Source organism: Amblyomma americanum, chromosome 3 (assembly GCF_052857255.1).
Source record: "Amblyomma americanum isolate KBUSLIRL-KWMA chromosome 3, ASM5285725v1, whole genome shotgun sequence".
Classification (NCBI taxonomy): Eukaryota; Metazoa; Arthropoda; class Arachnida; order Ixodida; family Ixodidae; genus Amblyomma; species Amblyomma americanum.
In genome coordinates, this window is record NC_135499.1 from 63,624,567 (window position 1) to 63,696,655 (window position 72,089).

General features: G+C 45.6%; 2 protein-coding genes across 2 annotated transcripts; both read left to right on the forward strand.

Annotated features, from left to right (window-relative positions):
* The first annotated feature begins 5,464 nt into the window (after positions 1-5,464).
* Positions 5,465-11,944, forward strand: LOC144123012 (cuticle protein 10.9-like). The gene is made up of 3 exons (XM_077655940.1): positions 5,465-5,572; positions 7,398-7,535; positions 10,647-11,944. Exon 3 carries the CDS (start codon positions 10,775-10,777, stop codon positions 11,009-11,011), a length of 237 nt encoding a protein of 78 aa, XP_077512066.1. The 5' UTR covers positions 5,465-5,572; positions 7,398-7,535; positions 10,647-10,774; the 3' UTR covers positions 11,012-11,944.
* A 21,164-nt stretch (positions 11,945-33,108) lies between these two features.
* LOC144123013 (uncharacterized) lies at positions 33,109-43,497 on the forward strand. Its single transcript, XM_077655941.1, has 3 exons — positions 33,109-33,263; positions 34,610-34,726; positions 41,022-43,497. The coding sequence occupies exons 1-3, from the start codon at positions 33,177-33,179 to the stop codon at positions 41,451-41,453; spliced, it is 636 nt and encodes a 211-aa protein (XP_077512067.1). The 5' UTR covers positions 33,109-33,176; the 3' UTR covers positions 41,454-43,497.
* Positions 43,498-72,089: the final 28,592 nt, after the last annotated feature.

The following is a 72,089-nucleotide window of genomic DNA, read 5'->3' on the forward strand; positions in this document are numbered from 1 at the left end:
AAGGAAGCTTTCGCTTCTCACTAGGGTTAACCAAAGTTTATTAAAGTTGCGTGGAAAGCTTATGATATCGCAGAACTTTCTTTGCTGTCGTTTTCGTGCGGACTAGTGACAGTGCTGGCACGCAAAGGCTAGCGTCTGAGCCTGCAAATCTCGCTGCGCCAGCGTCAGCTCACAGTTGAGCTTATGGCGCAGTATAGTTGAAAGTGGACTAGTTGGTGAATATGCAATTAAGACAAAACGGTGCTCGTGAACTAAAGCGGGATATAGAAACGCGTGGACTAATTATTAATACGAATATCACAGAATATTTATACTGCACCAGACGAAAAAGAAAACAGACGAGCACGAGACAGCACCCAAAGTAACATGTCATTACCGTTCATGTACCATCCACGAATCGCATCTCGCTCTCCACTACGACGGCTAGCTGCCACATTCGCTACTAAGCCGCCGTGGTAGCACAGTGGCTATGATGCTCGGCTGCTGACCCCAAAGACGCGGGTTCGATCCCGACAGCGGCACTTGCATTTCGATGGAGGCGAAGACCCGCACAGTTAGCGATGTTAGTGCACGTTAAAGAGCCCCAGGTGGTCTTATTCATCCGGAGCCCTGCACTACGACTTCAACGCCTCCGTCGATTTACGAAGTTAAACCCCGTAAAACAAACCAAACACTGGCTACTACTTTTTCTGATGGTATATGCCTCTGTCAGCTGGCGAGTAAAACTTATCCGTATGGAGACGGATAACGAAAACATCAACTCGCGGTGACCGTCGGTCTGTTACATGCTAGGTCTCGTGACCGTGTCCTTCCGTTAAATTACTCGCGGTGACCGTCCGTCCGTTCCACCTAGGTCAAGTGACCTTGTCACGTGCCACGTGATCACAACCGAACCTGCAAACTTGGGACCTTGGCACGAGCCGGTGGTCTTAACTCAGGAACTAAAAAGGTTAGGAGAAAAATCGCTGAAGAATTGTTGCTTCAGATAGAAGAGGACCGCACCCAACCCGCAATCCGGCGAGGGAGCCAGTGTCCAGTTACCGTCACTGTATTTCGGCGGGGTGGAATGCCAACCTGGAGTGCATCGCATGTGCCACTGCACAGAATTCCAACCCACCTGCCGCCTCCCACGCGTATGCCGAGCTATCTTAATCACTACGACACAGCTCTGGTATTGGTACAGGGCTTAGTTAAGATCTATATACAGTAATGATATTGAATGATAATGAATTCTAGCTCGGCAAATTCAAATTTACATCAGTGCAATAAGTCGCAAACGGCTTTCGCCTTCCCGCAGTTAAGAGATATCTAAGTTCCTCCAACAAATATTTTTGTTGTCTTTTTATCTGTGTGTTTGTTTCCGATATGATTGTAATGAAATCTTTACGGCTAGCTCTAGAGGCAGCCTGATAGAATTATTGAACAAATAATGGTAAAGTTAGATTTAGGATTAGTGTAATTTTTTCGCCTTGTTAGATTTTGCGCCTTTATGCTGTTTTCAGTTTTGTTTTGAATCGACTTTTTATTTTTAGTGTGCTCTTTTTCACCTCTATTGTTTTTGTGCACTACTGAGACGAATCTTAAAACAACTGATCCAGGCAAAGTTTACTGCAAAAAAACGGTAGTTGGTTTGCAACCACGCAAATGTAGGGTGCCTACATTGTCTAAAAGGTTAACTTGGTAATGAAAGGGAGTGAGGCTCAATGAAAAGGAGCAGCGTTACATGGTAACGGTTTCATTTGGAGTCAACCAGCTTACCAAGAAGGCGCAGCATTGGCAAGATACCACCGGTAAGTGGAATGCTGTCGACACTGCTGCTCTCACCCCACGAAACAGCGGAAGTTATTGAAGAAGGAATCCTATACCGCGTTCCATGAGGAACCATTTCTCGTGATACAGAACTCAAAGACATCGCTTTTTTATCCGTTCTTGACTCAGTAATCTCGCGTGGCAATACTCAGAGGGGCAGAGGAAGATTCTCAGCAGCACCTTCTCTACCTTTTCTGCACCTCTGGCTGGTATAAGCAGGCCGTCAGCCGGCTCACACCGAGCAGTGCCCAATCTTCTGCCAGCGTCCACTGGGAAGCCTAGGCTCGCAAAAAAAAAAAACGAAGCAGGCAGATAGCATTTCTCTCCCGTCATCGCGGTCCGAGTTCGTTCTGTAGTTCGGCGGACCGCCGGGCTACTGATACCTTCGAAAGCATGAAATGCCGCCTAAAAGCATCATCATGCATTACGAAGGGATCCTCAAGTATGTTCGGCTGCTGAAAATGATCACTCAACAGCGCGAACATCAAGGAGGCAAACGTAGGAACCATCATGTTTACATTGAAGGGAACGCGAACGTCTCGGTTCCACGGGTGGCCGGCTCACCAGTTCGCTTTCTTTCGAGTGACGGCTAATGTGACGTGTAGAAAAACCGCGGTCCCTCCTCTGCGAAATGTCACGCCGGCTGTGACCACACACGGTCAGTCGCGTGCAGCGGCCGCCGGGGGAAGCGAACCGTCTGATGTACCGGGCCCCATGTTTTCAGCAATGCCACATCACAGCACTCCGTCATGGGCACCCAAGACTTTGAAGGCTTCGAATCTGCACTGAGCGGCATTGTGTCATAATGCAGCTAAGAGCGATATAGGGTGTACAATGCAGCTGAGCTCGACGAACAGTGGCTTGACGCAGGCGCGGCCTATATAAATGGCGGGAACCTCCAATGGTCTGCTGGTGCTTGGAGCCGGCACAATGATGCGAGTGCTTACGTATTTTCTGCTCTTCACTCAGGTTGGTGAATTGGTGCCTTTGCGATTGCTCAGGATGTTTTTTATTTTTATTTTTTGCTACCGCTTCCATTAAAAGTACTGTGATTGGGGTCAGGCAGCCACGGTAAAGTGGCGCTATTCACTTTGTCATTTTCACTTCTAGCGCCTTTTTTTGCAATATTTATCATTACTTATTGCTTACGGAGACGTGAACCCTAATCCCGGCGCTAATTAAAGAACACCAGCATTGCGGAACGTTTTAGACGGACAACAGGCTATCAAATCTAAATTTGTTAGCATTGAGAGGAATGAGGCTGCGCAAATGGCGGCTCTTGGAGATTTAACAGGCCGCAATTTCTCTCTTGGAAAGAATTGTTGCAGCTCTGGCAGGGCTGGGGGCTTTTGTAGCTCAGTGCCGAAAGCTGGCACCAACAACGCGTTTTGCTGTAGCTCGATACGAAAGCCCATGACCTTAGAAAACTAACCACCTGGCCTTACTTTTTCAGCATTAAAGATCTGAATGGTAACCAGTCATAGTCTGCTTCAGAAAAACGTGTTCAAGAAGCATGTAGAAGGTAATTCGAAGATAGTTCTTCCACAATAGAAAGAGGAAATAGAAATGGAAAATAACGGCTCGGTAGAAATAGGACTCTGCCAACTTCGCATCTTTAAAAAAAACAAGAGTTGATTTTGGGCAATGCCAAATGCTAACGGGAACGAAATTTAATACATCAGAAGAATATTCTCATGCAGTACGAAGGAAAAGCAAGCATCTTTTGGACCCTCTCGAGAGTCACTAAAGCAATCACTTGAGGATTGTTACTAGGTGGGCCGTCCTGCATTTGGACCGTAAATATGTATATCCACGGTGACGACTCCCAGCAAGTTGTGCCACTTGACTGATGCGGAAACGGTTCATACAAGCATGCGTTGTTCCTTTTAAAACGTCAACATGTACAGACCTGGTTAAAAGTGTTAAGGCCAGCTGCAGACAAATGAACATTCCCATAATGCTCCGTGTAGCAGGTCATTGAAAACACAAGTCAAGCAGGAAGCTTCTCTAGCGCAAGAAGAAACCTTCTGCTACCATTTCATGGTCATTCTGTCTTTAATAGTGCCGTAATGACTCTGTTATGCGGATGACGCGAAAGTCTTTGGCCTTAAGACTTTTGACCAAGACTGTACGCATTATATCGAGGTTTAGAATATGTCCCTGGGCTTAAAGAATAGGAAGGTGGTGGATATCAATGGCTTGTGATTAAAATCAGTAAAGTACCTCATAACCTTGGTCGCCTCTGTGCTCATGTACGCACTTTCATAATTTGGCCCTTGAGTCCGGAATTTTGCAGCGAAAACTGGCCCATGATAGCAGGAGAAAGGAGGTGAGCTACATTTTTCTCAAAAGGCGGTTGAAGTATCCACCTACAGCACTAGGTATCGCTGGTTTCTATATTTGGGCGCTGTTCACAGACACATATCATATGGCATAGGTCTGCTCTCTCCTTGCATTCAGCTGCGAAAGCCTCGGTAAATCTGGTTAAGCATGTATGGGTACAGAATGCGTTAGTACGCCTGTCCAACATTCATTCTTGGATAAAAATTTTGAATATTGGAAAACTGTGTGGTACTGGGATACTGAAGGTGACGGTCCGTTATTCCGATATGTGGCAAAATATGTCTTTTATATTGTTTCCATCGCTCGCATCATGCAGTTCAGACCCCTACAAAAAATCAGCGGGGAACGCTTTGTGACGATAAAAAAAGTTCATAGTAAAACAAAATTAAAGCCTGCCGACGGGAGATCTTGACTGTTATAGTAAAATCTTACAATATATGAAAAAAGGGGCTCATAAACTCTTTCCTGTTTAAAAACGCTTTTGCCTGGAATTGTTTGGTGTACCATCTTAGTATGGTTCCTTCATGTCAAGCAGCGTTTTGTGCGCCTGTGGCTAAACCCGTAGGCCTAATCTGTAGTATTCAAACACATAATTCAAACACAAGCACCAAAGATCAGAGATATTCAAGTCGAGAGATCAAAAACATGATGTTTCGTTGTCAGTGCCTGCAACGGCAGCGCTATTTGATTTGTTCTATTGCGAATATGTGGTTTTACTTAAAATTCTGATAACGTTTATAAACTGCTGCAGAAGTAGATCTGGCAATACTAATTGGACTTTGGAAAATTTAATCCACCGTACACTTCGTGCTGAAGTATGGAATTATTTTGTGGCGCGCTTGCGTTTACTCGCTAGGCATTTCACTTTTAAGCCTTACACGTGTTTTCGTTAGTGCATGAACCATTTTTTTTTCTGCCTCTTCGTCATCCGCAATGGCAGAAAAAGCTGCGATTGCCATCTCCCATTTTGTATATTGAATATGCCCTGCATCACTCGTCCCAATTGTTTGCTCGCGAAGGCGGAAATCAGCTCCGGTTTCGAGCGCATGTTCTCGCTTCCTGCTTGCAGGCGCCCGAACTCCGCGGGGTCGCAGCTCCATCAGACACGGTCTGCTTTCAAGCGCCACGGTGCGTAACCCCCAAGGCTGCAGTGTGACCGGTCTGTGGCCGACCCTTCGACGGCCTTCTTTACGCGGCGCGTTAGGAGTGAAATACTTTCCGAGGGAAAGGGAACGCGAAAGGCCACAGCGAGCATTGTGGAAGCGATGCGCGAGGACCTGTATAAATGTTGCCACCCGGTTGTCCCTGAGGGCACCCGCACACGCAAGACGCTTCCTCGGGCTCCTGCTGCGCACAGGATCACCGAGGCTTAAAACGTCGCCAAAGGGAGGTACTGCTGAGGAGAAAGATGCTTTTTGAGGTGAGGTGCATGTATTTGTTTAGCAGGTAAAATATATCTATAAACTATAGGCTTTCCGGTTGCTACGTGCAGGTACTTAGTGAGCCGCATTGGTTTGCAACATCACGCCTACAATATTTTTTGATAAGCTGACTATACTGGGAGGAGTCTCGTTAAAGAGCTCATTTGTAATGAGAAGAAAGTTGGAAAAATTTGGTCGTGACAGGGATCATTAACCTCCTGCGAGTTCCATGAACTGAGATTTTCAAGGGGTATCTGCTCAAAGGAAGTTATCCAGTTTTAGTCATCCTGATTTGTTCAGTTGTTACAACAATGTGTTGTGAGGAAGTTGTGCCAGGCTCGAGTCAATAAACGCGAGAAGCTTTGATTAGTACGCTGTTTAATATATATATATATATATATATATATATATATATATATTCTTTGTCTTCATATGGCTGCGACGTCGTTAAAGGTGAAAAACCAATGTCTAAAAGCAAGAAAGCAATCGATTTTTTTCCACAGAGCTTGAGATACCACAGCACTCTTTTTCTCATCACTTCTCCTTCCACCTTCATCACAGTATGTCTTAAGTGGTTGCCGTTTATTACTGCGGCTTCTGCGGGCAGGCGCATGCAGCACATACCCAGACGCAGGCAAAACCTCACGTGCCAGGTATTAGATCCACTTTTTGCAGAAGTTTGTCATCCGTTTGTTTATAGCTCGGCCGTGCAACGGAGGTGTTGCAGCATTCCCACCAATTCAGGGCTCCGGAATGATGAGCGGGAAAGATATCGTGAGCCACTAGAGATTTACAGCGCTGAGAGTGGGAGAATGTTGCTTTTTTTATTTGAAGCGCCAGGTCCAGCACTCCAGCATTACGTTGCCCTCTCTTACAAAGTCTTCAGTCATGTAGAAAGTGGTGCGGATGGTACATGAGCCACACTGCGCTGCCTAGCGAGGCTGCTGGTCTGAGAACTCTGAGTTAGGCGGTACGAGGTTGCTGTAGTGAATATTTTAAAAAAGAAAGGTAAATGCAGTCTTTGGCGAAAAAACTGTGCTGTTTTTCAGCGTCGTCTGCATTGGCGTTCATGACTAGACACTTGATTTACTGAGGTTGCGATTTTATTTTATTCTCTCAAACAAGGTCTTTTAACGAAGTGGCAGCAGGATTTTATTCATTATTCAGTTTGAGATCCCTGCAATATTGGCAGCTTAGCACACTTTCCTTCGGTGGGCATCCGTAATTTTACAAGGATTTTTTTTTTACCTCCATGTCTGCCTTACGAAGGGAAGTGACATCTGTGGTTTGAATCCGTCTATAAGCGGATTTATGAATTTCACCTAACTCACAATTGATCTTCATGATCATCAACTTAAGATTGGAAATCTTCACCAGATATTGAATTCTCGTCTGTGCATTGTCGTTGCAGGCGCCTGACATGCTGACTACAAACGTATGTCAAACTCAGACAAAGCAGCGCTACTCACTGATGCCTGGCTGAAGATAGAGCAAAAATTGATACTCGCCGGCTTACGTCACCCGCGCATTTTGAAGGCCTTACTAATGAAATTCATCAACTTATCAAAAGTGCGTCAAAAAGTTGATGGGTGACGCGAACGAGGAAAGCAAAGGCATAGTAGCTGCGTTACTCAGGTTAGACCTCTCCACAATGCCATCAGGTAAAGCAGACGCCGAGCCCCTATCTGCACTCGAAATCAAGCTCTCTTTTTTACAATTGTCGCGACGTCACTCTCTCAAACGCGCTCTCCCTGCATGCAGACACTCGGTACAGCCATCCGTTTTTCTCAGTGGCCGTTTATCTTGAACCTGCTCTCATTCTAGGCTACTGTTGCAACCCTTGTTGCCTGCGTCTGCGCCGGAGGGACGTTCAGCCAACATGGCTTCAGCACCAGCCATTACAGTGACCCCTTACTGGCAGCTGAAACAGGAGGAAGCTTCGCGGCCGCTGAGCCTTACTACGTGAGTGCCAAAGTATAAGTTCTTTCCGCATGGCTCAGTGAGCCGCGCCGAACTGTTCTCACCGGCTCCTTTATTTACAACGTGCCTTAAAAGCAAAGAGTGTTCCAGGGAAAAGCCGGTTTCTTCTTGATTGTTTTGGAAGCTGCAGTTGTCTTCCACGCAGACAAAACCAAAAGGAAACGCAGAACAGTTACGTTGATAACGCTGTGCACTGCTCCTTATTTGTAGCACTGCGAGTGTCATGTCGTTATCACGGTGGAAACATACGGTTAACTTCCAACCAATGAACCTATCGCTCTTTGATATATATTTAATAGTAAAGAAAGAGGCGCTCTCATTCTTTATGAGCGGTTCGGCAATATTGTCACTAAAGGTCGCCCACATGAGGCAAGGGGGTCGAACTTAAAGGGGCTCTGAAACACCTTCCGAGGAGTACACAACTCGGCCCAATCACTGCATTCTGTTGCCATGAACCCCCCCCCCCCCCCCCCCCCCGAGAAAAATAATACTCTCCTATACACAGCAGAGGACCCGCAATCACGCGCGAATGGTTGCGAGCCGTTCCCGGCGACATTTTCCATGCTCGCACCCCTCCTCCGCCGCTCGCACCCGCGTATACAATTTGAGAGGTTGCTACTGGTTGGATTCTTTCAGACGTCAGGCAGCTACCGTGGCCGCGGCCGATAAGCCGCGTAGCTTTATTTATTTATTTACACACATACAGCGCCCGAAAGAAAAAATAATATGAGTGCACAGATGATCTATAATACAAATTCAGCTGAAATTTGAAGGGCATGAAACAGGCAGTGAAAAATAAAACTATACGTATACACATAGTTGTCTTGATATTTGCGTAACTTAATCACACTGTATCGTGGTAAGTGCAATCGCAGGCAAGAGAAGTTAAAAGCAATGCTAAAACCCACTAAAAAAGAATAGTTTTCAGATCCTCCATAAAAGGCGAAGGTGTCCCTGAAACAATCAATCCAGGCAAACCATTCCACTCATGTATTGTCTTGGGGAAGAAGCTGTTCCTAAATAAGTTTATCCGGCAAGCATATTCACGCACTGTTAGGGAATGGCACGTTCGTGCAGATACATATGTTGGTTTCTTTAGATATCTATCTCCATCGATGCCCGTTCTAGAGTAAAGTATATTATAAAATAGCGACAAGCGCAGGTATTTTCTTCTGGCTTGAAGCAGCGGCCCACCCCAGGTATTGGAAAATATCGCTAGATCTTTTCAAAAAGTCATAATTACATGACGCAAAGCGAGCAGCACGAGCCTGTCGCGTTCAAGGTTTGGAATGTTGCACTTGGTTGACGGATCCCATGTACTGCAAGCGTACACAAGAATGGGAAGTACTTTTGACAGAAATAATGTTTTCTTTAGCTTAGTTGGTGCCTGATAAAGTTTCGTTTGAGGAAATTTAACATTCGACTAGCCTTCAGAGTTATTTTATGTATATGGGCATTCCATGACTAATTGCAGAGAATAATAATAATAATTGGTTTTTTGGGGAAAGGAAATGGCGCAGTATCTGTCTCATATATCATTGGACACCTGAACCGCGCCGTAAGGGAAGGGGATAAGGGAGAGTATAAATCCAAAATATTTGTATTATCTTCAAACCGACAGGCAGGTTTCCAATCCATGACATAATTGATAAGCATTGGTTGTTTTTTAGTTGTAAACCTTACGAGATTGCATTTGGATAAAATAAGGGACACCTTCCAGTACTGGCACCACCAGGCACCAGTCCAGGTCGTTCTTTAAATGTTGACAGTCCGCCGCACTGGTGATTTCGCGGTAGATATACAGCAATCATCCGCGTGCAATCGAACACGGCTGGCGGATCCGTAAGCTCCGCTCCGGAAGTGGGGCCGGCGTAGTAGCGCCGACCTTCCAGCGTGCAAAAATTGACGAGAGGAGGTAGAAAGGCGCGAAGACGCGGAAATTGAAATGTTGACTAGAGATAACTGAGATCCTACGAAGCGCATTAAAAATTTTTTTGCGGACAATATTCGTTAAGCAGAGTGCTTTTACATCACAGGGCATACCGCATTTTTTGTTAGAGTCCTTCAGATCCCTTTAAATCGTATTGCAACGCCGTCACTTAAATACTGCGAAGGTAATCTGATCGAAGCATCAAGTCAAGCGCTATTGTTTTCGTCCATAACTTACGATTCAGCGGGATTCCGGAAGCTAACACATCATAAAGAACACCTATTTCCGCCGCTCACACATTCGAGGATGACAGAATGAAAAGAAAATTGCGGAATCAATTTGAGATCATGGCAGCAAAGCAGTAACGTTTACCCGCCAAAAAAAAAAAAACTAGCATTGACTTCGAAAGCTAATCAATCAGTCCAGGGTAAGTTCATGTTTCAGTTAAAATTTCTCTTTAGTCTCCCTTTAACGAATGTTTCGGTTCAAAACTAAAGCCTCCGGTATAAAATATATTATACATATTCATGTATGTGTCGCATTTCCGCGTGGTGCACTATCAGATCTTTGAGACAAAAAAAGGTATTGCGGAACGCTGAATGCAATAAACCATGATCTTGGTACAAGTTTATCAGAATTAAAATTTTTATCTTTCGGTCTACAAATGCGCATCAGGAACGTCAGGAGAAGTTTAATCATTTTTTTGTGGCTGAGTCTAATCGATGTGTTATCCAAGTTCATTATAACAAATAGTTTCCTAATTCCGAATTAATCCTGGCCCGTAGCTGCCGCTTCAGTGTCAGCAGCTATGCTCTTCTCAGGAGAGGGAGAGAACAGAGCTTTTAAGTATCTTCTGTCGATTGGTTTGTTTATTTTAGTGAAAATGTCCATAATGATCCTCAAGGGAGGGTATTTTATGCGGGTGGGGGTGTCAAAGTTGGCAAAATTGCAACACAGCAAAACAAACACTGAAATGCCGGCAGAAATACCTAATGAAATAAAAATAAAAAGAAATAGGGCTAGGAAGCAAAAGAGGTAAATAAAATACAAGTAGTATAATAAATCAACGGGGCGCGTGCCTCAAAGATTAATTTGCTGCCTGCCGTCGTGATTGGAGATTTACAATTTTACTGACAGAAAACATTGCTCCATGTGCCACACAGCCGCCTCAGCCGTACAGCTTTGGTTACGACAGCGTGGGACGAGTTCGGCACGCAGACCTACCGCAAAGGAGCACGGCGACGCCAGCAACACTAAGAAGGGCTCCTATGGTTACCGGGACGCCTTCGGCATGTTCCGGCGCGTGGACTACGTGGCCGACGAGCACGGCTTCCGCGCCAGCGTGCAGACCAACGAGCCAGGCACCACGCCAGGCAAAACCGCCGACGCCGTGTTCGACGCCAAGCCACCGGCCGCCTCGGCTTCCCTGGTCCAGGCCGCCGCCTCGGGCCACTATGCACACACAGCGCGCCCTCTGGCGGCGCGGCCTTCGGCGGATTCAGCGGGCCCGCTCCCGTGGGCAGGATGAGGGGTAGTGCTTGCGCGCGAGAGACACTGAGCGCGCACGCGCTGTACAACAGGAGAGAAACGAGAACCCTCGTAAGCGGCATTTACCAAATGCAATAACGTGCCACCACTTATAATGCATTAGGCATAACGTGCCGAGTGGAAGAAATAATGTAGACGCTGACGCATCAGTGTTAACTTAAGGAAAAAATTGTGTTTGGTGCCTATGACTGCAATGGGTTTGAATTTAGGCGAAAGAAATGCGCCTAATCTGTGAACTTTATGACAACAAAGCCCAGCAAAATAACAAGAATGCTGTACTATCCTTCTTTTAATACAAGAGCGATGAGCGTGGTGAGCTCCCCGGTTTGTAGCTTTTTCAGGACCGAGACCTTGTTTTCTGGTTTGATGACGTCAGAGGTGCTTCAAGCAGGGACTACAATTAATGTTTGATGCACGTTTATGATTTGTATTTTTTTGTGTGTTGTTTAGCTGTTTTTATTGATTGAAAGGAATGTGTAGTCCGATAGCTAGCTCTTGGTACTGGCTTCAAGAACAAGCTGTGACTACGTTCATGCCAAAGAACGGTTTTTTGTGCAGAAAGCACGTACAAAGCATATAGAAAAAGCTCGCCTACATGTTAGTGCACATATTAACGGTATGTTTTAGAGACATAATGCTTTATTCAGAGATTCCCACAAGCACAACCAATGTCCAAAAATGAACTCTGTGTTTCTGCGAAAAAACAAGTATCAGATGAGTTCTCTGAATGGCCGCATTTATTCTTTTTCCCAGCACTCACGCCTCACAACTGTTGCTACGATTGTATTGAGAGACCTCGCTCACTGTTTGCTACCGCTTGATACCGAGTCCCACTCTCCAACACCGATTCCCATCCCCTAATGCCCATACCACTACCTGCCTGCTTCAAAATCCCCCCCTAACCCTTCCTCCCCCCACACCCACCCACACCCTCCACCTAGCTCCCGTGCCGAACATCTTGCAGTATTTGCAGCGCACATCCGTCGCTTCACCATCCGTTTTCTACGCAATTTAGGCTTGGGCCATCTGTTTCGATTAGTTTTTGAGAACACCTGCAAGCAAGGGAGATTAGTGTCACATTCTTGCTATAGTTTCTGCTGAGTATTTCATTAAACTAATAAGATAAGAGCTATAGCCTCATAAGCCTAAAGTGTTTTTCCTTTATGACCTACATGCTATTCTGACGGTACATAGACAGGTAACCAAGTCAGAAAGCGCGGAATGCCACCATCCTCACGGTAGGTTTCCTAGGCCTTCACTTTTTCAAGCACGATGGTCTATCATTGTGCCCGTACACGAGTTCAATCTCATATTTAAAGGTACAAGATAAATTCAACCTTGATCAAGGCTAAAGTACACCATTGCAGTAACCGTCCTTCCCACCGGCCGTTCCTCACACGCGGAAAACGCCCAAACTATCTCATACCTTCTCTTCTATTGTTCCTGAGAAGGGGATAGCCGGATGGGTTTTAGACGGACCCACTGCAGCATTCGAGCCTCTTTGACGTCTCGTACATGCCGTTCATTTGTTTAAGGATATGTATCTTGCAGCAGGTGTTACAGATGAAGTTATGGTTTCACTTTTGTTTAATTTTTAAAAGACATCCCTAAAAGCCATTACGAAATATACTATATTAAGCGACATACATAGAGCACAAGCTAAAGTTAGGCGCGCCGCCATTGACCGCTATGGTACTGTAAGAAAATCGTTCATTAACAACATGCGGAAGTGAAATGCTCTTCTTATGATTCAAAGATCTAGAAGCGACCACAGCGGGAAAGTCTGGTTTTTAATTGAACATGAGTACTAGAGCTCCTGTTTAGTTCATCATCATTGCCTGACTTCCAAAGAGTTGTTGATTGCCTGGAAATTAGCACCAACAAGACGAATGTGTGTAGTAGGAAGATGTTTCTTGTTGCTTTGCATGCCTTTTACCCAAGAAAAATTCGTAATATCGCCTTCCGTCTGGCACCGTTTTTTCGCGCACTAAAGACCGTGGACATGACTACAGGAGAAAAGAGTTATCGGAACATTAACATTCTCCCCCCCCCCCCCCCCCCACAACTCCTCTCCGTAATTTAAAGCACAAAATTCACTTGCCCCACCACTTTGTAAGTTTTCTGCGCCCCACTCCCGAACCCCCAAAACTTTCAGGTTTCAAAGCGCGAACCTCATTTCCCCACTTTTATCTTCAAGCACCTACTTTTCCTTTCATATCCAAGAGACCCCCCCCACTCGTCGCCACTTCCCACTCCCCATCCACCCACTAGTACACACCCTCGCTTACCATGACCACCCCCCGCTTCCAACTCCCGCACTCGTCCTCATACACTCCCCATTCCCCTCTTCACATGGAAGCAAATATGACCTCTGTTTTGACTTTCAGTGGCACAATTCCGAAGAAGACGCACTGACTTACAGGACGGTTATCCAGGGAACACTGTTACTTTCGACATACCTTAATAAAAAATGGCGTACATGCTTCAATTTCGTCCGTTTTTGTGACGTTCTAAGCATCATTGCATTAGCAAGGAAATGACTGAATTTCTAAACAAGACATTCCTAGTATTCTATCTGTTAAAAAATTCAAACTGAGAGGTGTGGTCCCCGATTGCGGGCTCGGCTAGCAGTTATAATTATCTACTCTGAAATAATTTTTTTAGTTTAATGAAAGAATACGATTAAACATTACCGAGCTATGTTTCACGTGTGCTTGATGATTAGTGCGTTTTCACAGGAATCGACAAAAGCTTTTGACTTTTCCCTCCGCTGCTGGCTTTCCCCCACGCGCGGCTGCGGTGGCGGTGGAGCGGATGAATGCGTAAGAAGCAGAGACGCCAACTGCAGATAGTCTTTGCTCTGACTGCTTAGCAACAGCACCTAAATACCACACATCAAACATGGCCTAGTTCCAAGTATTAGCGCACCTTATTATGCATGCATTTTCATAATGAGATCTTGGACACCGAAGTTACCGCAAAGAACAACTTAGCGCATGCTCAAATCAATATGAAATTAGTACCTCAGCTACCACGAACTACGAGTAATCGCCACAATCTATTCTACCTGCTCCCTCGGCTAAACATCCACGTGACGCTTCCTAATCCAACAGCAACCCGAGCCTCTGAGAAACCCGAGCCTCAGTGAAAAAGGAGGCTTCCTCCTACTCCCTAGCCTCAGGACTACTTACATCGAGAAGGCGCCCGCAGACCTAATAGCCCAAAATTCTCCGCCAACATTGCCTCAGTGTTAGACTGACTTAGGACGTTAGCTACGAGAGGTTCATGTATCTACATCGGTGTGATGAGCAAATGGGGTGAATGCCAAGATAAATAAATTTAATGACAAACGAAAACAGGCCAGCCAGAAATATTGATATCTGGACAGCTACTCTGCACAGGGGAAGGGGATGTTTCCTTTACGGAAAAATCCGTTCTAAGTACAGTGCCTCGACAGGCCCAGCGAGGCGAGCGGGCATCCAGGCACCATACTTGGGTGGATGGATGGGACGGACGGACGGACGGACGGACGGACGGATGGATGGATGGATGGATGGATGGGATGGATGGTGGATGGATGGATGGATGGATGGATGGATGGATGGATGGATGGATGGATGGATGGATGGATGGATGGATGGATGATGGATGGATGATGGATGGATGGATGGATGGATGGATGGATGGAAAGGCTGAACCCTTTAAATCGGGTGGTCGTTCTAGCCATCCAACCAAACTTGTGAAATTTTACTCGTCTTGATTTCAGCCACCAATCGATAACCTTCGCTTTGTTACTTCTACCCACTTAAAATCTACTTTTCCTTCACTGTCCTTAAACCCCAATGCTTTGGATAAATCAGACCCGCTGCTTTCTACTGGATGGATGAATGGATAAGGTTGAACCCTTTAAACAGGGCGGTGGCTCAAGCCACCAAGCCATGACTTATGAAATTTTACTCCTGTCTAGATTTTAGCCACCAATAAGATAACCTTCGCTCGGTTAGTTTCACCCGCTTAAATTCTACTTTCCCTTCCACCGCCTTAAACCCCAATACTTTGGATAAATCAGCCCCGCTGCTTTCCACTGTAGGGTGAAGCTCTTTACAGAAAAGTTTCAAGTGTTCAGCCGTGTCCTCCTCCTCTCCGCACGCAACGCACGGCGTGCCTATCTCGTGGTAACTGACTCTATATTTCTTAGTCCGCAAAACTCCCGTCCTGGCCTCAAACAACAAAGAGCTTCCCCCTACAACTTATCATAGATATTTTCTTTTCTAGGAAACAAGCAGCGCCATCTACCTCATGGGTTTGGCACTACTATTGCGATTTACAGCCACCTTCGCTATATCCGGTATATTTCCTCGTTCATATCAGTTAATAAATTTCATAAACGTGCGCATCACAAGAAGACGCATCGTTTGACACCACCTGGAACCCCATGCGACTAACGGTTCGGCCGTAATCGCCGTCAGAAGGTCCTCGCAATGCACGATTTGGGGGAGGAAAGGCCGTCATTACGAGTCCCACAAACATTGGGCTTCATCTCAATTAGCAATTTTGTTGTCAGGAACATGCCATCATTTCACACCACTTTGAACATTCTGCGTGAAACGGGTGGCAACCAAAATTTTTGCAAAATGGTGCTCCTGGGGGGTCCCCTTTTTCAATGGCTGCTACACTGCACATATATGTATAACGAATCGCATGTATAGGTATATCAACTGAGGTCCTACGCGCCTACCTGTTGGTATGTGATATAGTGTGGTGAAGTAGTTACTCCTATGGTCAATTTGGCCTTCATTGCAGATTTAAAAGGCAAAGGCGGGCTAGTTGGTGGTTAACAGGGCTGTGCATATGCAACCGCGCAAACGACGAGGGACGAGAGACGTGTCTTGTGCATTCTCTCTTCCTCCTCTTTTTTTGCGCGGTTGCAATATGCACTCCCCCTTCATTGCAGATAGGCACGGCCTTGACAAACGTAAGTAGTAAGAGCTAACGCTCCTAAAAACCCTGTCTGAAAAATCATCACCCTAACCGCTGCATCATTTTGCCTCCGAGTGCAGACGCGAAACGTCCACATCGAAGATACTTATTCGCATATGCAAAAACTGTGATTCTGTCTTAGTACCACACCGCACTAGGAGTAAAAAACCGACGTGGCGCCCACTGATGTCCCATCTGGGGCTTACTGGACTTCTGGCTCCCAGTAATGTTTACAATTCCGATTGCTACACTTTATTCCTCGCCAAGGTCTGTTTACACTAGACACCCGAACTGCTCCACCACGAGACTCTTACTTCTATTTGTGGCCTCACCCAGCCGGACGAGTCTTATTCTACGCCCTGCCGCTGTCACTGCGCCCTTTGAAACTACTGTGTAATTCTTCAAGAGATGTACACATAAACCTAGTGCTGGTCATCTAATAAAACGTTTCACTTCCTTACTTACTCACAGCCTGAACACATGTGTCCGTATGCCTCGCTGTAGGGTGACCAAGGAGGGATCATGTTAACGCTACTACTGGGGTTAACTAGTTGAACATCAGTTCACGTGCTGATTCGTAGTCTAAAAAAAATAGGACCAGAAACCACGACAGATACAAACGATGTGAGATACTGCTGCAAATCTTTGCAGTGTTTGTTCATTCTTAAAAGCTGCCGGTACGCCGCTTTATCGGTTTGACTGCGATGCAAGACGCGACCACATTTTTTACCTCGAATGATAGCATCTAAGTGGAGCAGATTCTACGTTGTTCCAAAATGTTGTAACTTGTACGCATTATCTAGAGAGTTCACTATCAGCTTTAAATTGAGCACGGCCGATAGCGGCGGACATTCTGTTCGGCGACCGCCGAGCAGGCTCGTTGCTACGCCGCCTCCGAGTGATTGAGTCCATTGTGGACGCAATTCAGCCCATATAACGAGTTTTAATTAGACGCCATTTTCGGTATCCCTCTGCCTTTCGGATTGCAGTCACCACTAGGTGACGTCTAGATGTCACGTAGTGGTGACATCGGAAGTATTCTTCCTTTAAAGATCAATCCGCCTTTTTCACAAGAAGTGTGCGCCCTCTGGGGGAGTAGCGAGAGCTCGTCTGCTAGGGGTTGAAAACACATACGTGGGAGACCCAGGCGCGATTCGGTTCCGCGAGGAGCCAGCTGCATCCGCGAAGTGGCAAGTCTGTGCTTGACAGCTGCCGCCATCTTTCGCAAGCGCCTGTCACTAATATGAACTGCGCATGCGCAGTAGAGCTTGATGTTTTCTTTTTAACCAGTGGAGATGGAGGGGAACAGGCACGCACGCGCTGAGCGGAAGCTTGAAAAAGGCGGATTATACTGCCTAGCGTACACGCATTGTAAATATCAGGTATCATCACGATCATCAGCCTTACTAGTCGAGGGTTTGACGGCATACCGTCCGATCAGGAATCATGGTTATGAGGAGTAATGGCCATTGGCGAAGGTGAATAAAGATGGAAATTTTGACGTTTCGGGGGCACTACGGCCCCTGTTCACTATGGTGCAACCGGCGCACGGATTCTTTCTTTTGTAGCACCCAGAAGCGTTTTTAATGATTTAGCATACGCAGCATGAAGAGTTCCGTCGTTTCTGTTCAGTACGTTAGAGGTTGTCTGCGTGATAAAGGACTAAAGATTCTGCCGTGCTGATGTATTCTTTTCTGTTGTGAATATCTTTAGTTTATTCCAGTAAATCTCCTCACCACCATTCCTGACCAGAGGGTATGTCGTCAACCTCTCGACTACATAAATCTGCGCCATCAGTTTGGACAACCGTCCATCACTGGAATTCGTCGTTTTGTAAACACCTCCACCAGCCTCGCTCATTTATGCACGCATTTGCAGTTCAACATAAACTTCAAGTCGTCTCAAGTTATCCCGAAATCGTTGCGTCTGAAGAAACCCGTTAATACCCGCTTTGGTCTCCAGGTCGTCGCAAAGGCCGAACGTCAACTGCTTCAAGCACGGATAGAATAATGCAAGCTAACTTGTTCTTCGCAAAACACCCCGTGGAGTTTATCGTTGTCGCAAAGGCCGAACGTCAACTGCTTCAAGCACGGATAGAAGAATGCAAGCTAACTTGTTCTTCGCAAAACACCACGTGGAGTTCATCGTCGTCGCAAAGGCCGAATGTCAACTGCTTCAAGCACGGATAGAAGAATGCAAGCTAACTTGTTCTTCGCAAAACACCACGTGGAGTTCATCGTCGTCGCAAAGGCCGAACGTCAACTGCTTCAAGCACGGATAGAAGAATGCAAGCTAACTTGTTCTTCGCAAAACACCACGTGGAGTTCATCGTCGTCGCAAAAGCCGAACGTCAACTGCTTCAAGCACGGATAGAAGAATGCAAGCTAACTTGTTCTTCGCAAAACACCACGTGGAGTTCATCGTCGTCGCAAAGGCCGAACGTCAACTGCTTCAAGCACGGATAGAAGAATGCAAGCTAACTTGTTCTTCGCAAAACACCACGTGGAGTTCATCGTCGTCGCAAAGGCCGAACGTCAACTGCTTCAAGCACGGATAGAAGAATGCAAGCTAACTTGTTCTTCGCAAAACACCACGTGGAGTTCATCGTCGTCGCAAAAGCCGAACGTCAACTGCTTCAAGCACGGATAGAAGAATGCAAGCTAACTTGTCCTTCGGAAAACACCACGCGGGGTTCATCGTCGTCGCAAAGGCCGAACGTCAACTGCTTCAAGCACGGATAGAAGAATGCAAGCTAACTTGTTCTTCGCAAAATACCACGTGGAGTAGATCGTTGTCGCAAAGGCCGAACGTCAACTGCTTCAAGCATGGATAGAAGAATGCAAGCTAACTTGTTCTTCGAAAAACACCACGTGGAGTTCATCGTCGTCGCAAAGGCCGAACGTCAACTGCTTCAAGCACGGATAGAAGAATGCAAACTAACTTGTTCTTCGCAAAACACCACGTGGAGTTCATCGCGCCGGACATTCTTGCCTGTGTTCAATTAGTTTCTAACCAGGAAATGCGCAGAAGAGAGGAAGAGCACTCGGAATCGCCGCCGTGGTGGCTGAGTGGTTTGGGCACTCGTCTACTGAACCGGAGCTCACGGGTTCGAGCCCGACCGCGGCGGCCGCGTTTCGATGGAGGCGAGTTGCTAAGGCGCCCGTGTGCTGTGCGAGGTCAGTGCCCGTTAAGGATCCCCTGGTGGTCGAAACTATTCCGGAGCCCTCCATTACGGCACCTGTTTGTTTCTTTTTCTTTCACTCCCTTCTTAATACCTTCCCTTACGGCGCGGTTCAGGTGTCCGCCGATATCTGAGTCAGATACTGCACCATGTCTTTTCCCCAAATACCAATTTTCACTCGAAGTCACAAGAACAGAAGATGCAGGAATTAATTCCTTAAAATAAACAGGCAACACGGTAACATCAATCTTCGAAACAAAGAACTTGTCATCGTACGGTCTGAAACCCGCTGACGCCAAGTTACTCAGCCGAGGTTTCAACTTCAACGAAGGGAAAGTTGCAAACCTACGAAAGGTTGCTTGTACGGTCGAAGGAGCGATGAGAGTTCTCGACCGAGACGTTCAATACGATGTTAGGGCGAAGGCTATAGGCCAGACAAAAGTCAATGGCGGGGGAAAAGTCATTGCGGTTTTGTGTGTCGAACGGTTTTGTGTGAATATAGAAACCCGCCGCGGTGGCTCAGTGGTTAGGGCGCTCGGCTACTGATCCGGAGTTCCCGGGTTCGAACCCGACCGCGGCGACTCCGTTTTTATGGAGGCAAAACGCTAAGACGCCAGTGTGCTGTGCGATGTCAGTGCACGTTAAAGATCCCCAGGTGGTCGAAATTATTCCGTAGCCCTCCATTACGGCACATCTCTCTTCCTTTCTTCTTTCACTCCCTCCTTTATCCCTTTCCTTACGGCGCGGCTCAGGTGTCCAACGATATATGAGACAGATACTGCGCCTTTAGCTTCCAAACCAATTATTATTATTATTATTATTATTATTATTATTATTATTATTATTATTATTATTATTATTATTATTATTATTATTATTATTATTATTATTGTGGACATAGAACCTAACGCTTGCGGTGTGTCTTTGCCTTCCGTTTTTTCTCGCGCTGTTCGTTTGTAAAAACAGAACCAAAAGCTCCTATACGTACAAGGCTAACTTATTCAATAAAGCTGTGTGTATAGCGTCATGGTCAGCTCTTCCCATGAATATTCATCTTAAGAAGCCGTTCTCCTTTAGTAACAGGATCTGCACTTATAGGGTAGGATGTCGGTATTCAGTAAAGTTATGTAGCATGGACATTTTCTAATAACTGACTCCTATTCGTGCTTTCGGCTAAAAGTGGCAGTGAAAGACGCGTTCAGCTATTTCGTTCTTTCGACCAAAATAACTACCTTTAGTTTGTCTTACTGCACTGCACCGCTACTTGCAGGGCGATAATTACACTACCAATTACAGATCAATTACACTACCGATGGCAGACTGGCCTTTGCGGAAACCCGTCATTGTGGAAGGATATAGACCGCGTATTTTAAGGTACCATTCTAGGCGGGTTAGCACCATGCGCTCCATGGCCTTGCCAATATAAGTTGCACGAGATACTGTTTTGTAGGATGTTAAGTCGAGTGCCGATTTTCCTAGTTTCAGCAAGGCCAGAATGCGGCTTCTTTTCTACTACCGTAGAACAGTGGCAGAGGGCTAAGACTGGTTGTACAAGGTGAAGAGGGCTTCTAATACATCTTGCCAGTATGACGAAGCGTGCTGAAGATGATTCCATGAGGTCCTGGGGAGGAAATATGCGTACAAGCAGAAAGCGCTGCTTTCAGATCTTGAATTGTGAAGGGAATATCCCAGCGGTCGTCCATGGTGGGAGGAGCATATCGATGCTGCCGAGATGAGGAAGCGCTTCCGGCAATTCTCTAACACAAATCTTCCGCGAGCTCTAGTTCTTGCCGTTTTTCATAAAGCTTTTCGAGAAATGAAGGGTGCATTCGAGAATGCTCAGCATGATAGAGCATTAAATGCGCTCGGTGAATGTGCTATTCGCGGACGTCTGCACCATTGGATTGCATGCTATATGACAAAAAGGACAGCCTGCATGGAGACTCTTGAAGGAGACACAGCAGATCATCATGTCGCTCGTGGTGTTCATCAGGGAGGAGTTCTCAGTTTAACGTTGTTTATTATAGTGTTTATCGGCCTTTTCAAACTACCGAACACTATTACGATATCAGCCTACTCAGACGATATTTGCATATGGACATCGTGTCACGCATCCGGAACGGCAAGCATGGTTTGCAGCGTTCGGTTTCCATTACGTCTGCGTACTTGCACCGTCAGGGACTTGATCTTTCACACGCTAAAAACGTAATTTTGGCTTTCACACTCAATTTAATGGCGTGGCATGCGGTCACAATCGATAGGCAGACTGTTCCATACGCAACACATCACAAATTCTTTGGTGTTACGATAGACCGTGACCTTTCCTGGAAGAAGCACATTTATTTGTTCAAGAAGAAGCTCGACAGCTTTGAAAGCACTGCGCGGTGTATGGTAGGAAAAGACTGGGGTCCATCTGAGCGATCCTTACTTCACGTGTACCAGGCGCTGGTGGTCGGTCTTCTCAGATACAGTTCACCTGTTCTCTCGGAAATCAGACTATCAGGCCTGCGTAATATTGAAAGCGCACAGGCTCGTGCTCTAAGAGTATGCTTGTGTTTATCATGAAAAACCTCTACATTGAACACATTTCACGAGGCCCGCGCCTGCCCAGCGCGAATTATTTTCAACAGGAACCACTTCATGTGCTTTTGCGACATGTGACCACGCATTGTAATCAGCCCTGACCCATATTAGTACTGTGCGTCCAGATTCAGCCTTTTCCGAACCCCTCTGGATGCTGTGCAATGCGGTGCCTACGAGCTACACGCCACATCAGATTGTTGAGGGGCCCCTTTGGGCAGTACCGAAACTTGGTATGCGTGCAACCATTCCAGGGATCACAAAAAAGACGCACATCCCAACAGTCGGTCTGAAACAGCTGGCGCTGTCATACATTGCATATACATCTGATGACTCCAAGCACGTTTTTGTGGACGGACCCATGACGACCACCTCTTCAGCTGCAGCGGTGATAGTGCATTGAAAATGCCTTAGGTCACCGCATTAGGCTAATGCATAAAACATCTTCCACGGCAGCAGAACTGGCAGCCATTGGAGAGGCCGTCCGTTATATTGCTCACCAGTCCGCGCACCAATGAATTATATTCTGCGACTCGAGATCGGCATTACAGGTCACACAAACTTACATTAAACTAAGGACATGCGAGCAGCTAGTTCAACAGACTGTGCTTTTGTTAGCTGAGTCTTTTCACCGCAGCCATATCATAAAGCTTCAGTGGATACCGAGCCATTGAAGCATAGCAGGAAACGAGCTTGCTGATGCCGAAGCTCGGTTAGCTCATGGTGATGGGGCTTTCATCGAAATAGCCTTTTCCAGACCTGATATTGGAGCCTTGGAGGCGCATTTAAAGCAAGCCGCAATGCAGTTGCGCTGGAACTATTCGAGCCATCACCACGGGACTGCATCTCTAAGCTTGACGCCGGCTCACGATTTCATCTGCCACCTAGGCTAACTACATTGATGAGAGGAGAACACTGAAGAAACTCTTTTAGCCGCCAGAGAGAAACGCGCTGACTGGTGGTGTACGACGAAGTAAGAATAATAATAATAATAATAATAATAATAATAATAATTGGTTTTCGGGGAAGGAAATGGCGCAGTATCTGTCTCATATATCGTTGGACACCTGAACCGTGCCGTAAGGGAAGGGATAAAGGAGAGAGTGAAAGAAGAAAGAGGTACCGTAGTGGAGGGCTTCAGAATAATTTCGACCACCTGGGGATCTTTAACGTGCACTGACATCGCACAGCAAGCGTATTTCCTCCATAAAAACGCAGCCGGCGAGGTCGGGTTCGAACCCGGCAACTCCGGATCAGCAGTCGAGCGCCCTAACCACTGAGCCACCGCGGCGGGTGTACGACGAAGGCCTTGCTCAGGTCTTTATGTGAATCAGGCCTGCATACCCGTCTGTGAGCGCCTGTGCACTGCCTACACGGTTTACACAGCGTACCCCATCAGTGCGTGCATGCACATGACAGCCCTGACATCATGCGTGATTGTGCCCATTTGTGTTTTCATGGAGCCCCTACTCCAGTATGTGTTAATGATATGCGTCAGTGTGTTTTTAAGACATGATTTTCCCGTGCGTCCAATCACCGCTATGCGTGTACCAACCTGCTCGTGTGTGAGTGTGTGAGTGGACATCATCCATGAAACTCTTTGTATTATGCCATCATCAACCTTCACTCGCTATTTCCCTGCCCTTCCTTAACCTTTTCCTCAGTGTGGAGTAGCAGGCCAGGCTCATATTGTCACCGGCCGACCTCTCCTCCTTTCCTCTCATTAAAATTTCTTTCTCTCTATCTTTCATCGCTGAGGTATGCACAAATTAGCTGGCAGTCTCGAATTCACGTTGCCTTCCTAACGGTAGGAACGATGCATGATCTATTCTTGGCGGCAGCATGAAGGATGTGAACGGCGGCAGTGAAACCAATGTAGCAGTTCACAAAGGCAACCAGCATGCAACACTTTTCGGGAATGGACACAGGTGTTCCAGAAGGACAACGCTAGCGTGGGTAACACTTTATGTATAGTGATGCTAAAAAGTATAAACATTAAAATATCAAAAGCTGCTCTGTTTGCTTAAAAAAACACAGTAAGCTTGGTTGGTGGGCTCCGCTTGCGCAGCTCTCAAGTCTATATTGTAGAAGAGCACAAGGTATAAGGTGTGGTACTGTCGCACCGTATGAGTTGAGGTGCGCATATTCACCAACTGGTCAGAAAACTCTCTTCCAGTACTTACTTTCTACATCGATCTCGAGACACTTTTCCAACCAAAATTTAACCTAAAGTGTTTCACTCTCTCTTTCGGTCCTACATTAACTATTGCGCATAAATTTAGACCACAAGTACTCAATAATCTTAACAGTATTACATAGGCTCGAAGAAAATTATGCCGCCACCCTCTGGAAGCCGAAGTAACGAGCATTAGCTGTTTGTTAGCGCAATCTATCGTCCATGCGATGTGTTGTCATATGATTAGGCTAATTTTTCAAACCTCACAGCAAGCGGACGCCTACCGCCTTTTTTGCTGCTGAGTGCTGACGTCCCAGCCGCGATGGTAAGCCTAACCATAACTAAATATTAACCTAATTAGAAGGTATTTGTGTCTAATATGTTCTACTCATCGAGCCCATTGCGAATATGCCATTAGTTAGATCTTGACGTTATCAGTTGATTAATTATAAGCATTTAGATTTAAGCCTAGCCATAACGAAATATTAACTTCGTCAGTTGATATTAGTGTCTAACGTGTTCTACTCATCTAGAGGATAATCACCTCATTAATTACTAAGTTATACGCTATTGAACATAATCACGTGACTAGTTCATTGTGACGTCACAAAATCAGTGACATCACCAATCAACCACCAATTCGATATACTAATGGCGTCACCAATCAATAACCAATCGGGATGCTAGATCGATTTACTACGGGGGCCGCCATCTTGAATGTTTCGGACTTCGAAAATTTGACGCCGAAGATAGATGTTAGGAGACCCCAAGAAATCGACAAACGTGATGGATAAGAGCTAACCCTCTTAAAAAAAGCTGTCCGCTGCGCTGCTAATGTTTCATACTGACTCCACACTCATGGACTGTTTGCTTAATTCAAGTTAGTACACAGCAAATCAACACTTACCGTGTCCATTGTGTACATTGCATGCTCACATATATCGAACCAGGTCAGGTGATGAATGATTTGTGCCGCGACCGCGCACAATGCAAACATTCAGCAAACATTTACGTACAATTTACCATTTCTTCTAAATAACCTGTATTCTAATTTTACTGTTTCCATTGACGTAACGCCCACAGCACTGCGCGGCGTATATGGTACCAGGCAGTATTCTTGGTACTTATTTTTTTTTATTTTGTCAGGGAAATTCTGTTGATCATCGATCATGCGAAGTGTATGTATTATAGCGTCTGCTTTTTTTTTACCTGGATCGTGATTTACGACGCTTTATAGGTCGTCATTTCTTTGTAGAGCAGTTGTATAGTTATATGCTTTCTTTTTTTTGCTTTTCTAGCACGAATTATCTTGATGAGCGGAACACATGTGTTATATTGGAATTTTTACTTGCATTTCAACTATTGTGCTGTGTATGTTTAAGTCGCTGCTGCCAAAATAGCTCCCTGACCTATTGAACTTTGGGTTGGTCGGTTGGTTTTTAGGAAAAAGAAAGGGCGCAGTATCTGTCTCACATATCGGCGGACACCTGAACCGCGCCGTAAGGGAAGGGATAAAGGAGGGAGTGAAAGAAAAGGGGAAGAAAGAGGTGCCGTAGGGGAGGCCTTCGGAATAATTTGTTCACAACTGTTTTGGCATGGAGGCCATCAAGATTGTTCTCATGGGGAGAATAAATTTTATTCCATTTGGTGATGATTGCCTGTCAGTTCGGGATTTTTGTTCTGGCATAATATACAGGAGAGGTATTGTTGAGCGTATTCTGATGTGGAACTAATCTGCACGTAAAAAACGTTAAACGAGGAATAAAGTTGAAGCAGGTTAATAAAATTTTTGCCAAGCAATACGTTGAGAATATCCGCTAGTTTTCAAGGCATTCCACTCTTCGATCCAAGTGCACTTTCTTTGAAACCTGTTTTCAGCGACCAGTTGCTTTTAGCAAAACAGTATGCGCAAATCTGGTCAAATTATTTTCCAACTTCAAAGCTGTGCGTCCCACGTGCAATGCGTGCCACCGAGATTCACATTTTTAAAAAGCTGTGCGTCGTGCAATGTGCTGCCGACCAGTGGTGTTCCATGCTTTTATAATCACACAGAGAATTTTGGGTAGAAATACTCGGAATTTAAATGCCGTCTATTCAGATTACTTAACTCAAACCAGCGATATTGTTCGTCGCCTCGAGACAAGGAGAAAACTAGCTGCAGAAGCGGGCGCGTAAGTTCCGCTTGGGGGAAGCCGGAAACAGCAAGTAGACAAAGTGAAAAACATAAGCAAGGCAAACGGTGCGTTAAGAGCTCCAAAGTTTTAGAATCACATATTTAAGCACTGCTCGAGCTTAACTATGTTCATTCAGTTGGGGTGATTTAATGCAGCAAATTGTCCTCGGCGCCACGGTAGCTAAGGTTATATAAAGGGTCTGTTCAAGTGGTAGCAACCCCACTCATTAAGCAGTAGCGTTCAATTTCGCCTTGGGCAAAGCCGCCTGTATTATATTACAATTGTTTTAAATCGAAAAAAATTACTCACCCGTCTCAGTTACTGACATACATATATCCGTCTACAACAAAATGCCTAGAGGCTAGGTCCTCTACAAAGTCGACTAGACCACCAGCCAGCGCCTGTCGGCATTTTTCCGTCGCATTTGCAACGTTCCCTGACATCGCACAGTACACGGGACTCGAGAATTTCCGCTCCATCGATATGCAACCGCCGCGGCACGTACTGTGAAATGTGTGAAATGGAATACGAACAAAAGAGTTGAAACGGCAGCTGCAAAGCAAGATTTTAAGGCAGGAAGACTGACTGCTGGTTCGTTTGATTTTCACTTTGATATTGCGAAGGCTGCAGCGTGGAAGTGTAAATTGGTCCGGCGTTTATTTCACAGCAGTGGCCGCATGCTCCAGTGCAGCGGGGCGGGGTGAAAAATGTCAGGAGGCTGAAGCACTGAAGCAGTCGACCTATTCGGAGAGAACACGGCGTGTATTTCGAAGACGTTGTTGGCACCGGCCATGTTGGCGCTATCTGGATAGAGCGCAGTTCCAACACCGCAGGTGTTCTCTAGCTCGTGCTTCGCTTTGCAGGCTGCCATCAGCCCGGCTAGGTGCTCTTCAGCGTGGTCGTGTCCTCGGCGAAAATGATGAGGATCCCATTTTCTGCACATTTTCCGGCGCTTCCTTGATGGGGCGGCATTCCTTTAGAAAGGCATCGAACTCGTCCCAATGCGCCCGGGTTAAGGTTCTTCTCACCAGCGCAGCTTGATTTGCAGTAGGCATCATCGCGCTGTGATGACGTTGAAGTGTCGTCTGACACCAAACTGTCCCGGTAGATCTCGGAGCTGTTTGTAGGCGGCTCTGCCGCGTACGACAACACCGAGCACTCCGGCTCGAGTTCAGACGGAGGTTCCGTGCAGCCTTTGAACTCTTCTTTGCTCTCCTCCGCGTCGTCACACCCCTGCGCATGTCTTGCACTCTCGTCTTCACCGCCTTCGATCGCGCATTCATTCGCATCTCCGGGAAGAGCATACACACTAGGACACACACTCGCCTCATCTTCTCGCCGTGCGTCTTGAAAAATCTGTTTGCCCTCGTCGTCCTCAGCCGCTTCTTCCGTCGAGGATAATTCATCGGTTACCAGCATCATCTCAAGCTGAATTCACTGGTCGTCTTCAACACCATTCTCTGCCACTGACTCTAGTGTCTCCTGTTGCTTCTTCGTGTTTGGTTCTAGAGGCGCACCTCCGCGCGTGGCCTCTTCCTGTGTTCCCGTGGAAAACGGCATGTCTTCCACATCGGCAGTGCGAATAGACAGACTGCAGTGCATTGGATGGCGCCACACATCTTTAGGCGGCGAAGTCATATCGGTCGTTGGTTCAGGTTCACCTGGGATGATGCAACGTGGGCCCAAAGAAATGAAGTGATCACACTCCTCGTTGATGTTAAAGTTTATGAGGTGAGTGAAGGCGTCTGCAGTCGCCGAAGAACGCCCCACACCGGCTAGGTTCACTATGGGGAGCGAGGAGGCAAGCATCACATGGTACGGGACAACCGACCCCACGCCGACTTTCGAGCAGGGTGCATCGACACTATGGGCGTTTGCGGGACAACTGGGCGCGGCAGGGGAACAGTCAGAGGCATCCAATACGCTTCCAGCTCCCGGCCGACGAACCATCCTCTTCCGCTCACGATCACGCTCGTCGCCACCTGCAGCCAGCTTGGTCCTTGCCCCTAGCTCATCCATTGCCGTAACCGTTTGCGTGCTAGGTTGGTCCGGCGCTCCCTCATCCCCACAGACGCCAAGTTCTTGCTCCAGAACTCCAGCCTCTGCTTTGCTCTTGTTGTTTCACTTGGTTTCAGCCGTCTGACCCACCTCCTCGTTCGCGGCCGCCGCGTCCATTTGCGCCGAGGCTTTGGCACCCTCATTCAAAAACTGAGTACCGTGATACACGACGTCGCGGTTCATCTTCTCCAGCCACTTGAACAGCCCATCCAGGCGCTGGTCGAGGCGCTCGAGGATGGCCGCCAGCCTGCCAGAAACAGCGACGCCCGAGCGGCCACGGCTGTCGGCTCCTTGAGCTGCGCCGCTACAGACTCGGGACGCCTGAGGCGGACCTGGCGCTGGACTTCCGGGTCCCGAATGGCGTCTACAAAAGCTTTCGTGCTGACCAAGCCCACGCTGATCGGTGGTGCACCCGGCAGCGACAGCGACGCAAACCGCTGAACAGCCGCGGAAAGGTCCTTGTAGCTTTTCCCAGGCTTCTGCCGGCGAGCACCCAGGCGCTGGTATTGGAGCCGGGGCTGGCCCGACCGATAATGGTCGGCGAGGCCGGCGATGGCGTCGTACCGGCACAGCTCCACGCGGGGCAGGTTTGGGAGCAGCTCAGCCGCTCGTCGCCGCAGCTTGGAGGCGAGCATCACAGGCCTCGAGACGAGCATCACAGCCCTCGTGCTGGCCTCCCATCCTGCGCCGCCGCCATGGCGTCTAGCTGTACCTGGTAAGCCCCCTACGGAGCAGCACCGTCGAAAGTCGGCAACTCCACCGCCATTCCCAGCTGGCGGACCGGAAGAGACGCACCCGCGCCGTGCATCACACTATCGTACTGCGAAGACAGCCCGACGGGCGTGGGTGCGGATTATGCCATGGTGGTGACGGAAGGCTCCGGCCCGCCACGGTTCGGGTCGATCGGCACAGCATGCGGGGACCCACGCTCGACCGCCTTCAACCTCGCCTCTAGTTGGTCCAGTCGCCGATTGAGGCGCGCAAAGGCGGCCTCCAGCGCAGGGGAAATGGGCAGGCCGTCGGAACGCCAGAGCTCAGCGGCGCCGTCCGCCGCGCCGTGTGCCGCGTCAGCCGGAGATTGCTCGCCGTCCTCGGCCCCTTCCGCAGACTGTTTCACAGCGCGGGTGGAGCCATCCCATCGCTGCCACCAAAATATGCAACGGTACGACATTCCTGCCCAAAGGAAAGCACATAATGTCGGAGAGCCGAAGGAACACCGCCGGCGGCACCCAATCTTTATCCTGGTCGGCGCGCGCTCGCTCCTCGCGCCTCATCTTCTTCCGCGCAGGGCACTTGGTCGGCGTACGCCGTGCCCTGGGCGTTTATTCCCGTAATATATATATATATATATATATATATATATATATATATATATATATATATATATATATATATATATATATATATATATATATATATATATATATATATATATATATATATATATATATATATATATATAAGCACTTTAGCATGCTAACCCCTAATAAAAAGGTGCCTCTTGCAATTAGCGATTTCAGATCCCTTCATACTGGCTGTTGCCTTTGGCTACGAGCCCAGTTATTTAGTCAAACGTTGGCACAAATTTAAGGGGCACTCAAGCTCTGGCTTTAACGGTATATTGCAATAGCCACGACGGCCCAACGCACGACACTCCACCGCACGACTCAGACGACTAGCCAGCCCTCGTTCACGGCGACCAACCATAGCGAAACCGTCGTCAGAACGCGTAGCGCCACAACTGACTGCAGTCGCACGCGACGTCATGGATTTTTGGTGCGGGTGGCACGGCGCGTGATCACCTCCGGTGGTATGAAACTTACTCTTGGGATGCGCCACGCGCGGGGTGACCTAGCCCCTAGGTGATTACAAGCCAAGGTCAAACATACAGTCACGTGATGCCGGTGCATTCTAATTATTCGACTACCTCACTAATTAGCCCATATCTATAATATACTCCACTTATTAGCACATCGCTGAAATCCGATATTACGGACACAGAACTTTAGCTGATATAACAATCCCCAAATTAGTACCTCACTAATTTTCACCACTGTAGTCCACTACGCTTACTTATTGGCACATCATCAAAGTATGTGTTGCTGGACACACGCACTACCCGCTTATTTACTTTTTTCGACCTAATTACTCTAATTATTATTTCACTACTTAGCACGCCTGCAGTCCAGTATAATCATCGGCACATAATTAATATTCTATTGAGCAAACACGACACACAAATCACCCACTCCTGTACCCCAGGAAATTAAACCTGCATAGGCGGCGTAGTCTGAACCGGACTTTGGCGACACAACGCAGGACGTGGAGTTTCGGCTCACAGCGAACATCGACGGGACAACGCCGGGTCTACAGCTGAACGGTGGCCTTAGATTTGTTGCTTGAAAACATGTCTAAAACCAATTTTTGCACATTGGGCTCATTGTTCCAGACGAAATACGAGCGTGATGGGTGAAGGCGAAGGAAGGGACGAGGACAACAGAAGCGCTAGACAGCCCTTTTGTTGTCCCTTCGTTCGTCCTGGTCTGCTGCGCAGCTTTTGTCTTTCGTACCAACAAGCCCCGATTGTTCATCTAAACCAGTTCGCCTTATTGGCCCACTATTGGGGAGAGGAACATGACCATCATACCTGCCAGTGCGGTTTTCGAAAACCGATCTCCATTTTTAGAAATCACTATTATGGCATGTTTCATGCCATACATTTTGTGACGGCATCTGCATAGCGTGTGTATTGACCTTTTTGCAAGGCCCGTGCGTGCGGATGATATTGTAACGTAGATAGGGAACCATGGAACGTGCAGGTGATAAGGTTATCGGGTTGTTCGATATTTAGGTGCAAATGCAGTAAAGATAGCATCTAACAAAACAATACAAAATACCGTAATTTCTGGACTATAGTCAGCAGGAGAAAATTTCGCCTAAAACAAAATCTTCTTGCTCAGATAGGCTGTACCCAGTGCATAGTTCGCAGAAACAAATTTGGGCAGAAAATAAGCTTTTTTTAAAAAGGATTGTCCGCAAGCAATATATAATTTGTAAGCAAGCATTTTACTGTCAGGAAGTAAAACAGCGCGGACCGCCGCGGTGGCTGAGTGGTTATGACGCTCGGCTGCCGACCCGAAAGACGCGGGTTCGATACCGGCCGCGGCGGTCGAATTTCGATGGAGGCGAAATTCTGAAGGCCCATGTTCTGTGCGATGTCCGTGCACGTTAAACAACCCCAAATGGTCGAAATTTTCGGAGCACCAAACTACAGTGTCTCTCATAGCCTGAGTTGCTTTGGGGCGTAAAACCCCTATCAACCATAAACCAAACCAAGTAAAACCGCGCGTTGTATTAGACTGCACTGATTTCATTCCTAAAACCCGTCGAAGTCACTTTCCCTGGGGCTGTCGGAATGAAACAAGTCAATTATGTCGGATTCGATGACAGGCTCGTCACTAACTTCATCGCCGTCAGAATCTGGCAGCTATATTGCTTCAGTTTTATTCCGGCTTTAATGTGCTGAAAAATACAAGCACTGGAAAGCAGCCATTTTTCTCAACCATGACAGCATTTGCTTGCATATCGAAGTTCATTGCATATCGGAGCTAACTTGGCTATGTTATTCAGCAAGGTAACATCTCAAAGGCGCCCACTCGGGGCATGTTTTTTTTTCTTTCATAGCCACCGGCAGGCTTCCCCGGCTCTGACGAAACATCGGAAAAAATAAAGCGATGTATAGTCCGCACACATAGATAGTGCGCATGGTGCAAAATTTCAGCTTTCAAGCATGTATAGTCCAAGAGCTATAGTCCGGAAATTACTGTAAGTGTATTTGTTCTAGTAGAGAAAAGAACCTTGCATATGTCTCCGTTGCTTTCCTTGACGAATAGCAAAAAAAAAAAAATCCTCTTTGTGGATTGCCTATAGTACTGCTTCTAACACGCAAACCTAAGGGAAAAGCCAATTAGTTATTGCCTTTTGTTTGTGCCAGAGCACCCTTAAAGATAGAGCACGTGGGCACAAAAAGATGATACTCTGCACTTTTAGGAATAAGAATTCTAGTAACCAATCTTAACGATGCAAATTTTTCTGCCGAAGAAAGGAATGAGCAAAAATTATTTTGGGTAAGGGTGCTTCCCCTTAGCAAGCATCGAATAGTAGATGCCGATACACGAGAATGGCGAGTTTTAGCAATGAGGACACGAAGGGTCCGAGACGACTGCCCGACTGAAGAACAATATTCTGCATTGGTCACAATTCAGCAAGATAAAAATAAATTTTATCCTAGCCGCGTGTTTAACCTTTGTGTCGGGCGTACCTGAAAAAAAAAAAATCTCATCCCCACCTTCTGTATCAAGCGCGAATATGTTACAATGGCCACTACGGCCAACGACCCGAGAGGAATCCATTTCAGTGGTGCGCTTATGAAGGCTGCACGCTGAAGAAATATTACCACCGAACCTCATAACAAGGAACCCATATAAATCGCGCAAGATGCTATATATATTCAAGAAAGAGGAGGCCGCATTACGCCGACGGAACGCCGTGATACCAAAAATGAAATCTCTCGGAACAAGCGCGGGGGGGGGGGGGGGGATAAAAGCTAGATTCACGCTCATTTTCACCTCGGGTGGCCCGGACGGAACTGTTCAGCAGACTGCACGAAAAAGCTACGAGGGCCGGAAACGACTTTTCTCCTGCCAACAAGGAACGTGCCAAAATGTCCTTCCCTCCTCTGTCCGTGCATTCGCGGACCAAAGAAAGCAACTCACGAGAAGCGGCGAGGAAGGAAGATTTATCGTCCGCAGGCTAAAGAAAAGAAACGTGCTTACGTGCGGCCACGTGAATCTGCGGCTGACGCGGCTGCTCCATTTCGCCGTGCGCGGCACATTATATAACACGCCTACGCTCGCCTCCACGACCGTCAGAAGCTGCGGACTGTACCCGACGTACAAGACGTGCCTCCCGCATTGTGAGATTCTTTCGAGCCATCATGCGCTCGTCTACGCTGCTGTTCGCGCCCCTTGGGAGTAGCGAATGCGGAATCTTCAGAAGAAGCTTGTCCATACTCATCGTTCAAGTGAGTAGTTTTGGCCGCAATCAATTTACTTCAACCGTATTTCACGTTTCAAAGCGTCAATTCTAAGTTTGTCATTTTTGGTAATTGAATATTTTAGCTCAGTGCAATCGTTTTAATTTATTTTGAAGGTCATAATTGGAGCTGATTATATTGTTCATTTCAGATAGTTAGGGAACAGTCTCAATGTTTTGGCCGGCGAGCTGTTTCTATACACATCCTATAGCCTAAACATATATCAGAGGTTATATTCCCGGTGTATTTATAGAGAACTGCCCACCGATACACGCGAGCCAAAATTGAGAAATCAGCTCTAGCTTGCAAAGGGCGTGGAAGACATGCCCGTATATTGGAAAATTTTGAACCGTCCATGGAAGAGGAAATAACACATCCCTTGCTTCAGGAGCAGCTGTCATCATCTGTTTTTGCCTTCTCTTGAGGGCGCGGGAAAAAATCCGATGGCCCAAACTCCTGATAATAATACGGAATATAATTAATACATATCGGGACACTTCACGCTTCATTGCGAATAATCGCTCACTGTGTGCTTTCCTGAATGAATTGAAGTTACTCACTACTGAGGCAGCCTTGGCGCGCTTTAGTACGCTCAGCGCTGCATCAGATGGCCCGTTAAAATGGTTTGCAATCATAGTCGCCATTCGCTGCTTTGCTGTACTACAATTGAGAAAATTTTCGTGCTTGTTTCCTTTGCAGGATTCCAGGCTGCAGTCCCCTTTGGAGTTAAATACATTGTATTTGATGAAAAGCGTGCCCTGCTTGTAATATATTAGCAAGGCCGTTCCTGGTTAGATCTTTTTCGCGTGTGGCTGATTGTGAAATACAATTCACGTTTCTATACTTCAGGGTGCGACGGAAACCCGTCTGGCAAAGAAAATTCTGCAAGTCAACAAACATTTCATTTCACCTTGGCGAGTGTTTGTTGACATGCACCAGTCACCTTTGCTTTTAGCACACTAAAACGAAAGCTTCATTTCATTCTATAGCTTGCCCCTATGAGCAAGAGTACTGCGCATGAATTATCTAAGAGCTGCTTTCTTAATTGGACAGAGGTCAAAAGTGATGGAATCAGCTTTCATCGACTGTATCTGCGTGTTCTACTTTTCTTTTGTTGTGGAATTCCTCTTCAAGGGAGAATAACGTACGCTAAAGCCAGCTGTAATGAACCCAGCAATCTAAGTTATTCAGGGCATCAGAAATATATTCACCATCTGGCTTTTTGAGTGGGCTCCTATCTAGCGAGAGTGCACGTCATGATATAAGGCAATGAAATTTCACGAAGCGACGTTGCACGCCCGACACATCTGTGGAGTACTATTCTTATTACGCAGGCGTTGTTGGAATTCATAGCCGTGTCCGCACAAGGTGACGACAACTACCTGCAGCCGGAGTACCAGCAGGGAGGTTATAGCGGTGGTGGCTACGAAGCGGCAGCTGAACCCGTTTACGTAAGTGCCTTTTCTAACAAAATAGCAAACCGGACACTAGCGGTCTTAGTTGTAGATTCCTTAAATGATGACTCCGAAGTGTCAAGTCACCCTGAACTAGTGCAAAATGTAACTGAACTCAAGGCAATTGCTGCGTGTGCATACGGTCACACGGCATAAAGGTACCGGCCCTTCTGAGCACGGTGTTCTAATAATTGTGCTTTGGCGTAGGAGCAAACACTCGCCCTGTGTACGAAAAGATTATCTTTCGAAAATCTCTAGCGTGTCGGAATGTTTTTAGCCATCTCAAGAAGTATCATCAACAGCCACATCCAGGCTATTTCGACGGAAGTACCAAGATCTATATCATCGGTACTTGATCAGCGTTTTGAATCACATGCGGCAGCTCTATCTCGCTTTCTTAACCATATATTAACCACATGAGCCCCCAACCCCTTAATCCCCCCCCCCCCCTCCCTGCGTCATATATGTTTCCTTAGATTCCAAACATTCAAGACTAACGGTTACCTGCTCTACGCATTGCATGTACTGGCCAAGTCCCTTTTTATTCCAGATACGACATTATGAACTCACGTTACTTTTCCAAACCGCTCTGCCCTCTTTCTGACGCTTGATGTTGCCACTAATAAATCGTGTTCATAGCTCGCTCCATTGCCATCAAGTTAACATTCTAAATGACCTGAAAAAGAAAAACGGATAACTTAAATGAACGCGATGCCTACCCGCGTATTAATACAGCTGCCTTGGGCCGCAAACCATTAAGCTTTTTAGAACATTGAATGTGGACTTTATATAAATAAAAGTAAATGCTCTGCGCTCAAAATACATTCTAGCTGCCGGGCCTTGTCACACAGGAATGTGCGCCTTCTGAGCAGCAACTTTTTGTGTAATTGGTGTTTGGATTAGCGCCTTAAAAAGTATCGCTTTTCTAAATTTTTTTGGACACAACTTTTCTCGCACGGCTAATTTGCCATAATAAAGGAGTAGCCACTTTTTCTGCATATTTGTTTCCTGACATGCATTAACACTTGTAAGCCTTGTGCTGCCATCAGGCGAGATTTGCATGTCAGCAGCATTATCCATTTATATACCACCGAAGAGTGAAGGGCTACTTTCGCTTCTTCGCACTTAGGATATATCACGAAATCAGGAGATAGTCTGGCGTTTAAATATGCTCACAGGCAATACGTTGCATTGATTCAAAATACACCGAGTAAAACGAATGTCAGGCCTTAAGCAACCTCAGCTCTAATAAAGGCGGAAATAGTGCCCACCGCATCATTGGTCAAGAGTGATGCAAGAAATGTTGGCTTCTTCGCATACACTGGATAAAATATCAGGGTAGCCTTTACCGAACATGACTACCTTGGTAACCGTGCACTTTGCGGCCATGAGCACAGGGGTTTTTGGTATAAAATTTGTCCTAAAGCTGTAAAGACCTCCGATTGTGCAATAAAACTACGTTGTATTATCCGGTTAGTTTCTGGGTCCAGCTTGTAAGCCACGCGAACACGATTAAAGCTAATGCTGACCGACAGCGTGACGTAATAACAGAATGCTGAGTTCTGCGTCGATCTTTTTTCCTCTTTCATCATTTCGCACCTTTAATGCCAGCTGTTTGCGAGCTTCGAGAGAAGCTTAAATTTCTAATTCAGTTCTAGCGGTCTTATCAAGCCCCCCCCATAACGAAACGACCCATTCTCAGGTAGGAGCTCTCTGAGTTTTCACGGCTTGTAATTTTCGCCAGTGGCGTTCACGCGCTCTTTAAGGGCGGTGTCGTTTTGCTTGAGTATATTTCTTTCCCATTTCTGAAATTCCTTCCTTAACACGTCGTGCGCTGCGCGTTATGAGGCAAATGACTCCCCACATTAGACACAACGATTACCGTTACCTACGCTGCCATGACACAACGGGTTAAGACGCAAACGTGAAAAGGAAATTTAGAAAGTGAGCGCCGTATCTTGAAATTTCTTTTTTTTTTTTAACGCGCGTCGTTAGAGAAACACTGCAGAAGCGCTCGTCGGTAACGCTCAGAAAACCCCTCGCTTCAGGCACGCGGCGAGGTTTTCCGATTGAGTAAGGTGCGCCTGAGGTGCTCAGCACAAAAGTCCAAGGAAGTAAAAACGTTCTCATAATTTCTACCTGCCGTGTTCCCCTATTGCAAAAACAACTCTTTGTCTGTCTTCTTTATCGCGTTCATGAAGGCGGCTGATGAAGTTCTTCTTAAAGAAACGTTATTTAAAAGCTATATAGAGAAGGCTTGTCACCTGATTTACAAAGTGCTATCCCCTTCCCGACCTTCAGTTTAGAAGGCAGGGAACCTTTCTCGAGCGACATTGAGAAAAGTGGAAGGATAACCTGCTTGTGTTTTTCAAAAAATTCGCGCTTATTAGATCGTGCCCAGGAACGGAAGGTTGCTATAGAGATGAAATTGTTCAATCTACGCCTGCTGTTTCAACGATGTTAGGACACATTGCTCGGTAATCATAGTACTCCGTTGATTAGAGAGTAATATCTATCGTTGAATAAAAGGTTTGCGTGAAAACTTCGGTAAGTACAGACGCACATTCGTTAGTTGGAATAGATTGGAAAAACTGTCAATCAAGGTTATTATATATTCGACTTGGGGTTAATGACGCTGCGGAATTTTTGAATGTCACTTTGTAGTATAGATGGCAATGTATTGTTATCCTTGGCTAGTTTAATTACGGATACATATTTATGGGCCTTCAGTTTGAACTTAGTTAACTGGCGTACGCTAAAACAACGTTTGGCTGATTTGTAGAGACGCTTTTTTTATTAGACAAACTCTTGAGACATGTTATATCACGAGGGGTTTTGGCTGCATTCGAGGGTATGAAGTTGGATGTATTTGTTTATTAGTTCCGCAATTTTAGCTGCAAATATATTTCAGTGGTACTGAACACAACGGCAGCCAAACTCTGTTAGAAAGACGTCAGGAAAGATGGATAATTGAGCGCCAATATTGCTTTCGCGTAAATTCAGAACGGTTTGAGTTTTTTAACGATTTTTGGATGCAAGTTATTTATGTTGAATGAAAGTGCTGAGAGGTCACTCGAGCCAGGTAAGTACGTGTTGTGAGAAACAAGGTCAGGCCGCGATGTTAATGAAAGGCCCAGCGTATTTGAAACGGATTTCATAGTTCTTGTAGGCTGCATAACAATTTGTGGAAACGAGAAAATAGAGCACGTGTCTTACAATTCATCGGCTAACGACGAAAAGGGTGTACAGTTGCAGGTTCAGCGTCCCATACTAAATGAGATAGGTTGAAATCGTCAACCTGAAATATAGGTAATATTGGATGATGAGATGTCACGATGTTAATGGTATTATGTAACTAATTTACGAAGTTAATGAGTGTGAAGGGGTTAACGATGGCCAATTATTATCACCTCGTGGCTTAGTTCGATGATGGCCAAAACCGTTTCTAGGTCGGTATTGGTGTGAATACACTGGAATGGGAAATATTTAGTAATGGCTAAGAGTCCGCAGCCTCCAGGTCGCATTGTTCGGCTGCAACAATAGAGTGAAAAACGTTGAACAGTTTGAAAATTCTCCTGATCTTGAACCTGTGAATGTAGCCACGTTTCGGAAAGCACTAAACGGTTGGTATTGCAAGGATCTCAGACAAATGTTATGTAAGCGCGTTTATTCATAATGCTTTGAATACTAGAAAAAAAAAAAAGAACTGATACGTGGGACGTGCCTCGTCCACTTTCCCTCGAGTTTCCGTAACTTAGGATGCGTTCGTAATCAACATGCTGGTCGCTATCTCGTGCTGCGTGCGAATCATTCACGCTGATGTTGTCTGTTGCCGGGTCATGGATGAACTGTTTTTGTTCATTAGTATGGTGTATCTTTAGTACAAAAGGCAAGGTTAGGGCTGACTTTTAGCATGCTCCATGAGTTTTCAGCGGGGCGTGGTGTGTGGCGGCAGAAAAATGTTCGGAAATTGAAATTTCGTTTTCTTCCAACTTTGCACGTGCGGAACGTACTTTGTCTTTTGTTTTCATGCTGGCGAATTTAACAATAGTTGGGCGACACTTATCGGACATTTAGTAATTTCGTTTGGGCAAGCTGGTTCATAGTTTGAAAAGTACGTACTTGCGCAATAATACAAAGGACGCACTGTACTTGTCGTATGTGTTTCGTCCTTTGTCTTATTGCGCAAAACGTACTTTTCAAACTTATCGGGCGTGTAGTGACCTATGCGATGAGCGCATTCGATTGCTGCGTTGGGCAGGCTGTCAAATACTTCGGTCCGCGCTGCCCTTGTGTTCGACTCGAACTTTTCTGATTATTCGCGTGAATCGGCAACGCCGTGGAAATTAAGGTTATTGCGTCGTGGTGTGTCTTCAACTACGTCAAAGCGCAGTCGTAGAGAGTCGAGCCGAGTTGTTCGGACTGGTGGCGACACTTGAATTCCGGCAACTTCATCAGCGAGATGGTCTACTCCCTTTGTTTTTTCTTGAAGCTTAATGTCTAATCTATCCTGGATTCTGGTCTCAATGTTCTTTTAATCAACCTTAACGCCTTAACGTCGTTGACCAACTCGGCCTGACACTTAGCGGTTTGTACACGTCGTGCATGGAGGTTCTTTTACAGGCAAAAAAGTACTTCCATCTGCTCCGAAGGATTGGCGGGCAAATGTTGTATCTGAAGTAATGCTTCAGTACTACGTGTATTAGGCCCCGGATAAGTTTCTACGTCACCAGAGCGCAATATGAGCATCGCCTTAGAGAAACAATCTCCAGACAATTTCACAAAGCACTTGTTCGCACTGGAGCAATTCCAAGAAGGTCATAACTTTGCTCAGAGTAAAGCGAAAAGTTTTACACACCTGCGAAGCGGCAACATGCGCTGCGTGAGCCAATGGTGTTCGAAATACCGCTCCCGTGCCAACTGACGCGCATAGCCTGGTAAGTCATGGCCAGGACCAAATAAAGCATTTTCATTTTCACCCTTTTAAGCGAGCAGCGTATTGATATACAGCTTTCTAATGAGCACCAGTAAGAGTTTTTCCCTCTGTATGTGTGCGTGCGTGCGTGCTATTGCGACGTGTAAAGCACACATTCTTCAATATTAACGAATGAGAATTCCATTGGCTTCGTAGTGGAACGCTTAAGATTGAAGGATTATAAAGCTCTTATAGTGTGGTTTAGGTGAACCCAATGGCCAAAATGTAAATTCAAACAAACACACAAATGAGTGCAATTATAAACTAAATATTGAGCAGTCAGTACGCAACGAAGGCTCTCACAAGCTCCTTCTGTAATGGTGTCCTGCCAATTGCGATTTTCAGTAGCTTCGCTAAAAGTACTATATGGAAGCATTGAAGTTATGGTTAATTATGGTTGCAGGGTCTAAATACAGAAAGTTTTCATATGGGCCTGTCTTTCATTCACCTTTCGGTCTCGCCTATCGAAGGAAAAAAATGCATTAAAGCAAAAAAGAAATTCGCCTGTCTGGGCTTGTAAGGCTAGAGTCAATCAATTGCATGTAACAGGGCCACGGCATTAATTGTATGCACAGCATTGCAGCGGCGGCATAGTGGCTTGAGAATCGACGTTGTATGCGGCAGGGCCGGGGTTCGATTCCTAGTGCCGCCAGTTACAGACCGCTTTCCAAGAGGTACAAGCTTTCCTCTGGCCTGGTGCTCGGCTACTTTAGGGGTAAAATGATTGCAAAAAGTGTACCTGATCTCATGTTATGTGGACCGAACACCTTGTGCCAGGGCGCTCTTTGGCCAAAGCAGCCCTGATGCCCTTAGAATGTCTCGTTATGTATTTGGAAATTCTGGAACGCTATGTTTCAGTTCCTTGGCCATCAGTACACTTTATCGCTTTTGAATTCCATTAGCCATGCATTAACGTATCCCTGTATTTTGTATCATTGCGTGTTCCCAGAGCCGTCTCATTCGGACTTCTGTGCCTTTAGCTCTGGGCTCCAGCATTTTGTGATAATTTAAAAAAAATTAAATTTCCAGCATTACAATGCCATTCAAAAAAAGAGGTTTCAAGAGGGCAAAATATGGGTTGATGTGTCATGCTTTAAGAGTAGGTCGTAGCGGAAGCCTTTCTGGCAGCCTCCCTAGGCACAAGATTAGGTAAAAGATCAAATGAATGCACCATTTTCTCAAAGTTTCTCTTCTTTTCATTTCATTTCTCTTCTTTTCAGCGCGCTTAATGCATTTGCCGTTAATTATTGCTAGTATGTTACAGTTCGTCCTGCATATCTCTCGCTAGCAGTCAACCCCCCTCTCGTCTCTTCGCAGCCTCCCTTGCCTTACTCTTTTGGCTACGACACGGTTGACGAGTACGGCAACAAACAGTTCCACAAGGAGGAAAGCGACTCCAACAACATAAAGACCGGCTCTTACGGGTACACGGACGCCAACGGGCTCTACCGCCGAGTCCACTACGTGGCCGACTCCACGGGATTCCACGTCACCGTGACGACCAACGAACCGGGCACGGCGCCCGGTCGCAGCGCGAACGCCATCTTCAACGCAGACCCTGTCGTGGTCCCGCCGGTCGTGGGGCGAGCCTCGGCGTCGGGTCACGTGCTCTCGTACGCCGCAGCACCGGCCTACCTCGTGCAACCGGCCCCGTACGAGTCGCTGTCGCAGGCGCAGCTCGGATACCCGGCGTACGCCTTCGCCGATGGCCAGTACGGCAGGAGAAAGCGAAACGCCTTAAAGAAATGAAGAGCGACCAAGTGGCTCGCATCGCTTTCGTCAGAACTAGTATGCGCACGCATGCATGAAAAATGATTTAGGCAGACAGACTGCGCGCCCACTGCTCATTGCGGGGCGGAACGGCTGAACGTTAACGCTGTGGTGCGCACCTTTGAAGCTACCGTTTGATGACCTTGTAGCAGTGAGGAAGGAGTTAGCATACGTGGTTTGAAAACAGGCAACGCGACACGGAAAGTAGACTCTCTTCTCTCAAGCTGTTTTGCTAATGTTTTTGAATACGAGTGGAAGATTATATAAACACGGGTAGAGCGCTGCATATCTGGTCCTTCTATGGGCGTGCTTAAAGCTCCATGTTTTGAGTGTCGAAGCGAAAATGTCGCACTGTGTCAGAGGTCAGGATGGTGGTGCGCACGAATGTTACGTGCGTATAGCTTTAAGTTGCCTGCAGATCATGCAGCAGTCATACAGGCCTGTACTTTAGTAAAGCCACGAATATGTATTTACACTATCCATGGTGCCTACATGCTGCACTTGAGGGTTAGGCGAAACTTGTGTGAAAATGTGTGCCTACGCTGGTGTATTCAATTTGATGGGAGCAGTCATAGATGAAATTGCTAAAGAACCAAAATATATGAGGCTGTTATAAAATTATAAATGATGCACGAGGTGGTGCATACTACGAATATTGTAGTTTTTAAGCGTAAATACAAATATCGGCAAGAAATGACAGAAACGCTTCCGTACCTTTATAAACAAACGTAATCTGACTTAAAGTGAATATTAAAGAACTTACAGGAATACGTTCTAGCGGCTCATTAATGGTAAGGTATGACGTCAGTTCGCGAAGTACTGGCTCAGTGGCCAACATTAGTGTCGGAGCGTCTGCAGCTTATTAACACAAGCATGTTTGTTGAACTTTGCGGTTCTTTAGTTCCAGTATTGTTTTTATGCCTTTCAGCGCTCTAAATATTTTCATGATTCTTGTATTAGCAAAGAGTGACTAAATAATTGCAGAAGGGCTATGTGCCCTTTTCTACATGATATTGTACGAGGTGTGTAAAATATTTTTCCAAATTAGCGATACTTGGTTTTCGCTGCTCAGCGCTGTCATTTTGCAACAGGACGAAAGTGCAGCCGTTTAGGCGCTGCAGCCCATGGTTTCCTTCCCTGGTGCACCTTTCATGTCAGTGCAGGGCACGAATAATTTGAAATCTTTTATGAAAAATAAATCTGCCGATCTCAAAATATTTCACAAAGCACCACCAGAAGTTATTAAGCGGTTACTATGCATCCCTATGAACGTTACGTGAGTGCCGTCGAAAAGGTAGCTGGGATTTGGTTACTCATATTGCGATATTCAAAGCTATAACAAGAAGACTCGTTTTTCTTATATATTCGCATGTTGAGTTCATGAGGGGCTGAGGATGTAGTCAGAAACTTCAAGCTTTGTTTCATGGAACTATTTGTGCCGCAATAGAAATTTATTTTCCTTCTTTCCACAAAATGCGTACGCTAAGCCTATTTATAACCACTTTTGAAGTGCGAAAAAGATTTCAGTCAAATATTTGCTTTTAGCACCAAGCATTGTATTGTAAACATGAGTTTTAGTGCATAATTTAGACTCATTTATTATAAGTCATCTAATAAAAGAGCGGTTAAGTAATACAAGCAGCCAGCTAGTGGTCCATTTATAAAAAAAAATTGATCAATAACTTTCAATACTTCAAGCACATTTTCTTTTTTGTCATTATTCTGCAGATAGCATCGACCGTTTTTATCGCATGATATGTTCCTGTGGCAATGTAATTCTTTGACTGACTTTATTTTGCACCCCAACAAGCCATATTATTCAAAATTTTCACATGCGCTGCACTCAGCTGAAAGCATGCATCGCGACTGGGAGATTGGGTGTGTGGCTTCTTTGTTGCACTATGACAGCTGTCAAATGAAGCTATTTATGAATGAAAACCTTTTGGTATTCTCTCCTAGGCTTTGTTTTTTACTGTTCGTCACTTCGCTGTACATAGAAAATAAACATTTTTGTTCTCTACACAGAGGGCGCTTTTCTTTCTTTGTAGAGACTCTCCCAGCATCTGTTGCGCGATTATTTAAGGAATCTGAGCATGCAACGCGCAATTATCAGATTCCAGAAATATCGTATATATAAACCATCAGTGGCTGGTTAGAATTGAACTTGTGCCTGCAGCGTACACTGCTTAGCGGCAAGGTAAGAAAATAATATTCAGAGCGTGCATTCAAGCCTCTGCCGCTTGTGCAAACCTTACCAGTGTATGGTACGATAGTAGTAACGCTTACTTTATTATCTGGATGCTATATACACTGCACGGCACGATACGGCAGAAATAATCGGAACACACCTTGCAATTTCTGCCCTTTATTCTGCTGTAGCAAGCGTTACAAATCTTGGTGTATATACGCACGGCCGCCCGAGTAGTACTGTTGCTTTGTGCGGCCTTTAGCCACAAGTTTCCGGTTGGCGACGTGTGAATGAAGTTCGAAGACACCAGCGATCTTTCAGCTACATTTGTCTGCACTTGCATATGACGCATTGAGAGCGATCACTCCTACCGTGAAGCAAAGGCTAAAAAAAGTATAAGCTATATTACCGCTGAATATTGGCACCTTTGCGATTGCATCAAACAAATTAAAGGCAGCTTACGCCCACTGTCTAAGTTTGTTTAACAAGAGGGCGCCGCACATGACCTGAGCAGTGTTATAGAGAACACTGGTGGTTCCCTCTGATGCCGGTGAGATGCGCAAAACCCTTTTGCTCAAAACGAGCCTTGTAGAAGGCTCACAGAACTCTCCGCACCGCCACTAACCCCGAAAGTAGCAATATTAAAAGGCCATCGCACTAATACATATTCATTGAAAAGCATTGACGCCACAGTTATGCCACTGCGACTTACCGATTGGACTTTGCTAACACCCAGAAAACAGAGGTAGATTAAATTGGTATCCAACAACCGGACTTCGAAACTAAATTTTAAACCGCTGATCTTTACAATGTTCTTTACTAAACCAGTTACTAAGCGAGTATGTTTGAGCGCAGCAGCGGCCATACTTTGAAAACATTTAACAGGCATATTATGTCCCGTAACGGAAATAAGAGTTCCAGACAGCATAAATATTGCTGGCGTTGAAACTACACGTCGGACACTAGCAAACGCTTTTAATGCCTTTTTTCTTGAAATCCCTGGCACTGACTACGACAGTCATGCCACCCATTTTATAGATTTTACACATAGTTCCACTCTTTTTCTTGAGCCTGTTACCACTGTAGAAGTAATCTCTGTCTTCCATGCCCTCAAACATACAGCATGTGATGCAACCGGTTTTGCAAGGCGACCTAATCAATTTGAAATTTAAGTGATTGCCCGAATTCTGGCCCATATGTTTAGTCTATTTGACTTCGGCGATTTTGGCTGCTTCGATGCCAATCGCGAAAGTTATCCCTTAAAAAAAGGCGATAAAAATAATATCAGTAACTGCTGGCCTATATCATTTTGGCGCTTGTTTCTAAAGGTCCGGAAAAAATATTTTAACACGGCTATCACGTTTTGATGATAAGCACAATATTATTACAAGTGCTCAACATGGCTCCAAGAAACATTTTTCGACAGACACGGTACTGCTGGCTCAAAAAGAGTTCATTTTACACAAATTTGAGGCCAAAAATTTCGTACTGTCTCTTTTTGGGGACTTTATGAAAGCGATTTACTGCTTACACAAGGATATTCTTGTTTCAAAAGTTTCTAGATATGGTATTAGAGGTCATGCCCACAACCTCATACGTTTCTATCTTTCCTAAGCAAACCAGGTATGTGGATGTGAATGGCTACCATTCATGTACATCACAAATTACTCGTGGTGTACCACGATGTAACATGCTGGTCCTGTTCTTGTTTAATCTGTACATTAATGATGTTATAAATATAAATGAGAACGCATTTTTCGTCAAGTATGCAGATGACACCGGCATTCTTTTGGTGGTAGAGACCCTACTGAGCTCATCCAAGAAGCAAACCCAACACTTTCGATTCTTGAGCCCTGATAAAATTTCAATGCATTATTGATTAATTTCTCTAAAACACAAGCTATGTTTTCGCGTCCTAAGGTTAAAATTTTGAGCCTTGATCGCCTTACAACCTATGCTTCTGATCAAATTAAAGTGATGCCAGCTTCCAAAACCCTCGGTGTCGGGTATAGAAAAAAACCTCTTTGGGACAAACATGTAGATTTCATAGGCTTGAAGGTGGCTCGTCTACTTTTGCGCCGCAGTAGCCTTCTTCAAAGTGGCATTAAACTTGTATTGTTTAACTCCCTATTTATCTCTCAGTCATATTACTGTCACCTCGCATGGGGAAATACCACTCAAAAAATCTTCAAAAGCTCCACATCTTGCAAAAGAAAGTCGTCACGATAATTTATAATTTGCCTTGGGATCATCCCACCTTTGAGCTCTTTATCTCACTAACCAGTCGAAAGTGTAACATCTTTATTGTTTATGGTTAGTATATTGTTACAAGCATGAATTAAGAAATAACATATTTTCCAACATTACTCGACTTCTAAACTACGAAAGTCTGCCCTTTACATTGCACAAAGCAGTTTTGCGTCATTACACCTCGAACTATGGTTTGCAGAAGCGAAGACGTAGACTCCCTTCCCTTCTCACTGATATCACAGATGGTCGGCTGAGCGTTTCCCCTTCTAGCCAATCTTATCTTTGTTCATAAGTGTATGGTCACTTGATATGTTGAGAAATTTAAAGTGCTGAATTTTGCTTCTTTTGATCACACACTTCCATTTTTGGTCTTTTAAATGTATATGGCATGCTGTTATCACATTCCGCTATTAATTTAGATATCCTGATTTGTCACAATATGATAAGATTAACGCTGTGCTCCTTAGTCGCCAATCAAGTTACTTTTTATGCTCAATTTTCGCAGGAAACTTTGTGTTCCCGTATTAATGTGCTACTGTGTCCCTTGCGCGGTGTCTTAAATTTTCTTTATGTGTATACAACCTTTGTCCGTAAAGCTCCGAGACTGAGTCTTTTAAAAATCGTTTATAGCATTGAAATCATGTGTACAGCACCCCTTCGAAATAGTCTCCCTTGCAGTCTATATGCAGCTTCTGATAATTCTTGAGGTCTTGGAAACCGTTGAAAAATTCCTCTTTTGGTAGGGTTGTCAGCGCCTTTGTCATGGCGTTTTCAATGACCTCCACCCTCCTCAACCAGCGACCTTTAAGCGCTCTCTACACATGAGGAAACAGGAAAAAAATCTCAAGGGGAGAGGTCAGGCGAGTGTGGCGGATGGGGAAGTGCAGTAATGCTGTGCTTGGCGAGAAATTTTGTCATGCTGAGAGAAGTATGCGGCCTTGCGTTATCGTAGAAAAGGCTCCATTGTCCAGATGCCCTTAAGTCAGGGGCGACGGCGTCGCAGTGCATCACGGATGTGTTGGAGCACGCGGATATAAAACTCCTGATTCACCTTCTGCCCTTGTGGGACGAACTCGTTTTGTATGACCTCTGGCATCAAAAAAAAAAAAAACTATCAGCATCGTCTTTGTTTAGTCTTCTGTCGCCGCACCTTTCTCGACTCCGGAGAGCTTGTGGACCGCCATTGGGCGCTCTGCCTGTGTTTGAGGATCGTATTGAAGACACCATGTTTCGTCTTCAGCAATGATGCTGTCGACGAACGCAGCATCCTTCTCTGCCTCGGAGAGCAAATCAGCGCTGATTGATGCCCGCGTGTCCTTCTGGTCCTGTGTGAGGGAGTGCGGCACAAGTCTGGCATTCATCTTTTGTTTCCCCTAGTTTTTGCGCAAAACCTGTTGCCAAGTTGCCTTACTAATGTCTAGAGCATCTGATAGCACGCGGACTGTAATGGTGCGGTCTTCCCGTATGATTTCCCTGATCCCAGCCACGTTGTTTTCATTCCGTGAGGTTGAAGGGTGTCCCTGCCTTGTGTCGTCTTCCACCGACGTTCTCCCCGAAACGAACCTCTCGTGATACTCGAAAACTCACGCCCGCGTTAATGTCTTGTTGCCGTATGCGTCACGAAGGAGCCCATACGTCTGTATGACTGTCTTGCCAAGCTTCACAGAGAATTTTATGTTTACACACTGCTCGTGGTGGCCGTCCATCTCTCCACATTCACCACAGTAGAATGCGCAGACGAGTAGTGACAACGTATTTTTCTACATGTAGTTCCATCTTGCGCCTGCCACAGAAACTAACATAAATAGCTGAGGTTAGCCCAAAAATAGCGCTACACACAAGCACCAACAATTGTTTTGGGGATCATTTCAAGAGAAGAAAATAAGTCAGTCTCGATGCTTTACGGACAAAAGTTGTATATTGTTTGAGTGCTAACGTACACTTCAGGGCTTGAGAACCCGTCAAGCTCCTAGGAGCTTTTTCCTCTCGATGTCCGCTTTCGATGAAGAGTAAGAAACTTCAACTTCGACTTCAACTTTTGAAGACTGAAAATCATCTTAGCTTTATTTGGCATCAGTAAAAGTTTATGAGGAACCGTGGAGGGCACGGCAGCTCTTCAACCATGCAAGCTAACTCATTTGTCTGCTTGGTGCAGTTCATCGGCATCCTGCTTCAGCTTCCACGCGGGAGCGACTCTCCTGACTCGCCAGCCTCGACCGTCGGCTCCAAGTTACTGGAACATCGCGCATGCCACGTGCCAGCTACCGGTCATGACAAAGGATTTCAGCGCGGCCTTCCAGAGAATTCTACAATGATAGCAGAGACGAATATCAGCGACACACTGGCGAGCTTCCCTGGAGTATATAAAGCCAGGACATCGCACCCCGCGAGCGCGAGGGCACGGCAGCTCTGCAACCATGCAAGCTAACCCATTTGTCTCCTTGGAGCAGGTGAGTAAACGTTACGGAAAATGCATTCGGTCTAATAACCATTGTTTGATTGTTCTGCGGTTCCCTCGGCTTGCGTGTCCGTTGCTTTTTGATTTATGCTTCTATATTTCACAACTGTTATTGCTTGCTGGAGACGTGGAGACAAACCCGAGTATCGACTTATCACAGTTTTATAGGCAGCTACAGAAAATCGCAGAAGACGTAAATGTTATTAAATTTGATATGCTCACTTCCATTGACAACAAATTATAAAGGTTTGGTTTGGTTTGGTTTATCAGGGTTTAACGTCCCAAAGCGACTTAAGATATGAGAGACGCCGTAGTGAAGGGCGCCGGGAATTTCGACCACCTTGGGTTCTTTAACGTGCACTGACATTGCACAGTACACGGGCCTCTAGAATTTCTCCTCCATCAAAATTCAACCGCCGCACCGCGTCTTTCGGGCCAGCAGACGAGCGCCATAACCACTCAGCCACCGCGGCGGTCCAAATTAGAAAGGCTTTCATTTCTAGATGTTAAGGTTTTCACTTGCATGAAGCAAGTTTCTGCCTTACAGGAAACAGTAGCTTCCTTTGAAAAGAAACTTGATGAGCTGGAAAACTACTCAAGATGAAATAACTTAATCGTGTATGGCGTTCCTGAGCACCCTCAGTAAAATTACAACTCACTTGAAACACTAGTTAACAAAGAGATAATCAGGGACACACTAAAAATTGAACAGGTTGCAATAGAAAGATTTCATCGGCTAGGCAATCCAGAAGCTAGCAGATGCAGACACGTAATTCTGAAGCTTCTGGATTTCGAGACAAACCTAGAATTCTAAGAAACTGTACCAAACTAAAAACGACTGACTACTCGACTGGTGAAGATTTTTCCGCTGGAGTACGTAAAATCAGAAAGAAGCTCTAGAACGCTGGTAAGGGAAAAAAGAATTCAGGACAGAAAGTGTCTCTGGCTTTTCATAAGTTACACGTCAACAATGATCTGTACCGATGGGACGACGAGATAGACAGTACTGTTTTGATTGGATCATATATTCAGGCTGCTAAATAAAGAAACGAGGCAGACAGGAATACTTCGTGTGAGCCAGGTACTCAGAATAGAAACGAAAAAAAAAAACGACACAGCCGAAACTCGGTTGCTACGTCCTCGCCACCCAAATCAGCGTCCGAAATAAAATGTGACATGAACGTTCGTAGCTTAGTGAACAAAACAACAGGGCTTGAATCACCCCTCCTTTCCGTCAGCCCAAACTTCATGCAATCACGGAAACATGGTTATCAAGCAATATTAAAAAATTGCAATGTAACTCTCCCCAAGCATGCGATAGTCCGAAAAGATAGGCTAACACGTGGCGGGGGTGTTGCTATCCTGATAAAAAGGGAAATTCCATTCGTGGTTCTTCCTAAAGTCAAGGAGGCTGAAGCAATTTTTCGCAAACTCTTGTATTCATCGCGACCAGTCTTTATCAGCGCCGTATATCGCGGCCCATCTTCAAGAATCGACGCACTAGTCAATGCATGGGTACCTGCTTTGGTACTTCCTTGGAGTCAGATTAATCTCGATGGAGGATTTCAATCTGCCTGATATTGACTAGAATACTATGCAGCATCATCCTAAACACGCAGATGCACTCTTTGATATCATGCTAACGTTTAATCTGAGTCAGATAACAAATGCATCAACGCGTGTAGAAGGAAGCAGTTCGAATGTACTAGATCTAGTTTTTCGTAGTGATCACTTCCCTACAGACAAAGCAAAGCTACAGCTTCTAGATGGTATGTCCGATCCCAAAGTAACACTCTGCAATATAGCCATTCATGAACTGCAAATGCCTTCAAAATCATTCCTACCATTTCCTGATTTCCCAAGAGCAGACGACACCAGCACACTCGACCACCCATCTTACGAATTCTCTTCCTTTAAACGCTTGCACTATACAGTAGCACTGACACTGAAACACTGTGGCAACGAATCAACCGAATAATAGCTATTTACAGAACTAAATACGTACCAGTTAAAACTAAGAAAACAAATAAACATAACCCGTGGATAAATTGCGACATCACTCATGCCAAGCGAAACGGCAAGAGACTGAGAAAATCTTTAAAGACAAAACACGGTATCAAAGGAAGTTTTATTCTCTCAGGTGCAATCGGTTATATGAAATCAAAAATAAAAGTTGCCAAAGCGAACTTTTTTCTTGCAAACTTAGTAGCTTCCTGAACGATTCAGCGCGTAAATTTTAGAAATACTTAAACCCTAAAAAACAAGGGATTAATGTGATGAGTCCCCACGAAAGCAAATCCAGAGCAAACTGTATAATTACTTTCCGTCGATCTTCCCTACTGATGACGGAAACCTACCACACTTAACAGTTCCCAACACGTGCCTTCAGCCCCTTACAGTTGATGAGGCCGGTGTACTCACCCTCTCGCTAAAACTAGATTCCAAAAAAGGGATCTGGACCCGACAATATACCCAATGCATTTCTAACAAGATACACAGAATGGATGGCCAAATAGTTGTCCCTTATTTTAAACAAATTGTTATCGTCATCTTCCCTTCCAAAAGACTGCAAGTTGGCCAAAATAATTTCAATCCACAAATCTGGAGATGAAGGTCAAGTCTGTAAGTTTAGGCCCATTTCACATACAAGTACGGCATGCAAACTACTGGAACACATAACATTGAAACATATAACATCCTTCGTTGAATTTAAACAAATTATATCGCCGTTTCAGCACGGATTTCGCAAAAAACTGTCTACCATCACTCAGCTCGTCGAACTTATACATGACGTTTCAATAAGCATCGACCATCAGAAACAAATTTACCTCATTTTACTAGATTTTTCTAAAGCATTCGATCGCGTATTCTATAAAAAACTAATTCTAAAGTTGGAATCTACACTAGGCGAAGGAGAAATCATTAACTCGATTAAAAGCTACTTAGTTAATCGATCACAGTTTGTGGAATTTAGCCATGAAAAGTCTAACATAACTGAAGTTTTGCCTGGTGTGCCTCAGGGCAGTGTTCTCTCGTCTATTTTATTCATAATCGTCATCAATGATATACCTGCTAGCATTCCTATTAAATGAGGATTTTTGGTGACGATTCCATACAGTGACATAAAATTAATTCCCCAGATGACCATGTAACACTCAACAATGCATTACAGTTGGTATCTGATTGCTGGTCTAAATGGCAAATGAGTATAAATATCGAAAAATCAGCCAACATGCGAATTACTAGGAAACATAACGCATCGGAGTTTTCACACACACTAAACAATATCCAGCTTTTCGCAGTTACACAGCATAAATACCTTGGTTTAATTTTATCATCTGATCTTAAATGGGACTCGCACGTTAACTTCATTACGTCATCTGCACTGAAACGACTTCTTTTTTCTCAAGAGGCGCCTCCGAGACACGCCTTAAGACATTAAAGTACTTTCCTATAGCTCTTTTGTGAGACCAGTACTTGAATATGCGAATATAGCCTGGTTTCTGTTTACAGATAAATTAATAAATAAACTAGACATGTTCAAAGGAAAGCTGTAAGAGTTATCTACAGACAAAATACAAAATTTAAATACAGACAAACTAAATCACCCACAAAACTGATAAACAACGCTGGAATACTCACGTTACAAAACCGCTCCAGGCTTGCACGACATAAAATACTTTATCAACTTATTCACAACATGGTGAACATAGATAGTACAAGGTATATTTCAGAATCGGAAACAAGAACAACGAGACATAAGCACTCACAAGCACTGGAAGAATATCGATTCAACACAGGCTGTTTTATACATTCCTTTTTCTGTTAGCCATTACAGAATGGAATAACCTACCATCAAATGTAACCAGCTCATCTTTAGAAAATTTTTAGAGACATATGAAGCGCACCTACGAGCTCTACAATGTGCGTTATGAACGCCATTTCGTCAGCTCCAGTGCTCCATCTTAAGTAATGAAAATTGTTCTTTCTTGTGTAATGCATCATGCTGTTCTTATTTCTTTTTCCTGTATTGTTGCTCCCATATTATTTCACAATGATTAATATTATTGCTATTAACCTAACAACCACTGTTCACATATAGTGGCAACGCTGTTTCATGTACTTCCTTTGTTGAATTCTGTTTTTGCCTTTCCTGCGACGATCCCGATTGGGATTGGCAGTATTCCTAAATAAAAAAAATTAGGAGACACAAGAGTGTCCCCTAAATTGTGTCTTACGAGCCGCCCCGGTGGCTCAGTGGTAATGATGTTCGGCTCGGTGCTAGTCAGCGTTGGCCACAAGGGGTAGCAGAAGGCAAGTCAATCAGAACGATGGCCAAACAGCTGGCTGGTACCCTGTGCGTTGCTGCTGCCAGAGTAGATACGCTGGTTTCCAGGGCAGCTATGCCATTCTTCAACGCAGCTGAACACGTTCTTGTTTCTTTTACGTAGCGGCCACATGTTGCATTTTTACCGTCACTGTCACTATAGGAGGTCTCACGACTTGCGCAGCTCACTGCATCACCGCTCATCTTCGCGCTCTTATACATCTGTCTTTTAATCTTCCCCTTTGCGTGAGCCTGGAGCAGCAGGCCGGAGACTTGCCCCAGGCGACATCTTCCCCCTTGCGCTCATTAAAGATATCTTTCTCACAAATTTGTTGCTCCTTACTGTCTTGGTTGCTAATTGCAGCTCAGGTTGCGGAGAAGTCAATATTCGCATGTTCACATGCCATAGTTATAGGATTATTGGCCAAGCTATCTGATGCCCTGTTTCTTCGAAAACTGCGAACCTGTTTTCGTTTCCTTTTTGACGAAGTCATTCGAGGATAAGAAGTCGAACTCTGTTCTGACGCTTGATGTGCAATATTCATATTCCTGTTAACATTCGATATGAAGACACCACTGCATTTATGCTACTTTTCAGTGGTAATTGCTGCTAGAGTAGGCAACCGTACCGTGAGTTTAAGTAGCCGACGCAATGTCATATGTTTTCTTTTTCGCAAAGACGTGGCTGATATCTTGCACATTTCACGTGATGCAATCAAAACATAGGAAAGTCATGACAGGGCACGCGTGAATTTAGAGCGCTGGCGAATATATTATACCCCCGGTTTACATTCAATATTTTACGTTATGCTAAATTTCTTGCCTGCAATGGGGTTATTTTTCGTTGCGAAGAACACCTGACCAAGATCATTGGTATCACATAAGGATGGCAGCGCCTACCGGTTGTGAGGAATAATTTTAAATAGAAGTCAGCTGTTATTTCCCGTATTCCCTGTGATGGCTTAATTTCTCCACACTTCAATCATTGTTAAATACTACCACGCCATGAATGATGCAAAAATACTCATCAATAGCATCCTCAATAAAAATTTGAGAATGTTAAAAAGGAACAGGCGTTGCCACTCTTAAGCCACTGTTTTAACAAGAGCTGTTGCCGGGCTAGTTGGTGATCGTCTACAGAAGCCTGTTATATTACGCTAGAACCACAACACAAAAGAGAAGAACAGATAGCACAGGACGAGCGCAAACTATCAACTGGTTTATTCAGGGGCCGAACGCCTAAATATAGAAGAGACCCGCGCATGTGCGCAAGGTACATTCACGACAGCTCTGATACACGTGTACACACATCATACCCTAAAAGACAGATCTCAAAAATGCCAACTCGTTATTGTAGAATCCCACTGACACATCACTTACACAATTGCTATCGTTCTTTAGAAATAAAAACATCCAAAATTTCTCTTGCAATTCATTAGTAAAGGTTAAAAGGCTAAGCTCACCACATCAGCCATTGGATTTTCGCAAAACAATGATTCCTCGTTTTTCGTGAATGATCACTTCACGCCAGAGAACAAGCGACTTTTCGCACAAGCTCTCGAATTGAAGAAGACTAAAGGATGGCGATTCCTCTGGACTGAAAACTGCGCAATCAAAGCTAGAAAGGCTGAGAATAGCCGCGTTTATCACATCCCAGGCGTAAGCGATCTGGCTACCTTTACATAATCAGTGCGCCTGCACTCCCGTTTTTTTGAAGTAAATCCTCACCATGAATAGAGGCATGTTTACACGTGATCAGGTGGAAACGTTGTTACACGACAAATCGCCCAAATTTTCGTTCATTCACTGCAATATTCGAAGTCTGCGCAAACATCATGATGACCTTTTGAACTTCCTTACTTTACTCAACCATAATATTTCGTTAATATGCCTGTCTGAAACATGGCTGACACCGGTAGATGGCAATCTATTCGGTCTGCCAGGATATACCAGTGAATATAGTTACCGTGGGGTTCAGCGAAGTGGCGGATCTGCCATTTTTGTGAATTCGTCGATTTCGTACACTCGTCGTCATGATCTTTCGTTCCGCAATTTGCTGTGTGAGTCAGTCTGGCTGGAGTTCGACCGGAATGTTCTGTCCCTCAATAACCGGAATACAATCCCGGCGTCCGTTTATCGTTCCCCGTCATCGTCGTGTTCGGACTTTTGTTCGCAGCTAGAAGAAATACTCATCGCCTTAACCAACGAAAACAAGAACATCATCATTTGGGGTGACATTAACATCAACATACTTAATCCCAACTGTCAGTCATGCTCTGATTATACCAACTGCTTATTTAGCTACGGTTTCGCTTCCCTAATCGATGTTCCAACCAGGTGCGACACTTCTGGTTCTTGCGCATTGATAGATCATATATTTTCCTCATCATCTTCTGATTATACCACTGGACTAATAGATTATTCTATTACTGATCATTATCCTCTGTTCTTCCTTCTGGGTGTCGCAAAACGTACGCAGTGTCACCAATATTCCAAAAATTCTTTCAATGAAACGTTATTTAACCAGAAGGTACAAGGCACTTGTTGGGAGAGCGTTTTTCAAGAGAACTGTCCTGACAGGGCGTACTCGATATTTTTATGAACAATAACAAATTTTATCAATGAGTGCACAACTCATGTGTCCTTTCAGCAAAGATTCTCGTCTCCCAGAAATCCATGGATTACAAATGCGTTGCTGCGCTCTATAACAAAAAAGAATAATCTTCACAAAAAGGTGAGACTGCAGCCGTTCAACACAGCTTTGCGAACTAAATTTAAGAATTATAGCAATATCCTTTCTGGTAGCCTTAAACGCGCAGAACGGGACTATTATGAAAGACGGATAATTCAGAACGGAATGAATACCAGACGTAATTGGGAGCTTATTAAAGAATTTCTTAATATTACAGAGTCTAACACGGGCATTAAAAAAATAATTTACGACAACGAGGAATGCATAACCGAGGCTGACATATCAAATGCTTTTAGTGATCATTTTGCCACTTGCCAGAACACGCTATCGCCTAGTGTTTTACGTCATCTCCCACGTTGCCCTCAGTCATTTATCCTTCGACCGGTTTCTTCCGAAGAAGTTTTAAAGGTAATTTCTACACTTAATGTCACTGGACCTGGCCTAGATTCTATTCCGCCTTCTAGAATAAAACTGGTTGCGGCAGATATATCATTTGTTTTTGCAGATATCGGTTAAAAAAGCTTTTAGCACAGGCATATTTCCTGATTTGATGAAACATGGCAAAGTAATCCCAGTGTTCAAAAAGGGTTCTCGTGAAAACATTAATAACTACCGCCCAATTTGTATTTTGCCGTTTTTTAGTAAGATCATTGAAAAACTTGTTTACACTCGTCTAATGCACTATCTCAATAAATTTAATCTTCTTTCTTCATTACAATTTGGTTTTAGGCAGAATTATTCGACGGAATTGGCATTAATTAATTTCACGAATAACATTAAACGCTTTATTGACGAAGGGTTTGTTGCAGGAGCCATATTCATCAATCTAACAAAAGCCTTTGACACTCTAGATCATTCTATTCTTCTGTATAAGCTCGAATCTTTCGGTATTACTGGCCCACCTTTAAATCTTATTCGCAGCTACTTGTCTAACAGGCCTCAAGTAGTGTATCGTAATGACCAATTCTCTTCTACTAAAGTAATTAACTGTGGCGTTCCCCAAGGCTCTATACTAGGCCCATTGTTGTTCTTATTATTTATAAATGATCTACCTAATGTACTTACCAACTGTAACTGTTTGTTATATGCTGATGACACGACCATCTACTCATCACAGAAATCGCTTACCGCAGTTCAAGACACACTTAACACTGATCTTAACAATGTGTATTCCTGGTGCACTGATAATAAACTTCAAATCCCTTAAAAACAACTTTGTACTATTTCATAATCCACAAACGTCGATTTCTTCTCCAATAACTGTCTCGTTAAATACTTATGTATGCCGACATCTGATACTGTTAAATTTCTGGGTATTACTCTCGACAAACACCTTAAGTTCAATAGCCATGCCAACTCGCTAATAAAAAAGGTTTCATTTGGCATCCGCATTATCATTAAAACACGCGCATTCTTCCACCCTCATATTATTAGATCGTTGTATCATGCTTATATTAACAGTCATTTATCATACTGTTTATCTTCATGGGGTAATACATATGCCATTCATCTCAAACAACTTCAACGTCTTCAAAATCAGGCAATAAAATTAATGACCTTTAGCTCATTCCGCTGCCATTATTTACCTATCTATCAACGTCTTAACGTTTTACCCATTCAACAGCTGTTCTATCATAAGTTATCACTCATAACATTTCGTCTCTTTCATCGTGAAATAACCTTAGACAGTCTTACTTTTGATAACCTCATGAACAAACAAAAATAATACCAGGTTTTCAGAACGCTATAGCCTTCTATTACCTAAAATCAGATCTAACTATGGTAAATTTACACTTCGTTTCTTTGGTATTTCACTTTGTAATCGCATCCCTGTTAATATTAAGTCATCTCTTTCATTGCAGCTTTTAAACACGATATGAAAAGAATACTGTTAGCAGAACCATCTTTTCATTTGTCATAAATACATTTATCAATTTTTTTTACATTATTTCTGTTATTGTATCGTTAGGCTTCATGTTTCTGTAAAACACTTTGTATTTTTCTTTGTTCGTAATATGCAGAAGAGCCAAATTTTTATTACAGATTACTAGATAATCTTGCTTATGATTATTTATTGTGATATTACTGTATAACGCTGTTTTTAGTATATATCTAATTGTCTTCTATTTATTTGCACTTGTTCCCTATGAATTGTATTTCTTGACACGTTTTTTTTCTTCTTCTTTTTCTTTTGTTTTGTTTGTTTGTTCGCCCTCTACTTGCTGCTCTAATACTCTTATGCACCCACTAATGATAGGAGGTCCCCCTGGCAGTTTCTCACTCTGGGACCTCCTGATGCTGTATATAATATGTAAGCCCGTTTCTTGTACATGCAATAACAATTTAACTTGAACTTGAACTTGAACTGCCCGTGCCAAGAATCTTTATGTCCTGAAGAGATGGACGACATTTGCAGTCTCTGCAATGTTCAGACAAGTCTGCCCTGTTGTCCTTACAACCCTGCCGAGGAGCAAACAAGACCAGGTCCCCAATCGGCTTCGAAGCTACAGCGAGTGCTTCTCGTCGTCTCCGAAGGTCTAACAAACGCCGATGGCCAAGCATCGTATTGTAATCGACCGGCACCACCGAACTCTCCAGCAGGGCCTCTACCGTGTGTTGGCGCGTGAACGGCAAGCCATCCGGAACGAAGTGGAAGAAATGCTCCGCAGTGATGTCATCCAGCCATCGAAGAGCCCCTGAGCGGCACCGCTTGTTCCAGTGAGGAAGAAAGACGGCGCAATTCAATTCTGCGTCGATTACCACCCACTAAAAAACATAACGAATGACGTTACTCCTTCCCCGCAACGACGACGCACTGGACCGAGTCCGCAACGCCAAGTATTTCTCATTGATGGACCTCAAGAGCGGATACGTTAAATATGAGTCGATGAAAGAGATCGCGAGAAGACCACATTAATCACTCCGGATGGCCTCTTCGAGTTCAAGGCGATGCTATTTGATCTCCGTTTCGCAACAGCGACTTTCAGCGAGTAACGGATGCACTACTGGAAGGCCTGCCTGAAGTGGATAATTTATCTGGTATATTTTGATGACGTCGTTGTATTCGCCTCGAACCTTTAAGAGCACCTAAAAAGGCCTCAAACGGCCTCAAACGTCATAACCTTCAAGGCAAAGTAGTGCCTCTTTGATTATTAAGACCTACTATTACTAGGCCACATCGTTAGCAAGGAGGAAGTACGTCCGGACCCACAGAAAACAGCTGCAATCGCACTGTTTCTTCCGCCGGCCGATAAGAAAGCTGTGCGCAGATTCCTCCGACTGTGCGCGTATTACTGAGGATTCCTAATCAACACTTCGCGCATCGCCGAGCCTCTGACCCAACTGACAAAGGCAGGCGTGCCCTTTAGATGGGAATCGCCGCAAGCAGAAGTCTTCAAGCAACTTCAGCGTCGTTTACAGTCCCCACCAATACTTGAGCACTTTAATGAAAACGGCGAGATTTAAATTCACACCGACACAAGCAGCGTGTGCCTAGGCGCTGTTCTCGTTGAAATAATGGACGGTCTGGAGAAAGTAATCGCATGCGCTGGATGTTCCCTGCCCAAAGCCGAGGCTAACTATACGACAAATGAGAAGGAGTGCATTGCCATCAAATTGGCTACGTCGAAATTCCGCCCCTCGTTTAAGGGCGACCGTTCGAAGTAGTCAGCGATCACCACGCGCTGTGTTGGCTTGCCAGTTTGAAGGATACCTAATGACTCCTCGCTCGATGGAGCCTGCGCATCCAGGAGTTTGACGTCACCATCGTTTACAAGTATGGACGCAAGCAATCTGACGTCGACTGCCTCTCACGAGCCCCTGCAGATGCACCGCCTTCGGATGACGAAGAGTACGCCTTCCTGTAACCCAACAGCTTCAGCTCTTTTGCACAGCAGTAATGTTCGCACCCAGACTTAAAACGCCTCATCGAATATTTGGAGGGCAACATTTTGTTCACCTCCGCATCGTTCAAACAAAGATTGTCTTCGTTCTGTGTACAGAATGATGTTCGAGTGAAGAACTTTGTAACAAACAAAACAGCCTACCTCCTCATTGTATCTGCAAGTCTCCGCAAAGAACTTCCACAGTTTTCACACGACGAGCCGACAGCTGGACACCTCGGGTTTTCTCGCACCCTTCCCCGCATTCAAGACAAGTACTACCGGCCCAAACTTGTCTGGAATGTCTTGAATGGAAGTACTACCGGCCCAGATTGTCAGCGACAAAAGACCCCTCTCACCGAAACAGGAGGATTTCTGAACCCTATTGATCCCCTCTCAAGGCGCTTCCAGCAGACCGGCATGAACCTGATTGGCCCTCTCCCGAAGTCAATGTCTGGAAATAAGGGCATAATCATAGCGACCGCCTGCCTGCCCTGCTACGCCGAGGCAAAAGTTCTACCGAACATGGAAGTGATAAAAATTCCCCAATTTTTCTTTAGCGACGCGTCGCTCCCGATGTGTTCATCACAGCCAGAGGAAGTGCGTTCACGGCGGAACTAACGCAAGCCATCCTCCGCTACAGCCAAACAAGCAATCGGTGGGCAATTGCATACCATCGGCGGACCAATGGACTGGCGGAGATGGTTGAAGAAAACCATCGGGGACATGCTTGCCATGAATATCGATGCCGAACACAAGGCCTGGGACGCCATCCTGTCTTACATTCCTGCAACACCGCAGTGCAGGAGACCACTCAGGTTACGCCTTTTATGCTCGTCCATGGCAGGGATGTCACGACCACACTAGACGCCATGCTGGCCGACGTTACCGAAGAGGACAACGTCGAGGTAACTGCCTACCTTCAGCACGCAGAAGACTGAAGACTTGTGCAATTAAAGATCAAAGAGTCGACAGACGCCAGGCGCTACAACCTACGAAGGCGGCACGCAGAATATAAGCCAGGAGACGTAGTATGGGTGTTCACGCCCATTCGCCGCCGCAGATACAGTGAAGAACGTATGCGTCGCTATATAGGCACGTACAAGGTTCTTCGTTGAATAGAAGTGCACTAAGAAGCCGTCCCCGAGGAAATCACTACATTCCAGCGGCGCCGAATACGCCCACAAGTTGTCAATGTCGTCCATCTAAAGCCCTCTTATACGCGCTTAAGGATGCTGTGTTTCCGCTGTCGGAGTTTATTCTGCACACTAATTTTATTTATTTCTAGTCACTTGTTTTTTCAAGCATCCAATCGATGCTTCTTTGAGAGGGGAGTAATGCCGCGAAACTTTGTACTGTTCGTTCATTCTGCAAAGCTGCCGGCACGGCGCTTTATCCATTTTTTTTTATGGTGCACGGCGGGACCAAATTTATCTCGCTTGATCGCATTTAGGCTCCAAGAGGATTCTAATGTCGGATAGTTGGTTCATACTGTCACGACACTGATTGACACAGCACAACGGAACGAGGACGAGAAGAAGAAACACGAAACACAGGACGGGCGGTGTTTTTAACATCGGCGATGCCAGGGGAAGTAACGAGTAAAATAAACGCGACGATGACAGGTGAAATGGCGATGAAAGGGGCGCCCGTCCTGTGTTTCGTTTTTCTTCTGGTCATTCTCGTTGCCTTGCGCATTTAGGTGGAGCCTATTCTACGTTGTTCCAGAATGTTTTAACTTTGCGCGCTGTATCTCGAACGTTCGCTATCAGCTTTAAGTTGAACACGGCCGAGAGCGCCGGGCATTCTGTTCGACGACCGCCGTGCATGCTTGTGACTTTCGCCGCCGCCGAGTCATTCAGTTCATTGTGGGTGCAGGTCAGCCCAATGAAGAGTATTATTTTAGAAGTTTTCGCTAGCCGCCGCGGTGGCTGAGTGGTTATGGCGCTCGGCTGCTGGCCCGAAAGACGCGGGCCCGATCCCGGCCAGGGCGGTCGAATTTCGATGGAGGCGAAATTCTAGAGGCCCGTGTACTGTGCGATGTCAGTGCACGCTAAAGAAGCCCAGGTGGTCGAAATTTCCGGAACCCTTCACTACGGCGCCTCTCACAGACTGAATCGCTTTGGGACATTAAAGCTCCATAAACAAAACCAGAAGTTTTCGCTGCCTTCCTCCCTGCGTGGACTGCCGTCACCACTTGGCGACAATATTACCAGGTGCATGTACGCACATGTTTGGAGTCTGCTTCGCTTTATAATCGCCAGAATTCAACGCACATGACACAAGCAGTGCACAGGTGGCTGCGCCGATTGTGTACGCGGCAAGGTTTAAGCCCAATGCATTATATGATCGTTCGTAGTCACCGCTATTGTTTAAGATGTATTTCCCCGGCTGGCAATTGAAAGTTTATACATCAGTAAAAACCAAAGTAATGTTCAACACTCTCGCAAGAGAACAGCAGTTCACTACGGGAAGCGAGGAGCTGAGAGTGGTAAGGGAATACGTCTACTTAGGGCAGGTAGTGACCATTGATACGGATCATGAGAGGTAAATAACTAAAAGAATAAAAAATGGGGTGGAGCACACATGGCAATTTCTGTGGATCATGAACTGCAGTTTACCAATATCCCTCAAGAGAGAAGTACGTAACCGCTGTATATTCTCGGTACTCACCTGCGGGGCAGAAATGAGGAGGGTGACGGATAAGGGTCAGCTTAAATTAAGGACAACGCAGCGAGCTATGGAAATAAAAATGATAGGTGTAACGTTAAGAGACCGGAAGCGGGCAGAGTGGGTGAGGGAACAAGCGCGGGTTAATGACATACAACTTGAAATCAAGAGGACGAAAAGGACTTGTTCAGGGCGAAGGCGAAGGCAAGATAATCGCTGGTCGTTAAGGGTAGCCGAGTAGCTTCCAAGAGAAGGCAAGCGTAGAAGGGGACGGCAGAAAGTTATACAGGCGGATGAGATAAACAAGCTTGCGGTGATACGGAGGCCGCGGCTGGCAAAGAATAGGGTTAATTGGAAAGACATGGGAGAGGCCTTTCCCCTGCAGTGAGTGTAGTCAGGCTGATGATAATGATATTAATTTATAAAAATGAGGGAAAGCCTACTGATGACAAAGTTCGAGAACAAGGAACAAACTGGCTGTTAGAAAGTTGCCGATGTGCTGCATTTAAGGCTGTCGCCTAAAGGCATAAGTACATTCTACAATTCAGTTTTTATTGCAATCTTTATCATGAAAAACTCATTTTGGCTATTTATTAAAAGATGCCACTTGATCTACTGGGCAAACCAAATATAAAGTATCGTACAGTCGTATGCAACTTAAAGGGACAATAAATAACTTTTAGAATTGGACGATCCTAGAGGGATAGAATGAGCGAAACTTGCAAGGAAACCATGAGAGGTTTTGCTGATATTGCATGTGAGATGTGGCATAATCCCAGATTTAAACTGCGATGGCTTTCACGCTTCTCAGCGCTTTGCGCCGAGGGGGGGGGGGGGGGCGATAATGTCATCCACGATGCCCGAACATTTCCAATGCAGAAACTCTCGCAACCAAAGACACCGAAAGTAAAGGCAGCAAGCATTGTTGGGCGGAAGGCAGCGGAAATTATAAATCTCACTGCCCGTGAAGTCATCACCGAGCTTCTTCGCACTTAGATGATATGAGGAGACGCCTGAGATGTAACTGTTGATTAGGCCAGTATTTTATATAGAAGCATTTTAAATAGAAACGTTTATCAAGAACATAGTCCGTTAGGAAAGCTTTTTGCTTAAAGAAAAAGTTACTATCAAGACAAACTGATAAGCGTAAAAGTATGGGTGGTTCTGTCTTGTTTAATAAACGCAAGTATTAAAGATTTGGCCTATATTTGAATGTACTGTTAGGCCAGGTAAGTAATACAGTACCCAGCCGGCAACGGCCTATAATTTGCAACTTCCGTTTATTCCTGCTATTACCTACTATAAGATTTGAAACTTGGATAATAGTTATCCCATTGTCACAATCAGAAGGACCGCGGCTGCCAGGACGGCAAAAAAGGAGATACACGAGTACTGCCTGTTTTACAGCTACCGCCATTAAACGCACGTCCATCGATTTCCCGTCCTTGAAGTAACAGCAATGTGTCGCAGTAATCGTCGGCGTAACCGGTGTCGAAAAATACTCTGCTGAGCGAGTTGGTTCATGCTTTCAAACTGACAAAAAATTGCACTAGCACAAAGAACAAGCACAGGAGACGAAGTTGACGGAACTGGCCGTGCTAGCAGTTCATAGTGGACTGGGGCTGCTAGTGGTGCCCATAACAAAGAACTAGCGATGTCGAGGGAACCACTAAGACGGCGATTACCACGGAAGGAGGACGCTATAACGCGAGAGGGGAATGCGGAACCGGTCGGTGGTTACTAGCGAAACCACCCGGAGGGTGGTCCCGTTGGAGGTGGAGGGTATCGCGAGAGCGTAGGAATTCCGAAGTCGAGGATGGATACGGTGGATGAAGCAGGTCATGTCGAGAGCATTAAAAGGCGGAACAGGTGGGTATTTGCTGCAGGAACCTCCAGGATGGTACTTAGCCTGAAAGAAGGAGGGTATGGCGAGAGCGTAGAAAGGCGTAACCGAAGTGTGATCGCCATGGGGACCACCCGGAGAGTAGTTACGTTGAAAGGAGGAGGAGGGTTACTATGTGCGCAGGCAGAGGCTCTTTTTTTCTTTTTTTTTTATGCCTCACCATAATTTATGTGGAAGGAAGAGGGCATGGCGAGAGCACACGAAAGTGTACTCGGTGGATGGTTACGGGGTAACTGTCAGAAATGTGGCTACCGTGGAAGGCGCAAAGTTTGACGAGCGGAGAAGATTCTCCTAAAGGAGAATGACTAGCTTGCAAGGAGAAGGGTATGGCGAGGTGTAAAAACGCTGAACAGTTGGTTGTTGCTATCAGAACCACCCGGAACATAGTTACCCTTGAAGAAGAACGCTACCGTGCAAGGTGCAAAGTATGGCGATGGCGTAGGAAGGCGTAGCAGGAGGGCGATTACCACGGGAACCATAACAGAATGTAGTTACAGTATAAAGATGAGTATCTGGCGAGGGAGTAGATGGCCAACGGGATGATTCTTACCATGGAAGGAAGAGGGTATGACAAGAGCTTAGGAAACCTTAACCGAAGGGTGGTTACCGAGGGAAGGGGAAGGTATACGGCGAGACCCGAAACGTGGTTGCCACGGGAATGAGTAGTTAGCCTGAAAAGAGGGGGAGCATAGAGAGAGCATTGGAAATCATGACCGGAAAAGGGTTACCACGGGAACCACCGGGAGGTCGATTAGCGTGGAAGGATGTGGGAGATTATGATGAGAATGGAGGAATATAGCACAGTCTATCGGGCGCAGTTGCAGCGAAACTTGCCGGCCGAGGAAAGGGCCATCGGTGGCGCTGTGCACCTAGAGCGGAATACAGGAGACGAGAGCTCGTCGAAAAGCGAGTATGTATGAAAAACTGTGACTATATCGCTTACAGCTGTAACGACGCAATGTCGCTCTCATATTCTCTTCATCAGCGTTATCGTAAACACAAATACTTCAAACGCTCTCCGCTGAATCTCGCTTTACACAGTGGTAACCGCCCTTTAATTTTTTTTCCATAGCCGCGAATTCAGGCCTATTGAATTTTTGAAAGGTAAGTTGATTATCGACACAATCTTTCACCGTATTGTATGATTGTAAAACAGCAATCAATTAATCGGCTGAGCCTTCCACGGAACGCTTGTAGTTTCCTGTTATATATTGTCAATAACGCAACCCATTGCGTTCTCATGTCATTATTAAATAGTCGGTGTGAGCGCAAGGCAAGCTTTAAAAATAATATTTTGTTACTCATCGCAATATTACAGCATTGTCTTCATAATGTTCTTAACATCATCTTATAATAATTCTCAGATGCCTCACAATTATTCTTAAAAGCGCACTTCTTTGTTTCTTAAGGTCGTCTTTACTCTTGGCGAGCCCTAGAGAGCCCTCGTAAGCAAAAGTTTTCTACTTATCGCTTATCGGAAGGTTGAACCATCTCCATCAATGTGTTCATAACAATGTATTTCAGTATTCAACAGTTACCTCAGAATTCAAAGATACATTCAAAAGAGCTGGACTTGCCCCGGTCGGAAATTAAAATACCGTGTGCACTGCACGGCTGTAATTATCAGGAAGGATTCATATTAAATGTTCCTCAACGAAAGATTGAGAACGCGTAACAATGCAACCAGCAGTGGAAACTCATAGGATGAAGTTTACAACGCGTGCTTTCCGTGAGTTACGACTTTGAAGCACGGACAAAACGAAGAGGGACACACATCACCACCGTAGAAGCGCAGCAGTGCGTTTATTGGAAAGACATGACACCTAAGCGCTCCTTTGCCTATTAATCAGAGAATATAAAACTAATAGAGGTCGAGTTATGGCTCCATCAATGAGCCGAGCTACGGAGCGCCTTAAAATTTAAAACTGGGATCTATGTCCGGGTTGGAACAGCGCAGGGAATGCTTATACACTGTGAATTTTTGCTGTTTCTGTCACCGCGGTAATTTCGCGCACCGGCTTCCGTTCGTGCAAGTTCCAAATTTCGCATCGTGAAATCTGAGGTGCGCAACTGTAATCCTTCGAATTGATTCCTAGCTGCCTGTTCACTGCGTTTTCCACGTTCTACAGGTGCCTTTTGAACCTCTGGTAGCAGCCTGTGTCAGTGTTGCCTATGTATTTTACATCGCACAGAATGGTTTGGTTTGGTTTATGGGGGATTGACGTCCCAAAGCGACTTGTGCGTGATGAATATGGAATGCACAACGCCCTCCCCGCAATGAATGAAGCGGTTTGGGGGCTTTAGCGTGTCGCTCGTTCTTCCCCCGCTGGCTCGGGTTTTGCATTTGCAGAAGATTTTCAAGTTATCTGAGGCCAACAAAAACAAGGTTTAGGCCGGCTTGACTCCGTTTCCCCTTAAGACAGTGAGACAAATCGTTGTTATATCGCATCACAGCCAGCTTTCTTTGTACTTCTTATATTATAATGACGCTATTCTCCTTCTATTCTTCTTCTATTACATCATTACTTTTCCCTGTGTAATCTTTCTTTCATTCGACAATGGGAAGAAAAAAATTCAAGTTAAACACAGAGGGGAAGTTGGTGCAAGAGGAGACGGACAATCTACACACTTAATTTCTTAATGTCACAGTGTCTGCTCAGCGAGAGACGCAAGAGAGTGACACGCCGCACGTCACTGACTTACTTCTGCCAGGATCAGGCCGCAGTTTTGGAGCGTGACTTCCTTCGCAATTTTTACGCTAGCTTCACCTTCCTGCGGGAGTGTGGCAAGGCAGGCTGGAAAAAATGCACACGTGAGAGATTGTCTTCAGTTTTACACTCTTTGTCTAGGCGGCGCAGAGCGACGAAAACGTAAGAAAAAGCATCCAGACGTTCCCCCTCGCTAAGGGCATAAGATGTGAAAGTGGTGGCTGTGCCTTGTATGATATTACAGAATGACAGAATGAGTTCAGAGGGATTAAAGAGGAGAATGCTCACGGCACATTGATAAAAGCGGCTATTACTAGCCTATTTTTTTACTTTATTAAAGCTAAATTTGGATCTCTCCATGTGTGGACCCTTCGGGAGAGCAGCTGTAGCACGCTTGGAGGGTGGCTCTTCAATAGGGAGGCCATCTCTTTAATAACATGCATTTTTTTCTTCGTACTTGAGTTCCCCAAATTCAAAGACTGCTTGGCAAAGCAAAGACGTGTTACGCGCGTGCTCATTACTGCGTTTCATTCTTCTGCTCCCCACAGTTTTCAAAATCATACCTCCCAAAAGGGCATCATACAATGCTTGACTCTCGGCCATGTTAGATTTAAACGCGACAATGGATAGCACACAGTCCGAAAAGAGCTCATGGACTAAATGATCGGTAACTCCAACTGAGCGCGAACAAGGAATAGTCAGTGTTGCGCAACCTGTACCACGCCACCACATTAGTCCAGTTGCCTGGCTGCTGTGTTTTTCTTTTTATTCGCCACGTGTATCAGCACATGCGGCTAGAAGTGCGTGTAGCATCACAGTATCCGAAGTTGAGCCTTGCTGCATATCCGTAAGGCCTGCTGCCTCCGAAATGAAAGCGCAGGAACGATGAATTTTTCACTGCAGTCAGTGATATATACATTACGTCATTACAACATTTTCTAGGGCGAATTAGTACAGTGCATCTTAAAACCAGGCAAAAAAGACAACGGACGAGGAAGAAACCAACAATGCAGAGCGCGGAACTTCAACTGGTTTATTACTACAGAGCGTGACATTTATACAATCATCGTAATCACGTGGTAACATGACAAACGGTAATCACGTAACACTTCTGCGCAGGCATGTACGAGACATCATGCAATCTAGGTATGAATACTCTTTATCGGACACGTTAACCGAGGTTTTGCTGACACACGAGCCGTATTCCTTCTTGATACAGTAGGCCTCATACACTTCTCTGCTTAGTTTAGACCCGAACTTTTTGAGGATAGTGGTATCGCGGAACCGAGGCGTGCAACCACGGCAGTGGAGACAATGGTCGGCCAGATGCCCTCCCCCCGCCAATGCGCCTACTCATGCGTGGTGCTCCTGAAATCTGACGTTTATACAACGTACAGTTTGTCCGATGTAGCTTTTGCCACAGGACAGGGATATATGGTAAACGACTCCCATTTTGTACGGGACAATTCTTTCTGCGTGCTTTATACCGCATTCTTCTTTGTGCTTTCCCTGCACCTTGTTGCATACGCCGGCCAGTTTTTGGGGTGCGGTGAAGGTCACCGGCACGTAGCCCTTCTGAGCCACTTTTTGCAAGCGATGCGAGATCTTGTGCTAGTATTAAATGGCAACGGGTCTTTTGCGTTGCGCTTCTACCCTACGGCGGTGCTCATGTACGCCCCTGGCTTCACTGGCAAGGGCCTCTAGCACAGAGGTAATTAACTCCCCATGGAAACCAGCACTGGTCAGCTTTTTTAGCTGGAAACTCGCGCTGTGTGCCATTTCATGATTACAGGACTTGTCCATTGCAGCACGGAGGCAGTTTTTTGCGATACCCCTTTTAACAAGCTTTGAATGAGCTGATTGGTGGCTTAAAATTGCTTTTTTTGAGCGAGGCTATTACATCCAGCATGCTTGGGCTTCGCGGACAACAATACAGATATCAAGGAATTGCAAGGAACCTTGCGCTGGCATCTCATGAGTGAACCCAAAGACCGACAGAGCCCTCGGAGAAGATTTCTAGAACCCGGTGCACCGCTGTCATACCACCCTCATGCGTAACCCCTTTCAGGAAAATAGCGTAATCATCCACGTATCTAAAAACCTTAGACGAGTAGGCTGTGTCAAGGCGTTCAGCAATTCGCTTGTCACAGTAAGATCAAAATATGTCGCTCAACAAAGGGGCTATGCAAGCGCCAATACAAACGCCACGCTTTTGAATGAAGTTCTTTCCTTCAAAATTGACAATGGTCGATGAAAGATAAAACCTAAGCATTTCTAAAAAGTTATCTACACTTAATCCGCCTGCATTCTGGAAGGCCACAGGGCCGTAGTCATCAATTGTATAATTTAGAGCACAAAGGAGTTTGTCCTGAGGTATGGAATAAAACAGGTCGGTTACATCTATTGAAAAAGGGAACAAGGGTTGATTCGAGCTTTCGTGGTCGCGAAGAAATGCGATAACCTCTTCAGAATTCTTAATCATAGAACGGGTCCGCTATTCGGAGTATACGCAAATGTTTTTGCAAAAACTTGGACAAAGCCCCCTGCCACGTATGTCGCTCTGAAACAATGGCTCTAAAGGGAACGCCTTCTTTATGAGTTTTCGCGGAAATGAAAATACTCAGTGTCCCGCTCTTTTCCCCTTTCACCGTTTTTCCAAGATTTGCCAGGTTGTGCCTGTCACACAAGGCCAACGCTAGTTTTTTTCAGCTTAGGAGCGCTACACTTCGTGGCGGAAAGGTTTTTTTGAAACAGCTTTCTTCGCTTTTTTACGATAAAGTGGAATAGGTAGAGCAGCGAAGCTACTCTCTTTATCTGAAATAATTAAAGCGAGATCATTATGCTGGAGATAATCGATGGTTACTCTAACTTGTAGCCGATCTTTTTTTTCCGGCCTTCGACAAAAGACAGTTAACACCTACCGACATGCACCAGCCTTTTTCATCTTCAGGCATGCGTCTAGCTATATCCTTAGCCAGGGACAAGAATTTCACTGGAGAGACCTTAGGCTCAGTGCCGAATTTGGGGCCATTGGACAACACGTTACCAACAAATTTCGGCACAGTGCACGGACCGACGTAGGAAACTTTTCCTGGCAGTGAATTGACACTTCTCCGACACTTTGACCAATCAAGGAGTGCTGGAAGACTCTGGGACCACAGCAGTGCGGTGAAATATCTAGATTCACGATAGTGCCTTCTGTACACAGTGACGTGGTCCTCTGGTCTCCCAGGCTGGGACGCTGCCAGAACACGCAGGTTCCCTTGAAGATGTCGGACTTGCCTCCAAAGTTCAGAGCGGAGTATCTTCATTAGCCTTGTGGCTAATGAACCCCGTGGCTTGTGGCTAATGAACGTGAACCCCGGCAATGGCTAACGGGCGTAATACGATTTCAAGTGGGACACTTGGACGACTTCAGACTTGGGCGGTCGAGAAGAGCGGACTCCTTGCGCGAAAACTTCATAGTTCACATCGCTGAGTTGACGTAGCACCACGTAGGGGCTGAATTATTGGCGCAGAAGTTTTTCAGATCACCCGCGCAAACGTATAGGGCTCCATACCCAGACGTGCTCGCCGGGTTTGCAAATATCCTCCCTGTGGCGGAGGTTGCAACGCCAAACGTCAGTTGCCTGCTGGTGGCGAATCCATTGCCTTGCAAGGTGGCGAGTGGATTGTGCATCACGAAAGAATTGGTCAGCGCCAGTGACGGACGAGGGGGCACAATCCGGGAGCAGCAGGGCGTGCAGCATGGTCAGAGCGTCCCGGCCGTACACCAAACAGGAAGGAGTGAAGCGCGTCGCTTCTTGGAAGACGGTGTTAGACGCAAACGTGATGTAAGGGAGTATTTCATCCCAGTTGCGAAGGTCAGCGTCTACATAGACATATCTGCAGTGGCCTTGTTCAGCCTCTCAGACAGTCTATTCGTTTGAGGAGGGTAAGCAGCCGTTTTTCTATCACTGGTGCCACTGAGACGCAGGACCTCATGTGTAAGAGCCGACGTAAACACGGTTCCCCGGTCAGTTAATACAACCGCGGGGGCGCCATGGCGAAGCACATTGTGGTGAACAAAGAACCGTGCAATTTCAGCCGCGGTGCAACGGGGAAGAGCCTTGGTTTCACAGTAGCAGCTGAGGTATTCCGTGGCAACACCAATATACCGGTTACCCATGGAGGACACTGCGAATAGGCCCAGTAAGTCCATGCCGGCTTGCTGAAATGGAATTCGCGGTGGATCAATTGGCTTCAGAAGGCCGGCCGGTTTTGTCGGCGGCATCTTCCGGCGTTGACACTCACGACAGGTTCTAACGCAGTGCTGGACGACCGCAGCAAGCCGAGGCCAGTAGTACTGATAACGGAGGCGTCCCAACGTTCTGGAAAAACCGAGCTGACCAGAAGAAATGTCGCCGTGGCATGCCGCGAGAACTTCCTGACGAAGCGCGGTCGGGACAACGAGGAGATATGCAGTTTCGGTCGGGCCGTAGTTTTTTCTTACATAGGACTTTATCTATTAAACAAAACAACGAAAGTCCGCGCGAGAAAAGTCTGGCAGAGACGGAGCGGTTCCTTTGAGGTACTCGATTAGAGGCAGCAGTTCGCAGTCGGCCCTCTGGTGTTGGGCAAGGTCGGACGTGGTGACAGCGCCGAAGAAAGCAGAATGGTCGTCGGACTCATTTGGTGGGCACGGAAGAGGAGCTCGGGAGGGAGAGTCTTCATCGTTATGTTGCTGACCCTACTTATACAAGATGGTGACGTCGAACTCTTGCAACCGAAGGCTCCACCGTGCAAGTCGCCCCGATATATCTTTCAGGTTCGCGAGCGAACACAAGGAGTGATGATCACTGACGACTCGAAACGGGCAGCCGTACAGGAACGGACGAAATTTCGTGATTGCCCACACAAAAGCGAGACACTCGTTTTCCGTGGTGGAATAACTGACTTCGGAAGGGAACAAAGTGCGACTTGCGTTTACGATCACGCGTTCCACACCGTCTTTCCGCTGCACAATCACCGCACCGAGGCCAACATTGCTGGCATCCGTGTGCAGTTCTGTGTCGGCTTCCTTGTAACATGGCCATGGATAGGCGTACATTGGAGCCGGGCCTTAAGTTCTTTGAAAGCTTTTTCCTGATCCTGGCTCCAGAGGAAGGGTTCGGAGTGTTTTGTCAGGCGAGTCAGCGGATCTGCGAGCTTGGAGAAGTTTTGAACGAACCTCCGATAACAGGCTCAAAGCCCTAGAAAACGCCGCAAGCTTCGTTTATCTGTTGGCTGAGGAAATTCAGCAACGGCGGCCGTTTTTTCTGGGTCGGGGCTAACGCCCTGAGAGGTCGCAATATGGCCAAGAAACTTGAGCACCCTAAATGCGAAGTGGCACTTTGCAGGCTTGAGAGACAGACCCGCGGAGCGAATTGCCTCGAAAAGAGCACGCAAACGTTTCAGGAGCTCCTCGAACGTATCTGAGAAAATCACGACGTCGTCTAGATACACAAGGCAGGACTGCCACTTCAGGTCAGTTAGTACGGTGTCCATCATACGTTGGAG

Bases quoted from the DNA above. Each gene is read 5' to 3' on its own strand.
- LOC144123012 (XM_077655940.1), top strand. From the start codon at position 10,775: ATGTTCCGGCGCGTGGACTACGTGGCCGACGAGCACGGCTTCCGCGCC.
- LOC144123013 (XM_077655941.1), top strand. From the start codon at position 33,177: ATGCGCTCGTCTACGCTGCTGTTCGCGCCCCTTGGGAGTAGCGAATGC. The intron at 33,264-34,609 runs GTGAGTAGTTTT...CTTATTACGCAG, and splicing joins TGTCCATACTCATCGTTCAA to GCGTTGTTGGAATTCATAGC. The intron at 34,727-41,021 runs GTAAGTGCCTTT...GTCTCTTCGCAG, and splicing joins CGGCAGCTGAACCCGTTTAC to CCTCCCTTGCCTTACTCTTT.